The sequence below is a fragment of the Phocoena phocoena genome, chromosome 10 (assembly GCF_963924675.1).
Source record: "Phocoena phocoena chromosome 10, mPhoPho1.1, whole genome shotgun sequence".
In the NCBI taxonomy this organism is placed as follows: Eukaryota; Metazoa; Chordata; class Mammalia; order Artiodactyla; family Phocoenidae; genus Phocoena; species Phocoena phocoena.
The window spans coordinates 33570288-33642038 of record NC_089228.1 but is presented as its reverse complement, the minus strand read 5'-3'; the positions used below and the strand labels follow the sequence as shown (position 1 = coordinate 33642038).

At 46.9% G+C, this 71751-nt stretch overlaps 1 protein-coding gene across 1 annotated transcript; it reads right to left on the bottom strand.

Annotated features, from left to right (window-relative positions):
- Positions 1–25364: 25364 nt before the first annotated feature.
- On the bottom strand, positions 25365–47773 carry WNT5A (Wnt family member 5A). The gene is made up of 5 exons (XM_065885411.1): positions 47203–47773; positions 41142–41275; positions 39672–39922; positions 34971–35263; positions 25365–25823 (listed from the first exon to the last, which is right to left on the bottom strand). The coding sequence occupies exons 1-5, from the start codon at positions 47206–47208 to the stop codon at positions 25365–25367; spliced, it is 1143 nt and encodes a 380-aa protein (XP_065741483.1). The 5' UTR covers positions 47209–47773.
- Between the last annotated feature and the right edge of the window lie 23978 nt (positions 47774–71751).

Below are 71751 nucleotides of genomic sequence, written 5' to 3'. Positions count from 1 at the left end.
TACTGAGGTGCTCCTATGTTGGGTGCATATATATTTATAATTGTTATATCTTCTTCTTGGATTGATCCCTTGATCATTACATAATGTCCTTCCTTGTCTCTTGTAACATTCTTTATTTTAAAGTCTATTTTATCTGATATGAATATTGCTATGCCAGCTTTCTTTTGATTTCCATTTGCATGGAATATCTTTTTCCGTCCCCTCACTTTCAGTCTGTATGTGTCCCTAGGTCTGAAGTGGGTCTCTTGTAGACAGCATACATATGGGTCTTGTTTTTGTATCCATTCAGTGAGCCTGTGTCTTTTGGTTGGAGCATTTACTCCATTCACATTTAAGGTAATTATCAGTATGTATGTTCCTATTACCATTTTCTTAATTGTTTTGGGTTTGTTTTTGTAGGTCCTTTTCTTCTATTGTGTTTCCCACTTAGAGACTGTTGTAGAGCTGGTTTGGTGGTGCTGAATTCTCTTAGATTTGCTTGTATATAAAGCTTTTGATTTCTCCATCGTATCTGAATGTGTCCCTTGCCAGGTAGAGTAATCTTGGTTGTAGCTTCTTCCCTTTAGTCACTTTAAATATATCATGCCACTCCCTTCTGGCTTGTAGATTTTCTGCTGAGAAATCAGCTGTTATCTTTATGGGAGTTCCCTTGTATGTTATTTGTTGTTTTTTCCTTGTTGCTTTTAATAATTTTGCTTTGTCTTTAATTTTTGTCCATTTGATTACTATGTGTCTTGGCGTGTATTTTCTGCCTGAGACTCTCTGCACTTCGTGGATTGGGAAGCTATTTCCTTTCCCATGTTAGGGAAATTTTGGGCTATAATCTCTTCAAATATTTTCTGGGGTCCTTTCTCTCTCTCTTCTCCTTCTGGGACCCCTGTAATGCGAATGTTGGTGCGTTTAATGTTGTCCCAGATGTTTCTTAGGCTGTCTTCATTTCTTTTCATTTTTTTCCCTTATTCTGTTCTGCAGCAGTGATTTCCACCATTTTGTCTTCCAGGTCACTTATCCGTTCTTCTGCCTCAGTTATTCTGCTATTGATTCCTTCTAGTGTATTTTTCATTTCAGTTATTGTATTGTTCATCTCTGTTTGTTTGTTCTTTAATTATTCTAGATCTTTGTTAAATGTTTGTTGCATCTTCTCAGTCTTTGCCTCCATTCTTTTTCTTAGGTCCTGCATCATCTTCACTATCATTATTCTGAATTCTTTTTCTGGAAGGTTGCCTATTCCACTTTATTTAGTTGTTCTTCTGGTGTTTTCTCTTGTGCCTTCATCTGGTACATAGTCCTCTGACTTTTCATTTTGTGTATCTTTCTGTGAATGTGGTTTTCATTTCATAGTCTGCAGGATTGTAGTTCTTGCTTCTCATCCCAGAGGTCTCTTAAACTGTCCCCTTTTCTTTTCATCTTCTTTTTTTATCAATATTTTTATTGAAGTATCATTGATTTACAATGTTGTGTTAATTTGTTCTCTAGTGCAAACTGATTCACCTATCCATATATATAATAATCCTTTTTATATATTCTTTTCTATTATGGTTTATTGTAGGATACTGAGTATAGTTGTCTGTGCTATATAGTAGGAACTTGTTGTTAATCTATTCTATGTATAAAAGCTTACATCTCCTAACCCCAACCTCCCACTCCATTGCTCTCCCAGCCCATTCACTTTGGCCCCCAACAGTCTGTTCTGTGTCCGTGATTCTGTTTCTGTTTCACTGATAGGTTTATTTGTGCCATAGTTTAGATTCCACATATAAGTGATATCATATGGTGTTTGTCTTTCTCTTACTGCCTTACTTCACTTTGTACAATACTCTGTAGTTGCATCCATGTTGCTGCAAATGACATTATGTCATTGTTTTTTATGGCTGAGTAGTATTCCATTGTGTATATTTATCACATCTTTATCCATTCACCTGTCGATGGACGTTTAAGTCATTCCATGTATTGGCCTTTTTAAGTAAGCAGTGCTTCTATGGACATAGAGGTGCATGTATCTTTTTGCATTATAGTTTTGTCTGGATATATGCCCAGGAATGGGATTGCTGGACATATGGTAATTCTAATTTTAGTTTTCAGAGGAACCTCTGTATGGTTTTCCACAGTGGCTGCACCAACTTACATTCCCACCAACAGTGTGGGAGGGTTCCTTTTTCTGCACACCTTCTCCAGCATTTGTTATTTGTAAACTTTTAATGGTGGCCATTCTGACTGGTGTGAACTCATGTCATTGTAGTTTTGACTTACATTCAATAGCTCTGCTGAGCATCTATTTATGTGCATATTGGCCATCTGTATCTCTTATTTGGAGGAATGTCTATTTAGGCCTTCTGCCCATTTTTTGATTGGGTTGTTTGTTGGGGTTTTTTTCTTGCGGTACGTGGGCCTCTCACTGTTGTTGCCTCTCCCGTTGTGGAGCACAGGCTCCAGACACGCAGGCTCAGTGGCCATGGCTCACAGGCCCAGCCGCTCCGCAGCATGTGTGATCTTCCCGGACCGGGGCACAAACCCGTGTCCCCTGCATTGGCGGGCGGACTCTCAACCACTGCGCCACCAGGGAAGCCCTGTTTTTGTTTTTGAGTTGTATGAGCTGCTTATATATTTTGGAAATTAAGCCCTTGTCAGTCTCATCATTTGAAAATATTTTCTCTCATTCTGAAGGTTGTCTTTTCATGTTGTTTATGGTTTTGTTTGCTGTCTAAAAGATTGTAAGTTTGATTAGGTCCCATTTGTTTGTTTTTATATCTTTTGCCTTGGGAGACTGACCTAAGAAAACATTGGTACAATTTATGTCAGACTTTTGCCTATGGTCACTTCTAGGAGTTTTATGCTGTCATATCTTATGTTTAAGTCTTTAAGCCATTTTGAGTTTATTTTTGTGTGTGGTGAGAGGTTGTGTTCTAACTTCATTGGTTTATATGCGGCTGTCCAGTTTTCCCAACACCATTAGCGACCACTTTCTTTTTCCCATTGTATATCTTTGCCTCCTTTGTCGAAGATGCATTGACTGTAAGTGTGTGGGTTTATTTCAGGGCTTTCTATTCTGTTCCACTGACTCATATGTTTGTTTTTGTGCCAATACCATGCTGTTTCAATTACTGTAACTTTGTAATATTATCTGAAGTCTGTTAGGGTTATGCCTCCTGCTTTGTTCTTTTTCTTCAGGATTGCTTTGGCAATTCTGGGTCTTTCATGTTTCCATATTAATTTTAGCATTATTTGTTCTAGTTTTGTGAAAAATGTCATGGGTAATTTAATAGGGATTATATTAAATCTGTAGATTGTTTTGGGTATTATGGCCATTTTAATAATATTAATTCTTCCAATTGAAGAGCATGGGGATTCCCTGGCCATTCAGTGGTTAAGAGTTGGTGATTCCACTGCTGGGCCTCTGGTTTGATCCCTGGTCAGGGAACTAAGATCCCACAAGCTGTGTGATGCAGCCAAACAAACAAAACAGAAGAGCACAGGGTATCTTTCCATTTCTTTGAGTCATCTTCAGTTTGCTTTATTAATGTTTTATCGTTCTCAGTGTATAAGTCTTTCATCTCCTTGGTCAGGTTTATTCCTAATTATGTAATCTTTTAGGGTGCGATTTAAAAGGTAATATTTTTACATTCCCTTTCTGATATTTCACTGTCAGTGCAAAAAATGCAACCGATTTCTGCATGTGAATCTTGTATCCTGCTACCTTGCTGAATTTGTTTATCAGTTCTAGTAGTTTTTGTTGGGAGTCTTTAGGGTTTTCTATATATAGTATCATACCATCTGCATATAATGACAGTTTTACCTCTTCTTTTCCTATTTAGATACACTTTATTTCTTTTTCTCATTTGATTGCTGTGGCTAGGACTTCCAATACTATGTTGATTAGAAGAGGTGACAGTGGGCATCCTTGTCTTCTTCCAGATTTTAGCAGGGAGTCTTTTAGCTTTTCACCATTTGGTATTATTCAGGTGTGGGTTTGTCATAAATAGCTTTTATTATATTGTGATATGTTCCCTCTATACCCACTTTGGTAAGATCTTTTATCATGAATAGATGTTGAATTTTGTCAAATGCTTTTTCTGCATCTATTGAGATAAACATGTGGTTTTTGTCTTGTCTGTTGTTTATGTGGTGTATCACATTGATTGATTTGTGTATGCTAAACCATCACTGTGAACTTTGGATGAATCCCACTTGGTCATGGTGTATGATCTTTTCTATGCATTGTTGGATTCAGTTTGCTAATATTTTGTTGAGAATTTTTGTATCTATATTCATCAAAGATATCGGCCTTTAATTTTCTTTTTTCATGGTGTCTTTGTCTGGTTTTGGTATCAGGGTGATGGTGGCTTCATAGAATGTCTTTGGGAGCGTTCCTTCCTGTTCAATATTTTGGAAGAGTTTAAGATGGATTGGTATAAGTTCTTTGTGTGTTTGGTAGAATTAACCTGTGAAGCCATCTCGTCCAGGACTTTTGTTTGCAGGGAGTTTTTTAATTGCAAATTCTATTTCACTTCTAGTGATCAGTCTGTTCAAATTATCTATTTTTTCTTGATTCAGTTTTGGTGGGCTGTATGTTTCTAGAAACTTGTCCATTTTTTCTAAGTTGTTGAATTCATTGGCATATAATTGTTCATAGTATTCCCTTATGTTTTTTGTATTTCTGTGATATCAGCTGTTATGTCTCCTTTTTCATTTCTTATTTTGTCTATTTGGGTTCTCTCTTTTCTTTTTGATGAGCCTGACCAGATGTTTGGCAATCTTCTTTATCCTTTCATATAACAAGCTCTTGGTTTTATTGACTTTTTCTATTGTGTTTTTCTTTTTATCTTTTTTTTTTTGCTGTACGCGTGCCTCTCACTGTTGTGGCCTCTCCCGTTGTGGAGCACAGACTCCGGACGCACAGGCTCAGCAGCCATGGCTCACGGGCTCAGCCGCTCCATGGCATGTGGGATCTTCCCGGACTGGGGCACGAACCCGTGTCCCCTGCATCGGCAGACAGACTCTCAACCACTGCACCACCAGGGAAGCCCCTCTATTGTGTTTTTAATCTCTATTTTATTTATTTCCTCTCTGATCTTTATTTCCTTCCTTCTGCTGACTTTAGGTTTTGTTTGCTCTTCTTTTGCTAATTCTTTTAAGTGGTAGGTTTTGTTGTTTATTTGAGATTTTTCTTGTTTTTTGAGTAAGACCTGTATTGCTATGAATTTCTCTCTAACAACTGATTTTGGTGCATCCCATAGATTTTGTATGGTTGTGTTTTCATTGTCATTTGTCTGAAGATATCTTTATTTTCCTCTTCTTTTCCACGTTGACCCATTGGTTGTTGTTGTTTAATCTCCATGTAATCTTTTTTTCTCATTTCTTTTTCTGTGGTTAATTTCTAGTTTCATGCCATTGTGGTCAGAAAAGAGGCTTGAGATAATTTCTATGCTCTAAAATTTGTTGCTTGTTTTGTGCCCTAGTATGTGGTCAATCCTAGAGAATGTTCCATGTGTACTTGGAAAGAATGTGTATTCTGGGTTTTTTTGGATATAATGTCCTGAAAATGTCAATTAAGTCTAACTGTTCTATAGTATCATTTAGGATCTCTGTTGCTTTATTGATTTTCTGCTTAGAAGATCTGTTCATTGATGTGAGTGGGGTGATAAAATTTCCTACTATTACTGTATTTCTGTCAATTTCTCCTTTTATGTCTGTTAGTATTTGTTTTATGTATTTGGGTGCTCATATATTAGGTGCATATTTGTTGAAAAGTGTAAAATTCTCTTCTTGTATTGATCCTTTTATCATTATAGAGTGTCCTTCTTTATCTTTCTTTATGGCCTTTGTTTTAAAGTCTATTTTGTCTGATATGGGTACTGTGACCCCCGCTTACTTGTCATTTCTGTTTGCCTGAAATATCTTTTTCCATCCCCTCACTTACAGTCTATGTGTGTCCTTTGCCCTAAAGTGGGTCTTTTGTAGGTAGCATCTCATAGGCACTTGTTTGTTTGTTTGTTTGTTTTTTAAATCCAATCTGCCACACTGTGTCTTTTTTTTTTTTTTTTTTTTTTTTTTTTTTTTTTTTTTTGATACGCGGGCCTCTCACTGTTGTGGCCTCTCTCGTTGCGGAGCACAGGCTCCGGACGCGCAGGCTCAGCGGCCATGGCTCCCGGGAGCAGCCGCTCCGCGGCATGTGGGATCTTCCCGGACCGGGGCACGAACCCGTGTCCCCTGCATCGGCAGGCGAACTCTCAACCACTGCGCCACCAGGGAAGCCCACACTGTGTCTTTTGATTGGAGCATTTAGTCCATTGACATTTAAGGTAATTATTGATATATATGAGTTTATTGCCATTTTAAACTTTGTTTTCCCATTGATTTTATATTTCTTCTTTGTTCCTTCCTTTTTCTTTTCTTTCGTGTGTGTGTGTGTGTGGTTTGATGATTTTCTCTTGTATTACACTTATGTTCTCTTTCTGTTTTTTGTGAATCTGTTGTATGTTTTTGACTTGTGGTTACCCTGTTTTTCAAGTATGTTACACCCTTCCTATATCTACTTGCCTTAGACTGATAGTTATACAGGCTCAAACACATTTGAGATTAAAAAAATCTGTTTCCTTTCTCTCCCCCCACCACATTTTATGATTTTGATGTCCTTTTTTACATCTTCCTGTTCATCCTTTTTCTGTTCATGGTGGTTATCATCACATTCACAGAAATTTTTTAAAAAATCCATGTACTGGTTTATTTAAGTGATTTTCTTTCCTATTGTAATTTTCTCTTTCCTGTAGATTCTTACTACTTTTCTATTTAGAGAAGACCTTTCAATACTTCCTTTAGGATAGGTGTAGTAGTATTCCTTTAGTTTTTGCTTGTCTGAGAAATTTTTTCTCCTATTCTAAATGATAATCTTGCTGGGTAGAGTATCCTAGGTTGCAGGTTTTTCTCTTTCAGGACTTTGAATATATCTTGCTACTCCCTCCTGGCCTGTAAGGTTTCTGTAGAGAAATCAGCTGATAGCCTTATGGGGGTTCCCTTGTAATTAGCTCTTTGTTTTTTCACTTGCTGCCTTTAGAATCCTCTCTTTAACTTTTGCCTTTTTAATTATAATATATCTTGGTGTAGGTCTGTCTGGGTTTATCTTGTTTGGGACCCTCAGTGCTTCCTGAAACTGGATATCTGTTTCCTTCTTTAGGCTTGGGACGTTTTCAGCCATAATTTCTTCAGATACATTTTTGATCCCCTTTTCTCTTTCTTCCCCTTCTGGAATCCCCATTGTGCATAGATTGACCCACATTTTATTACCCCATAGGTCTTTTATCTTGCTTTCACTTTTTTTTTTTTTTTTTTTTTGTCTTTCATTATCTCATTTCTGAAATGGGCGTCTATTAGACTAAAGAGATTTGTTTCCTTGTTTGTTCTTTCAGGGGAATTCTCTTGGTCTTTTAACTGGTAGTGGGTTCCTCTGCTTCTTTATTTTACTTACATTTCCCTTGCTCTCTGAGTTTAGGAGAAACAATTATCTACTGTGATTTTTTAGGGCTCTTTACTTGTGGGAGGGTATCACTGTGTAGCTTGGCTGGGTTTAGTATATTGATATTTGGTGTGATGGTTGTTTTTAGTATAGATGCCTATAGCCTCTTTCCTCAGCGTGTGCTGGTCATTATCCCCCTGAGTGGGGGTGTGCAGATAGGGTGGCTGATACCCAATCCTGGGGTTCTCGGCAGCAGTGGCAGCTCAGGTGCACCCCTGGAGCATGTGATGGGAGCAGAGGTGGCTCACAACCACTCCTGGAGTCTGGATGGGCAGTGATGGCTCAAAACCACTCACAGTGACTGGACAGGTGACAGTGGCAGCTCACTACCCCTTCATTCTTTTTTCTTTATTCTGTTCCATGGCAGTGACTTCCACTACTATGTCTTCCAGATCACTGATCCATTCTTATACCTCATTTATTCTGCTACTGATTCCTTCTAGTGTATTTTTCATTTAATTTATTGTATTCTTCAACTCTGTTTGGTTGTTCTTGATATTTTCTAACTCTTTGTTAAAAACTTCTTGTAACTTCTGGCTTTGTGCATCCATTCTTTTCCAGAGTTCTTGGATTGTCTTTATGATCATTACTCTGAACTCTTTCTTGTGTAGGTTGCCTTTTTCAGATAGATTGCTTATTGCCACCTCACTTAGTTGTTCTTCTGGGGTTTTATCTTAATCCTTCCTCTGGGATATATTCCTCTGCCATCTCATTTTGTCTAAACATCCATTTGTATTTTCATGTATGTGGTATGTTTCTTGACCTTGGAGAAGTGGCCCTCTGTAGGGGATGTCCTATGTATCCCAGCAGTACACTCCCCTCTCGCCATCCAAGGGCCAGTGACGAGCCCCATGGTATGTTCTGGCTGGGGTTTGTGGACTCAGTTTCACAGTCTGAAGGACTGTAGATTTTTGCCTCTGGTGTCTGCACCCTGGTGGGTGAGGCTGGTCTAGAGACTTGTGCAGGCTTCTTGCTGGGAGGGGCTCATGCCTGCCCACTGGTAGGTGGACCTGGGTCTTGGCCTTCTGTGGGGCCGGGCCATGTCACGGGGCATGTCTAGAGGCGGCTCTGGGCTCAGCAAGTCCTTAAGCAGCCTGTCTACTGATGGGTGTGGCTGTGTTCCTACCCTGTATTTTGTTGGGCTGAGGCGTCCCAGCACTGGGGCCTACAGTCAGCGGGGGCCAGGTCTCGGTGCTAATGACCTAAGTAAGATATCAATCTCCAGTGAAAATTTACTCAGATGAATAGTCCCTGATATCTCCACCACCAGTGTCTATGTCCCCAGGGTGAGCACAGTCTTCCCCCTTCCCCGACTCCCCAGGGGACCCTCCAAGAATAGCAGGTAAGTCTGGCCCAGACTCCTATGAAGTCACTGCTTTTGCTCTGGTTCCTGGTGTGCATGAGCCCTTGTGTGTGCCCTCCAAGGGTGGAGTCTGTGTTTTCCCCAGTCCTGTGGAGCTCCTACAATCAAGCCTCATTGGTTTTCAAAGCCAAATGCTCTGGGGGCTCCTCCTCCCAATGCTGGACTCCCAGGCTGGGGAGCCTGATGTGGAGGTCAGAACTCTCACTGCTGTGGGAGAACTTCTGTGATATAATTATTCTCCAGTTGGTGGGTCATCCACCCAGGGGGTATGGGATTTGGTTATCTTATGTGCATGCCCTTCCTTTATGTCTTTGGATGTAGAGTACTGTTTTTAGTAGGTTCCAGTCTTTTTTATTGTGGTTGTTCAGCTATTAGTTGTGATTTTGGTGTGCTTATGAGAACAGGTGAGCTCAAAGTTCTTCTACTTCACCATCTTGTCTCTCATCCCTTAAAGGAAGCCATACTTTCTTCAAATACACTTTCAATCCCCTTTTCCCTTTCTTCTCCTTCTCAGATCCCTATTATGTATAGATTGGCTCGTTTTGTATTATCCCATAGGTCTCATGTATTGCTTTCATTTTTTTCATTTGTCTTTCTGTCTGCTGTTTTCATTGAGTGATTTCCATTGTTCTATCCTCCAGATCACTTATTTATTCTTCTGCATTATTTACTTTGCTATTTATTGCCTGTAGCTTGGCTTTCATCTCAGAAAATGAATTTTCTAATTTTAATTGGCTCCTCTTTATAGTTTCTAGTTCCTTGTTACAGTGATCTGTATTTCTATCAATAACCTTTCTTAATTCCTTCAGTATTTTTATTACCTCCTTTGAACCAGGGATCTGGCAGACTGGAGAGGTCTGTTTCATTGTTCCTTCTTTCAGGGGAATTCTCTTGTTCTTTTAATTGGGAGTGGTTCCTCTGTTTCATTTCTCTGACTCTATTAAGTTAGGAGAAACAGTAATCTACTGTGGTCCTGAAAGGCTATTTTTATGTGGAGCCTGCGTGAGTCTAATATTTTTGGTGTGAGGGCTTTCTTGAGTCTGGACACCTACCACATCTTTCCTCAGTGTGTTCTGGCCATTATCACCTTGATAGGTGGTGTGATTGCTGTTGTGACCCAGGCTGCACTAGATGTTGAGTGGGGTGTCTTCTTTGCTCTGTGGTTGTCACAACACTGTCTGGGGCAGGGTTTGCTCCCCAGTTGTTGGAGTAGAGGTCCCCGGATCTCTTTCTGATCTGTAGTGTAAGGTAGGTGGGACTGCAGTGCTTCTGCTGGGAGAGGAGCCACCGAGTATTCCTTGGCAGGAGCTGTCCACCAGGAAGTGCACTCTGTAGTATCACCCGTCACCCTTCGTGAACACTCACAAAGTACACTGTTGTTGGCGCTGCCCTTAGCCCCGCCTCATGGGAATGCAGGCAGTCAGCCCAGATGTCCCTGAGGCACTGTGCTCACAAAGCCTCCAGTGCAGACCTACTGAAGTCAGACACTGGGAGCAGCTGTAGTCACACACCTGGACCTGCCAAGGAAGCTATGGGGTCAGCCCATACCCTGGCCCTGCCTCAGCATTTGTTATTTATAGGCTTTTTGATGATGGCCATTCTGAGCAGTGTGAGCTGATACCTCATTGTAGTTGCGATTTGCATTTCTTTCGTAATTAGTGATATTGAGCATCTTTTCATGAGCTTATTGGCCATCAGTATGTCTTCTTTGGAGAAATGTCTATGTAGGTCTTCTGCCCATTTTTTGATTGGGTTGTTTGTTTTTTTTGTTATTGAGCTGCATGAGCTGTTTGTATATTTTGGAAATTAAGCCCTTGTCAGTTGCATCATTTGCAAATATGTTCTCCCAGTCCATCCACAGGTTGTCTTTCTTTTGTTTATGGTTTCCTTTGCTGTGCCAAAGCTTGTAAGTTTGATTGGGCTCCATTTGTTTATTTTTGCTTTTTTTTCTTATTGCCTTGGGAGACTGACCTAAGAAAACAGTGCTGTGATTTATGTCAGAGAATGTTTTGCCTATGTTCTCTTCTAAGAATTTCATGGTGTCATGTCTTATATTTAAGTCTTTAAGCCATTTTGAGTTTATTTTTGTGTATAGTGTGAAGGACTGTTCTAATTTCATTGATTTCATGGGGCTGTCCAGTTTTCCCAACAACACTGGCTGAAGAGACTGTCTTTTTCCACTGTATATTTGGAAAGGGTCAGAGCAGGGACCTGTGTAGAGAATGGGGAGATTGCTGACACTGACTTATGCTTTTTACCAACTATTTTGAAAAATCAGTCAAGAAGAATTTGTTGATTATCTACCTTTCTCCTTTTGATGAAATGAGCTTTAGCAAGCTATATCTCTCTCGAGAATACCCCAGGGCTTCCCTGGTGGCGCGGTGGTTGAGAGTCCGCCTGCCGATGCAGGGGACACGGGTTCGTGCCCCGGTCCGGGAAGATCCCACATGCTGCGGAGCAGCTGGGCCCGTGAGCCGTGGTGGCTGAGTCTGCGCGTCCGGAGCCTGTGCTCCGCAACAGGAGAGGCCACAACAGTGAGAGGCCTGCGTACCGCCAAAAAAAAAAAAAAAAAAAAAAAACCAGACAGGGAGTTTAGATATATGTCTAGCTACAAACTGTTAGCAGGAAGACTTTGATAGCAAGTGCCTTGTACTTTAGACTGGGTCTTATCCTTGGGAATCAAGCGTGTCTGGCTGGCTGCCTTTCTTCTTTCCTTCTCTCCTTCCTTCAACTTCTCTACTATGAATTATAAATAGAAAGATATCATTTTAGTAGAAAGCCCAACATCTTCAACACAATTTGCAAGCTCTTCATGACCTCCAGCTGAACTTCCCAGCCCAGTTGGCCACTGTCGCCACCATTCTTGGTCATCCAGTCTCACTGGCCATTTTTCAGCTTCTCAAAGATGCCAGTCCACCACAGGGCCTTTGCATTTGCTGTTTCTTGTGCCTGGATTACTCTCCCCTGACACCACTCTTCCCAGCCCTGCCTTTGCCCAAGTTACCTCCTACTTATTCACCAAGCTTCAGTGTAATTCCCGGCTCAATTTCTCTGTCTTTGAGGGAAACTTTCCCTGGTCCCCCCGATTGGGTCAAGCTCCCTAGTATAAACTCTCAGAGCACCATGAGCCCTTCATATCAGTTACCAATTGCAATTTCATATTTATTTGTGTAATGGTTTGATTGTCTGCTTTTCCAACTATCTGGTTAATCCCATAAGAATAGAGACAGAGTTTGCACTGGCTCATACCTGATTCCTTAGTGTCTAGCACACAGCTTTGTTATCATAATATTTTGTGAGTCAAAGGGATGGATGAATAATTGTCATTTCATACCCAGGAAAACGTCCATTTAAGATTGACGGTTAAATAAAAATATTTTCAATTAAAAAAAATGAAGACAATTCCCATCAACTCACTAAAAGAACTGCTAAAGGCTGCACTTCTGGCACTAAGGAAAGTCAATACAGATCACAGGTGGTCTAAGAGACAAGATCTTGGCATATATGTTGGAAAATCTAAATGAACATTGACTGTATAAAATAATAACTGCAGTATCTACTTTAGGGCATTAAGCAACCAAGACACTGGTCAAATAAGAGCATATACATTAGGAGAAGAAAAACTGGAATTGAAATGATCTAGGAACCTCACATTGTTTGAGAAGATGATCAAGGTACTGATTAATATTAGACTTTATTCAATATACATATTTAAGCATAGAGGGTATCCATATTTAAAAAAAAATAGGAAATATAGCTTCCGAAACAAAAAGTAAGAAAATGGAATGAGAAAAAGGAGATACAAGTCACCCCAAAGAGCAAGAAAGGAAGATAAACAAAAGAAAGAAAAAGTAGGACAGATAGAAAGCTCAAAATATACACAATCAAAATAATGAACTAACTTGTCAGTTACAAGGCAAAGAGTAAAGATTGTCAGAGTAAAGAAAATCCAACTCCAGATGTTTAAAAGAAACACTCAAAACCTAAAGATACAGAGCAGTTGAACAAAAGGATTAAAAGAGACAAGTACCAACCAAAAGGAGACGATGGTAGCCGTACTGATACCAAACCCAATAGAATTTGAGGTACAAAACATCTCCACCCTTGGACGCCAAAACTTTGCTTAGCTTCAAGCGTGAAGTTAGGCCTCAGAGATCATTTTCCACACTGTTCATAGGGGTAGTCACAAGCATGTCAGCCATTATTTCATGTGTCCATTTTTATATTTAAAAATGACCTTTAGGGGCTTCCCTGGTGGCGCAGTGGTTGAGAGTCCGCCTGCCAATGCAGGGGACGCGGGTTCGTGCCCCGGTCCGGGAAGATCCCACATGCCGCGGAGCAGCTGGGCCCGTGGGCCATGGCCACTGGGCCTGAGCGTCCGGAGCCTGTGCTCTGCAACGGGAGAGGCCACAACAGTGAGAGGCCTGCGTACCGCAAAAAAAAAAAAAAAAAAAAAAAGACCTTTAATGATTGCAAAAAAATCATTTTCATCATAGAAATATTAGAATATAAAGATTAATAAAACTAAAAACTGACTTCACCACTGTGAACACTTCGGTGCACTGCTATTCAGACATTTTTCCCATACACACAAACACACACACACAGGAATAGTTTTACCCATTCATTTCCATTATGATATAGAGCAGTTAGTCTGAGGGCAAAAAGGAGATGAAGACCCTTGGATATCACCAAGTCAGGTGTGTGAAGCACCCCTTAAAATCACGTGTTCTCAGGACTAAGTTTTTCACTGAAAAGTTGCAAAATCAACAGCACATTAAATAGTAAGAGAAATGGCTTTCAAATGGTTTCCCCCCAAAAGAAAATAGAGCTCTTTGAATTGGTTACCTGTGACTGCATGACAAAATGCCTCACTACCCCTAGACGTCACAAAATAAAGCCCTGAAATGGCATTGGCCCCATAGGAGCTGTGTCTGTGCTCTCTGAACACCTCATCAAAAACTCCCTCTTTTTCTTTAAATTGTGGTAAGAGAACTTCACATGAGATCTACCTGTTAACAAATTTTTAAGTGTACAATACAGTATTGTTAACCGCAGGCACAATGCTGTACAGCAGGTCTCTAGAATTTATTCTTCTTGCGTGACTGAAACTTTATACCCGTTTGAACAGCACCTCCCTATTTCCCGCTCCCCCCATCATCCCCTGGCAACCACCATTCTAGTCTCTGTTTCTAGGAGTTTGACGATTGTGGATGCCTCCTGTCAGTGGAATCATGTGGTATCTTGTCCTTCTGTGACTGGTTTATTTCACTTAGCATAACGTCTGTCCTCCAGTTTCATCTACGTTGTTGTGTATGGCAGGATTTCCTTTTTTTTAATCGAAGCTGAATAATATTTCCTTGTACGTATATACCACATTTTCTTTATCCATTCATCTGTCGATAGACATTTAGGCTATTTTCAGATCTTGGCTATTGTGAAGAATGCTGCACTGAATATGGGAGTGCACATGTGTCTCTGAGATCCTGATTCCAATTCTTTTGGACAAAGACCCAGAAGTGGGACTGCTGGGTTATATGGTAGTTCCAGGAATTTAGACCCCAGGAATCGGACTGGAGCCCAGAAACTCTGCTGCCCTTCCTCCCCACCCCCAGCTGTGCTGATTGAACAATGGCAGATGAATGGGCGAATCAGATCCTCGCTCTGGATTATGGGATTCAACCTGGCAGCAAGGTTTCTAGAAACACAGGAGAGCTGGGAGTGCAGATCTGGAACATAGGTTTTAGTCTCATCCCAGGAGCCTAGAAAAAACAGATTCCCAGGACTCCCTCCAAGCATAATGAATCTGCACGTCCAAGGGAGGGCCCTAGCATCTGTATTTTATGAATATCCTAGCCGATTCGGGAGCTCTGTCAAATTTGGAGAGCACAGCAGAGGGAAAATTCACGCATTTCTGATCTGAGGTCCCCGGAGCCACCCCTATGGCTCGAGACTTCCTTGGCTTCCAGGAGACATGGCAACATCTTCCAAGGAGCTGTTGTTTCCTCCAGCTGAAGTTGGTTTCTGGGATTGTGGTCAAAAGAACCTTAACTTAATACGGTCCAGAACCATTGGCACTCTGGGCACCTGCCGTGTTACAGCCTCCGTTTTGCACTTTGCAGTCTTTGCTGTTCTTGTGTTGCATCTGCCTCTCTGTGGAGTATTTTCCCGCATTTGGACATTATGCATACGAGAAACAGGGTCCTCAGAACAAGACAGCTGATTTGTGAGTTTCAAATTCTCAATTCTGGGGGAAGCTGATCTCTGTAAGGTGTTTTTCTGATTTAATTCAGCACCCTGTTGACCGCAGGTGTTGGTGTGGTTTAAAGGTGGTGAAGGCCACAATTCTTCCTGCAGCTTGAGCATCTAGGGGGTACAGGCACAGCTCCAGGCCAGTGCTTCCAGTAGAACTTTCCTCAGTGCTGGAAAGTGCTGTAACTGCGCCGTCACTTTGGATGTGTGGTTGTTAAGCATGTGAAATGCAGCCAGTGCAACTGAGGAACTGGATATTTTATTTTATTTTAATTAAATTTAAGTTGCCAAATGTGGTTAATGGCTCCTGTATTGGACAGTGCAGTTCTAGATACTTCACCTGATTGATTATGCAGGAACACCAGCTTCATGATCCAGGTGAGGAAATCGATACTCATAGAGGCAGAAGGAGATGCCTGAGGTCCCCAAGTGAGACAGGGCAAGGATTCAAACCCAAATTCAATCCATGATATGATAACTGGTCTCCCCCGCCCCCCCCCCCCACAAATATACAAGCACAGACACACATACACAATGTGTGTGAAATCCTGAGAAGGGATAAAATAAAACTGAACAGCCCATCTCTGAGGCATCAGCTCTGTTTTAGTTACAAAGCCAAAACGAAAAGAAAAGCCACAAAGCAGGACATACACTGTCAATTCCTCCTAACCCTGTAGCCGGTCAGGGCAACGGGCTTGGCTTCTCCTCCAGCCGTCCTGGCTCAACACGGGGCCTGTGGTCGAGTGTGTTTTATTGCATGCCGAAAACTCCAAGATAGCTCGGCCTCCAAGAACAAAAGTGATTGTGGGGTGAAGAGGGAAGGGGGCCAAGAGGCAGTCCCTCCCGCCTCCTAGGACGAACACTGCGTCTAACAAGAGGCATCCTGGCCTTTAAAACTACCGCCCAGCTGCGGAGGGGCCCTGCGCCCCGGGAAAACTCCATCACTAACAGTTATGGTCAGCCATTTAAATCACATTACACTGTAAGTGGATATACAAATTGTCAGCCCTAATGAAATTTAGGAGGAAGCAGTGGGAGAGGTGAAAACACTTAGAACTGGTTTCTTGGTTTGCGAGACCCGAATTCAAGTGGTTTAAACTGCTCGCTGAGAACGTGCTCGAGTGTGGTTTTCCTGCCGGCGCGTGGAGGCTCCCTGGGAATCACCGTGCAGTCTCCTTTCTGGTTCAGCCTGGACCTGCACCTCGCAGTCGACCTCGAGGTCAACTTGGAGCGGCTCGAGGCATGAGAGGGTCTCGCTCTTTTCCGCACCTTGCAGAAGGCCTGGCGCCCAGCAGCGTCTGGGGAAGGTGGAGTGAGAGAATAAAAGCAGACAGCCTTCAGGCACAGCCGGAATCGTGAAAGTCTGAAGAGGCCCTAGGAAGGGAAATCCACCTCGAGGATGCCAGAAATCCCTCCAGAAAGACGGCCGGGGGCTGGGAGGGCTGTGAAGAATTGACCGCTTTTAGTCTCTTCTCCCAGGAAGCACACTCGGGGGACAACGTGCCGAGGAGTGCATTGGCGTTAACTCGTGGATTATCTGACGCTACATAGTTGATCAGGCTTCTCTCTCCAGGGTGGGAGGGGTCCCGGCAGACAGGAGGGCTTACAGATTAGGATACTAACATAAGAGCTTCTGGTTAATGAGTGGTCACCATGTGCCTCTCACTGCGGGAACCCTTTTCCAGGTAATCCTCACAGGAGCCCTGCACCGTGGATAGGGTTTGCCCCTTTCACAGACCAGGAAATGAGAGCTCAGAAAGGTCAGATTTGCCCAAGATGGTGCAGGTGTTTCTGATTCTGACACTCACAGTTTTCCTGTGTTGCCACCTCTTGCTGGGTGGGGCATGGAGCCAGGACGTGGTAGAGGAGGACGCGCAAAGGAGATGCTCTCCCTGTATGTATCCGTAAGCAGCGGAGGCCGGTTTTCATTTGCATTCTTTTTATTCCCAAGTATTAGGGTTTGCGGCCTGTTCTCCACCTCCACATGCCAGCAATTTCCTGGGACGCGATACTGCTGAACAGGAAACCAAACTCAGTCATGTGACCCCATCCAAACCATTGTGCACATGTCAGGAAATAAGGCCCACCGAGGGGAAGGGATTTGCCCAAAGTCACACAGCAAAGTGGTGGCCAGAGTTGGGCCACTATCCAGATGGTGAAAGTGCTGTTGGGCTGGTCATAAAGCCGGAGTCTAGGTCTCTCAGGACTGGTTCATGTGCAGAGGGAACCTTGCAAGAGTATGTGAACTTTCACCAGGGACTCCAAGGTGGTCTCAGCTCGAAAACTAGGACAAGTGACTCTGGGTCAGGAATGAAATGTTAGGTTTCTAGTGTTTCTAGCCTTCCATTTTTCTCTTTCCAGTAACCCTGAGGTAGTGTCATCTCGTGGATAAAATGAGGGCTCTATAATCAGAGGGACCTGGCTTTGCTTCTTACCAGCTCTGTAGTTTCAGAAAAGACACTTAATCTTCTGGGGCTTCTGTTTCTTCTGGAAAATGTAAAGAGTAACCCTTCTTTTTGTTGGATGCCATGAGATCAAACAAAATAATGAAAAATACATTAAAAAAAAAAACCCAAAAACCACCCAGGACATGTGTGCAGTAAATGGGAGCAGTTGCACAGGTCTTATTATTTCCACTTGATAGATAGGAGCCTGAGGCCCAAAAGAAGCTCACTGGCTTACGCACGGGGGCACAGCTTGACACCCGCAGGAAGCAAAGTGGGGTACGGTGCAGGGTGTGCCTAGGGTTCAGGGCTGCTCTTCTCAGCCTCAAAATCTTGCTCTATAAAGAAGAGGTAGGTCCCCACCCTGCTCGTGTCACAGGTCTCTCCTGAGACATGGGAAAACATTCCTCGGAGTTTCCCAGGGCTGGGGGAGGACTTGGCATGTCTGAGCTGAGGCTGAGCCCATCCTCTGATTCCCCACCCTCTGCTTCCCCAGCCTGAGCCTGATCGGGAACCTTCAGGAGTCCCCTCCCAGTGCCTTGAAGGGAGCGCCCTGCAATTCGCTGAATCAGGGAGGCACATGAGTCATCAAAAGCTGGTGACGGGGGTGCGGCTGTCTTCTCCGCATGCCAGTGGGTGACTGCTGCCACCACCACCATCACCCCTGCCACTCCTTGAGGTCCTACTCGGTGCCATGCTCTTCACTTCCATGACTAGCAATCCTCACCAACGCTCTGTAACGTTATTATATCCTCATGTTCCACATGAGAATACTGAATGAAGCTCAGAGGGGTTAAGTAACTGGCTAAAGGACACACAGCTAATAAGAGCAAAGCTTGGAACCAGGTTTTCTTGACTCCAAATTCTTTGTCCTCCCCTCCGCCCCATGCTTAAAGTGGGTTTCTGGGGGTGAGAGAAGGGAATCCTATTGCAGGTGCTGTCAGAGGAGAGAGGCGAGGTAGAGCCACTCGAACACTGTGGAATCTTGGCCCATGGGAGAGACCATTTGAAGCATGCAGCAACTTCTCCCAATCTGTACGGATCTCCTTTGCAATGTGACTTTGCCACTCCTCTCATTGAGAGGTGGTGCCTATTTCTCTATCTCTTTGAATCTGGGCTGTCCATGGGCTTGCTTTGGCCAGTAAATGCAGTGGAAGTGATATATAGTCATCCCTCCATGTCCATGGGAATTGGTTCCAGGACCCCCCCCTCAGATACCAAAATGCGAGGATGCTCAATTCCCGATGTCAGCGTTCTGTATCTGTGGATGTGGAGGGCCAACTCCAGTGTGACTGGATTTCAGGCCTCAAGAGGCCTTTGAGGCTTCCAGTCTCACCTTCGTGGGATGTGGTATCACAGTGTGAAAGAGCCCAGGGCACCCCTTATCCTTAAAGATAAGAGACCACATGGAGAGAAAGGCCCAGCCAGCAGCCAGAACCAGCTATTGAAGTGTGCGAGAGAGAGGCCGTGTAGGATCAGCCAGCCCCTCATCCGTCTGCCGGCCCTGAGTAACAGCAGCAGGACACCGCCCCTCACAGTTAACCCAGCCCGTATCGTTTACCCACAGGATCCCAAGCAAATGCAATGGTGATTGTTTTCAGCCACTGGTTTTTGGTGTGAGTGTGGTGTGTTATTCAGCAATGGACAACTGATAAAGTGAGTGACTTAGTTCTCCCGGCCTCGGCATTCTCATCTGTAAAATGGGCATGACGCTCACATCCGTGTCTGATAAGCTTGTCAGGGAGAGTGAAGGAGAGGAAGCCTGTGAGTCTCGCGGCGCTGAGTCTAGTACGGTGTTGGCAGCATCGGCATCAAGGGGTCACCACTGGTGTGAGCGGCTCTGGTCAGGGTCTCTGAGGCAAGAGTCATGTGGGGAGCCCCTCTGAGGGTTCTATAATCAGAGGGTTCTATAATCAGCCCCTCACAATTATTTGGCCCAAAATGTCAGTAAGGGTGAGGTTGAGAAACTCTGAGTTAGAGGGAAAACACTTGTGACAACCATGGCAAGTGCGTGAGTCTGCAGGGGTCAGCTAGATGGCATAAATGGCTGGCTATCTGGACACAGCCGGCCTTGTCTGGAAGGCGCAGTGGCTGCTGGGATCCCGCTGAGTGTCGCTACGGGGGACCTGTGATACCATGTACTCAGGTGGCCAGTTCTTCCTGTTTTGAAGCAAGAAATCCCAATTTGAATGTGAAAATACTCATCTTTTTAAGTGCTGCCAATTAATTTGAGTATCTTTTTACTGCTTGCCAGTCAAACAAAACACACCTGGAGATGTTATATACACAGAGGGCCACGGTTTGTAACCTCCCCCAAACACTAAGGGGGCCTTCCTAGCACTGAGCTAGCCGCTGGGGGGTATTTTAAAGAACACTGGCCCACCTTCCTGGGTTTAGTCTTCAGACTTCATCCTTCTTAGCTAGCCTATAGTGAGCTCTTCCTATGTTCTCGAACCTGCGCTAAACAGTCCAAACACGGTAACTCATGTTTACAAGAACCTACAGTGTACTACTCTCTCCCACCTTAACTGGGTGCTCAGAGAGGTTATACAGCTTTCCCAAGGTGACAGAGCTAATGGCAATACCAGTATTTGAACCCAGGCGGTCTGGCTCCGGAGCTTATATTCTTAATCACTGAGCCAGGCTGCCCTGTGAAGGATGCTACAGCTCCATACTCTACATGGGAAAGCTTGCAAGGGACCTCTCAGGTTCATTAGTCACCCTAGGCAAGCACCAGTCCACCACCGTGGTCAGCCTGCGTTCCCCAAGTGCTCAGAACCTCAGTTCCTCCATCTAAAGCTGTGCGTCTCACCTGGGGTTGATTCTGCACCCTGGGGTACACTGTGCAGTGTCTGGAGACATTTTTGCTTGTCACAAATGGGGGAGCTACTGGCATCTAGTGGGTAGAGGCTAGTGATGCTGCTAAACGTCGCACAGGACAGCCCCCCACAATAAGGAATTCTCCAGCCTCAGAAGCCAAGTGCTGAGGTGGAGAAACCTGATCTAAACATCTGGCTGGCAACCATGGCAATTTCCAAAAGGGAACCAGCAGAGAATGTTCCAGGTGATTCAGTCTGTTTACCTAGGACATTTTTTTCTCTCTCCTCAAATCATTCTTTCTTCTCTTGCCCTGGTATTTCTTCACAATCCCATGTTGCTGTGCTAAATGCCTGCACTGCATAATAATCTCCCAATACAACTCTCATATATTAGCAGCAGAACAAATAAGAAATGGGAAAAAAATAGCTACAGGCAAAAAAAGATAAGCATTAAAATACACAATAGATCCTTGAGATTTGACCATAATATCATCTACATGCCTGAAATGTGCATTTTTTCCTGGATTCGCTAAGCCATAATCACACTCTAGGCCCACGTCAAATTTCAACTGCCATGGACACCATCTCTGCCAAACATACACGTGACTGCACTGATTTTATAAAATGACTTTAATAGAAAAGTAGTACAAGATATGAACAAAAATAAATAATCTTTATCTATTTCTAGCCCAGCAAATGGTACACTGCTTGTAAAATTGGTCTAAAATGCAATTTTCCTTATTCGCTTTTGAAATACTGAGACAGAATGTTAATTAAATCTTCTAGATTAAAATTGATACAGTTTTGGTTTTTAAAAAAGAATCGTAGCAACCTTTAATCATTCCACATCCATTTTTTAAAGTTGGCTAACAAGATGATGTTTTACTAACATAAAATATTATCCAGTCATCAGAGTTAAATGTAGGGTCTGTGCGGACAGGTAAATTAGAAGATTCCTTTACTTAGTTTTAATTCCTACGTTGCTGAATGTTTCCTGTATTAAGAATGCGTTCCATCATCTTACTTTCAAAGTATGGCATCTGGCTTTCACCATTCCACAGAGAGGGGAGACTAACAAATACTTTCTTAAAAAAATAAATATTTTAGAAGTACACTTTACAGTGATAATGCAGTATCTTAGACCTATGTCTTGGTGCGTATTTGCATCATATATACCCTTCAAGTTATCAGTACCTTTTCTAGCTGTTTCTATTTAAATGATGGGTCACTCAGTCTTTGGGGACTGTTTCTGCTAATGAATCTGTGAGTCAGCCAGTGACTCTCTTGTTTGGAGTACTTATCCTGCTACAGTGTCATCTTTGATACTTCTGGTGGCTTGAACAATGTCTTGCAAAAACAAATTGAAAATTGTATTGGCAAATCATACAAGCAAAGGGTTTGCATGGGCTACTGAAACACAGTGCCGGTCTCGGGAGGTCAGCAGCTTGAGAAACTGAACAGATACACTGGACTAAAGCTTAAAACGGTCTTCCTCGTACTTAAGCCCATAATTACTATTTTGAACGTAGCTCTGTTTGTCGCTGCCTGTATATAAATTTTTTGTTAATTTTCCTGTATTGGGAAGATCTTGAATGCACTCCAGGATGAGAAGGAAAAAAAATATGCTGACGCTCCTAAATCGAGTATATGTTTTTGCAATAAAGAACACTGGTCAATATACAACTGAGGAAAAACTGAAACAGATGTGAGTCCTAGAACCACAAGCGTTTGAATTTGCCCAGAAATGCTATTTTAAACACTCTATATGTTGGTCTACTGGTTTTTTGTGGAATAATGCATTCTTGGCATCCTTAAAAGGTTTCAACATGTTACAAGGTTATCCGGAAAGAAAAAAAGCAAAGGGCTAACGTATCAATCTGTGCGTCGCGGGCCAGGCTTCACTGCGCGTTTTCAAGAAGCACAGGGCTTGTATTAATTGCACTTAACACAACGAACCTTCAGTTTCCTTCATTCTCTGCAGACTGAGGCTTGCTTTTCATAAACCTGCTTTCCAAGGGGCAAAGAGACACTCCATCCACACAGTAACTTCGAACGAGAGCAGCGCGCTAGCTGCAGTGGTGAACACAAATACACTTTTTTTTGGACTAAAATCCTGGTCATGGATAAAAGCATGTGCCTTTTCAGTTCTTAGCTCTGAGATGTTACAACACCAACAAGCTCTAAAACAATTAAGTTACATGCATAATGCTCGAAGAATGTGAGCAATCCTATAACCAGCTTTACGCCATCTGCTTGATTTCTTTTTTTGAGGAACATATATAGGAAAAGAGAATTCCCCTTTTGTTCCGTTACATATAGAAATCTTTTGAAGCTCCCAAAGAGTTTGGTTTTGGTAAAATTCTCCACTCTTCTGTTATTCTGACATGCAGTCACCCCTAAACTATCCCTCATGTTTTCTCAAAAACTCTCCACATGAAGTATCTGAAGGACGATTGAAACCACTTACCAATATCCAAGTAACGTTTTATTTTATATTCTATCTTCCATTTGGCATAAGCCTTTCGATGTCTGTTTGTTTTTTGAACCAGTGAAATATACAAATCACACGAGACAGAACTATGTACATGAAAAGTATAGAATAAAGGCCATAGAAGATATACATAATATCTGAATGACAAGTAGAATATTTTACATTAAATAGTTTCCTTTAAAAACTAGGATTGTTAAACTCAACTCTCTTCATAAACATGAATCACTAAAAAGGAACAAAATCTGGTTTAGCAAATAAAAAGAACTTACTTCATGGTTTTTGTATAATAAAAACCAAAAAAGTGACATTTTAAACTAATTAGTGCTTCTTACTTTCAAGATCTTTTGCTTGCAATTCACTGCAACTGCAGGGGAGTGAATATCCTTGTGCAACAAGAGCCACAGGTGGCTGAGGTGATCTGGGGGCCACCCGTTCCCACGAGGGCTGCAGGAGATGTGTATCTTTCCAAACTTTTAAAACAACAGAAGTCTGAGATAAGAACACATTTGATGGCACTCCTTGGAAAGAGGTGTCCTGGTTTAAAAAATTTTTTAAACTAGCTATATATGTTGTGAGCTGGATTTTCCTTAGGGACTCAAATAGGTACTATCAGGTCTAATGGGCTCCAGTTTCCACTCTGCAAAATGCATGAAGGAAAGAGAAATGCCGACAATGCTTCCGAGCGTTGAATATCTCTTCATTCCCACGTCTGTGATGAATAAGCAATGCCCTCTCCAGAAAGGGTACAGAAAAGGAGGATGGGGCAGGGAAGATAAAAGAAATCTTCGAACCAACAATGCACATGAGTATAAGACCTTCCGGATTCCTCAGAAACAAGGCTGCTCCGTGATGCTCAGGGCGTGAGGGCATCAAGGCCACAGCCCCAGCTCAACTCAGAAACCATCTGGAAAAATCCCAATTGCATTGCAATGGAGGACAACAAGGCTCTAGACCCGAGGAAACTGTAAATCTAAATCACTGGCTGCACTGAGCTATAATTATATCTATATTTATATATATATATGTATATATATATATATATATATGTATGTATGTTATGTACAAGAGACTGAGATATCAGGCACCATTAAACCACATTTCCCCCCTTATAAATGCAACTGTTCAAGTCCTCTAGGAACAGTTCTGGGGTACACCTGCAGGGTAATAGGAAAGCGTGAGTGGAGAGTCTAAACACAGGAAATGCTGCCACACCTCTGTGAAGTGCATTCGCCAAGTAATGTCATTAAAACACAGAAAACTCCTGCTCCTCAAAGTAAAAGTTATAGGGGAAAAACAAAATCCCTAAGTGGCAAAGTGTTTCCCAACGGAGCTCCTATGTTTCATTTCCTGTCCTACTATCGGAGGGGACGCAGTTTGGAAACGTGGCCGGCGTCACAGCGCAGCAAGGCATGGAGGAATCGGAGAGGGCGCGGGGTCAAGTAGGGAGGGCGGATGTCGCGCCCCCTCAGATAGGTTTTCTGCTCCGGTGCAGTGCTGAACTACACGCAGTTACCCTGTAGCTCGGGCTGAGGATCCGTGAAGGGAATTCAATTTATTATTTTCATTGTTATCATTTATTAACCAAGTATCCCTAAGAAAATTACAGTATATTTTCCTTTACAGTCAAGTCAACCTCCCTTGCCCTTCTCCAAACAAAAAGTCTAGTACCCAGAATCGCTCGGGGATCCTTTTCCAAGTGGCTAACCTAATTCCCACAACAGCGTCAAATCACTGACTTAATATAAGGAGTTTTAAAGTTTTCTCTTTTTTTTAATTTCTGGGGCTTCCCTCCCTGCGCCCCAAGTTTCAGTAGCTAGTAGAATGGACCATCTGTAGATGGAATGTTTGAGAACCGTGTGACACGTGATAAACCTTTTTTCTTTAAGGGATATGAGATTTTTGCTCTTAGACTTTAAATACCATTTTGGAAATGTTTCAGGCTGGCAGCCCCTGGGAAAGGGGCGGGGGGTGTGTGTCTCATTGTTTTGTTTTTTCTCTCAAGACCTTTCAACTTTCACCAGAGCACCGAATTCCTTTTAGTCACAGGAGCTAAATCACGCATAGATCTGTACCACCCTCTTGCAGCTGGACGCTACCTGTCCCATATGACCCCATAGTTGAGACAAAGAAAACAGTGTTTCCTTGACCTTCCAGATGTGCACACATCCAACTTAAGGTGTGCGTTATTCCCCCCTCATCCTATATACCAGCAAAAGAAGTCTTGTCTTACTTTTCAATGATCCACAAAATAAATATTTTCTTGGTTCCCACCCCCCCTTTTTGCCAAATAATAATTATAATATTAATAATAAACCACAGAGTTCTCAGATGGGAACAGGAAAAAAAAAATGGTTCCGGTTGCAATTCTTGGGGACAAAAAATAAACAGTATTAAAGACAACAACAACAACAGAATCACTGTACTTTCTATAAATAAGTGGGTCCTGGGAGTGGGGCTGGGTGACAGGCGGGCGGCGGGGTGCCCACTACTTGCACACGAACTGGTCCACGATCTCCGTGCACTTCTTGCACTTGACGTAGCAGCACCAGTGGAACTTGCAGTGGCAGCGCTCGGTCTGCACCGTCTTAAACTGGTCGTAGCCGCGGCCGCAGCACATGAGCTCACAGCCGTCCATGCCCTCGGACGTCTTGTTGCACAGGCGGCCCTGTGTGCCCAGCGAGCCGGTGCTCTCGTTGCGCACGCAGTAGTCGGGGCTGGGGTCGATGTAGACCAGGTCCTGCGTGGTGGGCGAGTTGAAGCGGCTGTTGACCTGCACCAGCTTGCCCCGGCTGTTGAGCCGCATGGCCGCTGCGCTGTCGTACTTCTCCTTCAGGGCGTCGCCCACCTTGCGGAAGTCGGCCAACTGCAGCCAGCACGTCTTGAGGCTGCACGAGCCTGACACCCCGTGGCACTTGCAGGCCACATCCGCCAGGTTGTACACCGTCTGTGGGGAGAAGGGAACAGTCAGCGGGCGAACTCACCCGTGAGCCCAGACTTGGGCGGGGGTCGGGTGACCGAACTCCCCCGGCTGGGTGGAGCCCTGGTCACCAGCTAAACCTGGGCTACTTCCCCATCGTCCTCCATGACCAGGAGCCTTGTGTTGCCTTCTTTAAAAAGTCTGCAAAATAAATAGCCTCTTAGCCCCTCATTATTACACATCATCATAATAAACAACCACAGTTTTTGAATGGGAGCCGGAAAAAAATTGGTTCCATTTGTCTCTTTTTTTTTTTTTTTTTGGCAGGGAAGAGCGTTGGCAGCAACTCATCCATCTTGAACACTCAGCCCAGAGCTGCTATCAGTTCCTCACCTGCGTCACCTGGACTCATCCTCAACACCAGCCCACGAGGGAAGAGCTCTCTCATCTGCATCTCACAGAGAAGGGAAGCGAGACCCAGCAAGGTGAGTTACTGACCCAACCACGGGGAAGGAGCGGGGGGAGCGGGGGGCAGGATTTGAACCCAGGCAGGTGGGCTCCAAGCTCATGCTCATGACTTGGCCCTGGGCACCCAGCTGGTAAGTGGCAGGGCTGGGCAGGCGTCCAGCCCAGGTAGGATCAGGGTTCAAATCTTTCCTCACTCTTACTATCACTACTGCTGTGTGGCAGGCACTATCGTAAGAGCCTTTTTACACGCTTCGTCTCACTTAATGCCCCCAGCGAGGTTGTAACGTGGCCTGGATTAGATGATGGCAGTGACGCAGATAGAGGGTAAGTGGCCCGCACAGGTCGCACAGCTAGAATGTGGGAGAACCGGGTGTGGATCTCAGGTACCCTCACTCCTGCTTCTCGCACACTCCCTACTCTCTATCCGCCCCTGCCTAGGCGAAAAGCATCCATCTTGGACCCAGGCGGACCTGGGTTGTTCTGTCCTAATCTGTCCCTGAATCTAGGCAACAGGCTTCACCATTCTGAGCCTCCGTTTTCAGTTTGGGAAGGGCACTGTGATGGTTGCAACCTCACAGCACGGTTGCAAGGATAAGATCAGGAGATGCGTGAAAGTACTTAGCAGGCAGGACGCAATCAGTAAACCTGGTCTGCAGGGTGACCGTCTGGACGCTGGTCCTGGGCCCTTGCCCAGTCACCCTGGCCTCGCAGTAGCAGCACCTATGGGTCTGGCCTCACGGTGCTGTGTGCCCAGCAGTCTGGGAGGTGGCGGCTGCCTATTTATAGTGCTGACTGCCCACAGTTCCTGTGCCAGTGACCCTCCAGAGCCGGCGTGCTGCTGGCACGCTGCACAGCGCCTGTCAGGAACCTGGAGGGCCAGAGTGAGTTAGAAGGCTGCTTCTGCCCAGAACAGCTACCTTCTCCCTCCAGGGATGCATAAGGGGCTTTCTTACAAGGGGAGCTGAAGTGTACTCCCTTGATATGAAGTGTTTCAGTCCCGCAGCTAGTCTGCAGAAGGGTTTTGCAAACCCTTCTATGTAACCTTCGCTCCCCTTTGAGGAAAATCAAAAGCTGATGTCCCAAGGAGATTCTAATATGATTTCCTGGTACAGTGTCTAACTTTCCTCCTCCCACCCCTACTACCCTGCAGAAAAACTGTCTTCCCAGTAATCTCACCCACCAGAATCCAAGCACAGTTCATTGCTCCAATTACAAAATTTCCAAAAACACTCCCCCTATTTAAAAATCCAAATGTTAAATGAAGTTCTATTGAAGGGGCTTTTCCCACTCTTCAAAATCCCCTCTCTCCACCTGGAAATCCCTTGACCTTCTGTTCTTGGTTGCTATAAGCCCCTAAGGATTTCTCTCCATGAGGGAAGTCGAAGAAATCCACAAAGATGGATGAAAGCACCAAACAGGGGCACAGTGGGGCACAGAAGGGTCAGCCATACCTGTCCTGGAAGCGTTTCTGGTCTGAGATGCTGGGCACCCGGCATGCAGCGTAAGGTGGTTGTGTCCCTGATGAGGGCAAGACCAAAGTCCTAGGGCCCCAGAGAGAGCGGGACTGGCATGCCCACTCCATGGCGCGGGTCGGCTGCCGAGGGGGGGGGAGTCCACGCACACTGCCGGCACCACAGCAACGGGCAGCCTCGGAAAGGAGAGGCCGCACTCACCTGGAGCAACTACCTGACCCCCTCAAGGCGCCACAGGTGAAATTCTCCAGAGTTTAGTCTTTCCCTGAGAACCGCCCCCCCCCCCAAATAGTTAAGATCAAATTTGAGAAGAAATAGGTTAGCTGGAATGATCTAGATAATCTTTGGCTTCCCTAAGTCCTTTGCTTCCAGTAACTAAGCTATCATTTATCAAGCACTTACCTCAGCCCTTCAATTGAACCTTATGAAATTGGATGTCAGAAATGGTGAAGTATCGGTAATAAGGTGCTATCTACTATGTGATGGCAGTGAGTCCTACAGCAACCCCAAGCGATAGCTAACGCCCATTTAACAGATGTGCGAATGGGGAAACCGAGGCTCAGAAACGAACAGACAGAAAGGGATTTTAACTTAGATTTCTTTAATCCCCAAAACTATGGCCCTTTACCCTCGAGCTGTGACACATTAGTTTCATTAAAAAAAAAGCGCATGGGCTTACAGGTCAATCCACTAATTCTCCCCACGGGCTTGAAGTGGTTCTCCAGCCTCAGTTTCCCAGTCTTTAAAATGAGGGGGTGTGGATGAGGGGCCCAAAGGCTCCTTCCAGGCCTCTAGCTTCACTCTGTGATTATCGTCCCTTTTCCTCACCCCAAAATACAGAAGACTGAAATCTCTGACCAGAAAGTTCCTGGCACTTACCTTGGGTTCTGTGAAAAAATAATGGCTCTGGTTTTCAGTGCTGCCAAAGTTAGGAAAAGTTTTCACCCCTTCATTATAAAGCAGGCATAAAGTGCCATGTGTTTAACCACAGGAAAAAAGGGTCTTTTTTAACGATTGTGGGCGAGCCTTTCACATCCGCATCAGGGGAAGGAAAGAATGAAACAGGGAGACTGGGGCTACCTGGCAAGGATTTCCTCTCCGCACACCTCTGAGCGGCTCTCTCCCCTCCCCAGAGCATCTCTCCGTACACCTCTGAGTGGCTCTCTCCCCTCTCAGCGCATCTCTCTGCACACCTCTGAGTGGCTCTCTCCCCTCTCCAGAGCATATCTCTGCACACCTCTGAATGGCTGTCTCCCCTCTCCAGAGCATATCTCTGCACACCTCTGAGTGGCTGTCTCCCCTCTCAGCACATCTCTCTGCACACCTCTGAGTGGCTCTCTCCCGTCTCCAGAGCATCTCTCCGCACACCTCTGAGTGGCTCTCTGCCCTCTCCAGAGCATCTCTCTGCACACCTTTTAGTGGCTGTCTCCCCTCTCCAGAGCACCTCTCTGCAAATTTCTGAGTGGCTCTCTCACCTTTCCAGAGCATCTCTCTGCACAATTCTGAGTGGCACTGCCCTCTCCAGAGCACCTCTCTGCACACTTCTGAGTGGCGCGCTCCCCTCTCCAGTGCATCTCTGCACACATCTGAGTGCCTCTCTCCCCTCTCCAGAGCATCTCTCAGCACACTTCTGGGTGGCTCTCTCTCCTCTCCAGAGCATCTCTCCGCACACCTGAGTGGCTGTCTCCCCTCTCCAGAGCATCTCTCTGCACACTTCTGAGTTTCTGTCCCCTCTCCAGAGCACATCTTTGCACATTCCTCAGTGGCTCTCCTCCCTATCCCGAGCACCTCTCTGCACACTTCTGAGTGGCTCTCTCCCTCTCCAGAGCATCTCTCTGCATACCTCTGAGTGGCTTTCTCCAGTCTCCAGAGCATCTCTCTGCACACTTCTCAGTGGCTCTCTCCCCTTTCCAGAGCACCTCTCCGCACACCTCTGAGTGGCTCTCTCCCCTTTCCAGAGCATCTCTGTCCACACTTCATTTTTTTTGCGGTTGTTTTCGTTTTGTTTTTTTGTTTTTTTGCGGTACGCAGGCCTCTCACTATTGCGGCCTCTCCCGTTGTGGGGCACAGACTCAGGACGCGCAGGCTCAGCGGCCATGGCTCACGGGCCCAGCCGCTCCGCGGCATGAGGAATCTTCCCAGACCGGGGCGCGAACCCGTGTCCCCTACATCAGCAGATGGACTCTCAACCACTGCGCCACCAGGTAAGCCTGCTCTGCACAATTCTAAGTGGCTCACCCCTCTCCAGAGCATCTCTCTGCACACTTCTGAGTGGTTCTCTCCCCTTTCCAGAGCATCTCTTCGCACATTTCTGAGTGTCTCTCTCCCCTCTCCAGAGCATCTCTCTGCACACTTCTGAGTGGCTCTCTCCCCTCTCCAGAGCATCTCTCTGCACACTTCTGAGTGGCTGTCTCTGTCTCCAGAGCATCTCCCTTCACACCTCGGAGAGGCTATCTCCCCTATGCAGAGCATCTCTCCGCACACCTCTGAGTGGCTCTCTCCCCTCTCCAGAGCATCTCTCGGCACACCTGAGTGGCTGTCTCCCCTCTCCAGAGCATCTCTCTGCACACTTCTGAGTTTCTGTCCCCTCTCCAGAGCACGTCTTTGCACATTCCTCAGTGGCTCTCCTCCCTATCCTGAGCACCTCTCTGCACACTTCTGAGTGGCTCTCTCCCTCTCCAGAGCATCTCTCTGCACACCTCTGAGTGGCACCTCTGAGTGGCTCTCTCCTCTCCCCAGAGCATCTCTCCGCACACCTCTGAGTGGCTCTCTGCCCTCTCCAGAGCATCTCTCTGCACACCTTTTAGTGGCTGTCTCCCCTCTCCAGAGCACCACTCTGCAAATTTCTGAGTGGCTCTCTCACCTTTCCAGAGCATCTCTCTGCACAATTCTGAGTGGCACTGCCCTCTCCAGAGCATCTCTCTGCACGCTTATTTTTTTTCCCTTTTTTGTGCTACGCGGGCCTCTCACTGTTGTACCCTCTCCCGTTGCGGAGCACAGGCTCTGGACGCAAAGGCTCAGCGGCCATGGCTCACGGGCCCAGGCGCACTGCAGCATGTGGGATCTTCCCGGATCTGGGCACGAACCCGTGTCCCCTGCATCGGAAGGCAGACTCTCCACCACTGTGCCACCAGGGGAGCCATCTCTGCACACTTCTGAGTAGCTCACCCCTCTCCACAGCATCTCTCTGCACACTTCGGAGTGGCTCTCCCGGCTCCAGAGCACCTCTCTGCACACTTCTGAGTGGCTCTCTCCCCTCTCCAGAGCATCTCTCCGCACACCTCTGAGTGGCTCTCTGCCCTCTCCAGAGCATCTCTCTGCACACCTTTTAGTGGCTGTCTCCCCTCTCCAGAGCACCTCTCTGCAAATTTCTGAGTGGCTCTCTCACCTTTCCAGAGCATCTCTCTGCACAATTCTGAGTGGCACTGCCCTCTCCAGAGCATCTCTCTGCACACTTATTTTTTTTTCCTTTTTTGTGCTACGCGGGCCTCTCACTGTTGTACCCTCTCCCGTTGCGGAGCACAGGCTCTGGACGCGCAGGCTCAGTGGCCATGGCTCACGGGCCCAGCCGCTCCGCGGCATGTGGGATCTTCCTGGACCGGGGCACGAACCCGTGTCCCCTATATCAGCAGGTGGACTCTCAACCACTGTGAAACCAGGGAAGCCCTGTCTGCACACATCTGAGTGGCTCTCTCCCCTCTCCAGAGCATCTCTCTGCACACTTCTGAGTTTCTTTCCCCTCTCCAGAGCACGTCTTTGCACATTCCTCAGTGGCTCTCCTCCCTATCCCGAGCACCTCTCTGCACACTTCTGAGTGGCTCTCTCCCTCTCCAGAGCATCTCTCTGCATACCTCTGAGTGGCATTCTCCAGTCTCCAGAGCATCTCTCCGCACACCTCTGAGTGGCTCTCTCCCCTCTCCAGAGCATCTCTGTCCACACTTCATTTTTTTTGCGGTTGTTTTCGTTTTGTTTTTTTGTGGTACACAGGCCTCTCACTATTGCGGCCTCTCCCGTTGTGGGGCACAGACTCAGGACGCGCAGGCTCAGCGGCCATGGCTCACGGGCCCAGCCGCTCCGCGGCATGAGGAATCTTCCCAGACCGGGGCACGAACCCGTGTCCCCTACCTCGGCAGGTGGACTCTCAACCACTGCGCCACCAGGTAAGCCTGCTCTGCACAATTCTAAGTGGCTCACCCCTCTCCAGAGCATCTCTCTGCACACTTCTAAGTGGCTCTCCCCTCTCCAGAGCATCTCTGTGCACACTCCAAAGTTGCTATCTCCCCTCTCCAGAGCACCTCTCTACATACTTCAGTGTGGCTCTCCCCTCTCCAGAGCATCTCTCTGCACACTTCTGAGTGCCTCTCTCCACTCACCAGAGCACCTCTCTGCACACTTCTGAGGGGCGCTCCCCTCTCAAGAGCATGTCTCTGTTCACTTCTGAGTGGCTCTTCCCTCTCCAGATCATCACTCTGCACAGGTCGAGTGGCTCGCCCGTCTCCAGAGCATCTCTGTGCGCACTTCTGAGTGGCTGTCACCCCTCCAGACCACCTCTCTGCACAGTTCTCAGTGGCCCTCTCCTCTTTCCAGAGATTCTCTCTGCACACTTCAGAGTGGCTCTCCCCTCTCCAGAGCATCTCTCTGCACACTTCTGAGTGGCTCTCTCCACTCACCAGAGCACCTGTCCGCACAATTCTGAGGGGCTCTCTCCCATCTCCAGAGCATCTCTGTGCACACTTCTGAGTGGCTGTCCCTTCTCCAGAAAGTCTTTGCACACTACTCAGTGGCTCTCTCCCCTCTCCAGAAAGTCTCTCTGCACACCTCTGAGTGGCTGTCTCCCCTCTCCAGAGCATCTCTCTGCACACTTCTGAGTGGCTGTCCCCTCTCCACAGCACGTCTTTGCACAGTACCCAGTGGGTCTCTCCCCTCTCCAGAGCATTTCTCTGCACACTTCTGAGTGGCTGTCTCTGTCTCCAGAGCATCTCTCTGCACACGTGTTCGTGGCTCTCCCCTCTCCAGAGGATCTCCCTTCACACCTCGGAGAGGCTATCTCCCCTATGCAGAGCATCTCTCCGCACACCTCTGAGTGGCTCTCTCCCCTCTCCAGAGCATCTCTCTGCACACTTCTGAGTGGCTGTCCTCTCTCCACAGCACGTCTTTGCACACTACTCAGTGGGTCTCTCCACTCTCCATAGAACCTCTGTGCACACTTTGGAGTGGCTGTCCCCCCTCTCCAGAGCACCTTTCTGCACACTTCTGAGTGGCTTTCCCCTCTCCAGAGAATCTCTCTGCACACGGGTTCGTGGCTCTCCCCTCTCCAGAGGATCTCCCTGCAGACCTCAGAGAAGCTATCTCCCCTCTCCAGAGAATCTCTCTTCACACTTCTGAGTGAGTGGCTCTCCCCTCTCCAGAGAATCACTCTGCACACTTCTGATTGCCTCTCCCCTCTCCAGAGCATCTCTCTGCACACTTATAGTGGCTCTCCCCTCTCCAGTGCATCTCTCTTCACACTTGTGAGTGGCTCTCCCCTCTCCAGAGCACCTCTCTGCACACTTCTGAGTTGCTCTATCCCCTCTCCAGCGCATCTCTCTGCACCCTTCTTCGCGGGTCTCCAGAGCATCTCTCTGCACACTTCTAAGTGGCTCTCTCCTCTCCAGAGCACCTGTCTGCCCACTTCTGACTGGCTCTCTCCCCTCTCCAGAGCATCTCTGTGCACAGTTTGGAGAGGCTCTCCCCTCTCTAGAGCACCTCTCTGCACACTTCTGACTGGCTCTCTCCCGTCTCCAGAGCATATCTCTGCACACTTCTGAGTGGCTCTCTCCCATGTCCAGAGCATCTCTCTACACACGTCTGAGTGTCTCTCCCCACTCTACAGCATCTCTGTGCACACTTCTGAGTGGCTGTCCCCTCTCCAGAGCACGTCTTTGCACACTACTCAGTGGCTCTGTCACCCTTCCAGAGCACCTCTCTGAAGACTTTGAGTGGCTCTCCCCTCTCCAGAGGATCTCTCTGCATACTTCGGAGTGGCTCTTCCCTTCAAGAGCATCTCTGTGCACACTTCTGAGTACCTGTCCCCTCTCCAGAGCACGTCTTTGCACACTACTCAGTGGCTCTCTCCCATCCCCAGAGCACCTGTCTGCACACTTCTGAGTGGGTCTCCCCTCTCCAGACCATCTCTCTGCACACGTCCGAGTGGCTCTCCCCTCTCCAGAGCATCTCTCTGCACCCTTCTTTTTTTTTTTTTTTTTTTTTTTCTTTTTTTGCGCTACGTGGGCCTTTCACTGTTGTGGCCTCTCCCATTGCGGAGCACAGGCTCCGGACGCGCAGGCTCAGCGGCCATGGTTGACGGGCCCAGGCGCTCCGCGGCCTGTGTGATCCCCCGGACCGGGACACGAACCCGCGTCCCCTGCATCAGCAGGCAGACTCTCAACAACTGCGCCTCCAGGGAAGCCCTCTGTGCACACTTCTGCGTGGCTCACCCCTCTCCAGAGCGTCTCTCTGCACACTTCTGAGTGTCTCTCTCACGTCTCCAGAGCATCTCTCTGCACACTTCTGAGTGGCTCTCCCCTCTCCAGAGCACCTCGATGGGCCTGATGGTCAGACCTATATAAAACTCCAGTCTGTTAAAAATGCTCCTCGTTTTGGTAGAACTTGTGTTTCTGAAAAACCCTGAATCCATCATGCCTGCTACCTAATGACACAAGGAGGGGCACGAAGAAAGCAGAGGGGTAGGTAAGTAACCCTGGAAGCTTGGGTGAGGGCCTTATGAGCTGGGCACCTACTGGCATAAATAACTCCCCTGTTCTCCATTTAAGCCCAGCCACAAACTTGATCCCAGGCAGAGGGCAGCGAACGTCAGGAACATTTTTATTTGTGAGCTGGCCTGGCCAGCTCTACTGTGGACCAATTACAAAGGCAAAGAAAGCTCTTTCTCAGGCCAGGTCAGGAGCACCTTGGCTGGAGGGGGCCAAGGCGGGATGCTTCCCCTCCAGGAGGCCTTTCTGGGGTGTCCACCCCTCTCCAGGGAGGCCTGTGTGTAGCTGCTTGGGGAGGGGGTGGGGGGAGAGTGGAAAGAGAGCAGCAGTGAGAGGCGGGGAGAGACCGGCAAAGCTAGGACGGGAGGCGGAGGCAGAGACGGGAAGAGAGGGAGACCCAGACGCAGAGACAGAGAGAGAAACGGAGAGTGGAGCACAGCACCGCCCGCCCCCAGGAGGGACGCGGCGGCGGGGATGCTCACCCTGCGGCCGGCCTCGTTGTTGTGCAGGTTCATGAGGATGCGCGCGCTCTCGTAGGAGCCCTTGGCGTGGATGCGCTCCCGCTCGCGCGCGTCCACGAACTCCTTGGCGAAGCGGTAGCCGTAGTCGATGTTGTCGCCGCAGCCGCCCCACAGCCAGTCCCGCGGCAGGTCCTTGGGGCGCGCGGCGCGGCTGCAGCCACAGGTGGACAGCTCGCCCTCGCGGCAGGCGCGGCTCATGGCGTTGACCACCCCCGCGGCGCTCACGGCGTACGTGAAGGCCGTCTCGCGGCTGCCTGCGGGCGAGGACGGGTGAGTGGGCGCCCCGCACTCCGCAGCCCCGGCCGCCCCGGCACTGCCCCAGTGCCGCAGAGGGCGGGTGGCAGGGGACCGGCTGGCACACCGCCGAGCCCCCGCTCCTGGCTGGGGAACTAGCAGGCACTGATCCTCCGCCCGCCTCCCCCCCCCACCCCGAGGGGGAAGGCGGGAGACATTCCCCCCCCCCACACGTAGAAGCGACACATGACAAAGGAGTAGCATCCCTGGTACCTCTTCTCTGACACTTCAGAGCCCAAGGCAGGATTCTAAGCCGTGCTGGCCTGATATTTCTCTACACCTCTTATGAAAATATTCCAAACTTATTTTCCAAAATGCCCATGAAAGAAGTCGCTGAGGGAAAACGCAGAATTGGGGTAGACTTCCTTACACTTATTTTAATGTTTGGTATTATTTTCATTCTGAGTTACCTACAGGGCAGGAGCATGGGAGCTGCAAGGCTTAGAGCCCCTGCAGCAGCCCCTCCCCACTCCCTGCAGCCTCGGTGGTTGAAACCCGGCTTTCCCATCCTCCATCCGCAGCATCTAGCCTGTCTCAGAACAAGGCTCCTGACTTTCCCAGAGGACGTTTCTAAACTGGTCCCTAGAGAGTTTTAAATGAAACTAGCCTCTTCTCAAACCCCAAGCTGACCGGGCTGACACTTCTCACTCACGTAGGTGAGTGTCTGTCTACTTTTAAAACAGCCCGCAGTTCCTTAGTGTCACTTCTGCAGCTCCCCAGCAGCCTCTGACTCCAAGTGTTAGGATAATAGCAAAAAGGAGGAAAAAAAATAAAAAGGTTCTTCTTCCCCAAACTTGTAAAGAATATGTAGGCCTAGAGGAAAGAAGTTCTCTCCTTCCCTAAAACTTGTAAAGAGTATCTCCCTGTCAAACGGTTCTATAGGAGCCCTATTTGTAAGGACTAAAAAACAGGTAACCATAGACTACCTCCATCTCCACTTGTATGTGGAGACATTTCTACATGTAACAAGAAGTCACTTAACGTATTGTCCTATGAGCGAGAAAGGGTTAACACCCGGCCAGCTGAAGCTGGGCCTGGGGTGGGGGGGGTGGAAGGGGGGGCAAGATGAGGGGGTCCTTCTTTTCCTCAACTATAAAATTAAGGGTATTGAACTAGCTGCCTAGGGGAAAAAAGGGCCCCTTCCGGCACTAGAATCTCTTTACCGGAAACGGTTGCTCCTATACTTAAAGAGCTTGCTAACAATCTTTTTCTTTGCGGGGGGCGTGGACAAGGGGGGAGAGCACAAGAACAGCTGACAACAGGACTCAGCCCCAACCAGAAGGCCCATCCTGCAGGAGGACGGCTCTGCCCATGCAAGTATCCCCCGCCAGGCTGCCCTTTTCTTGGACTTCTGCTCCACACTTCAACCCACAGCCATTTGTGATCTCCCTTCCAGGAACAGTGATGGTTCTGATTTACCAGAGCTTCCCTCCCACATTTTAAAAAATGAATAACTTGAGGACTGTACCGGTGGTTGACAGGAGGATCCAGAAAGTTCCTGTGGGGGGGGGGGGGGTGGCGTGGGGGGTGTTACATCTACCTAGCCTGAATTGGCAAGGCAGAGAACAGCAAGGGAGTGGAGAGAAATGAGGAGAGCAGACAGATTCTAGGGAGTGATTTGAGGATTAACGCTGATAATATAGAAAATGCTGTGTCCCTGGACGGGAGACTTGTAGAATAAAGAGGTAGTCTGAGGAAGAGAGAGAAAAACAATCCTCTGGAGACAGAGGAAGATAAACCACTCTCCTGTATATATAGAGCACAAAAGGGCTTTTACATAAAACACAATAATGCTGCTATTTTCATAAGTCTATCTTGAACATATCCTTTTTTTGCCCCAGAATACAGACCTGGTAGAAATCTCTAAGCTAACTGGTCATTGCAGGGAAACGTCAGCTTGAAAAGTGCTCTTTGGCTAAAGCCTGTGGATACAGTCATCCTGGATGGAACACTGCTGGTCCAGTTACAGCTCCCTCCCTGTGAAATCTACATCTACTCCTATTCTCACCCTCCTTAAAAATGGCGCCTTTCTTATACATCTTTTCACAGCATGGAAACAAAGACGAGACAGAGACAAAAGCTGGAAGGAAAGGCTAGCATGATGAAAAAACGATAAAGTTTCCAAAATGAAGAGTGGGCCCTTTATGAGGCGATGGTGTACAGCGCCTGGACTGGCCTTGAGAAAGGAGGTAAGGGGTTGGGGGTGGCAGCCTGAGTCAGACACTGGCCCCATCACAGGGTCAGATTCTCAGGGACAAGAACTGGCCTCCACGTCCCTGCTGTACTAAGTGCTCTGGAGTGGGGCACCCACATACCTAGCATCAAAGGTGTTTTAAATTTTCCCTTATCTCATTCTCTTCCAACATACCATTAAATAGAAAAGTGAAAGCTAAGTAACTTTTCCACTATTGGCGTGGGGTCCATGTTTCTCTTCCATAAAAATCTATTCTGATTTTTCTTCTCTCCATCTCTCTCTTTTTTCTTTAAAGGCTCTGTCTGCGTTCACCCGAAAGCCACCCAGCAGCAGCTTTCTGCTCTGAGACCTTGGACACCTGAGGATCCTTGGGCAAGGTGCTCCCAGGGCCTCCGTGACTTGCTAATAGGATCTAGGAGGGCTCCCTCCTCTAAGGCCGCCACAAGGTTCCACTCCGGCCCAGTTCGATTCAACCTAGACAGTGCCACACAGCTGAGGACCAGAGAGTCTACTTACAGGGGACAATTAAATACAGGCCTTTGTACCAAGGGTTCTGCTTGTTCCCTGAGGAGGCAGGCTCTTTGAATCTTGGACCACATTTTAAATAAATCTTCAGCAGAACTCAAATCCACTCAGCAAACGATAGCTTATTCTGAACACGTTGGCCCAAAACAGACTACGTAGGAAGAGGATCTTAAAGCTGTGCTCCAGTGACTACACAGAAAAACAGTTCCAATTTGCTATCTTCCTTCCTTGTGGCCATCGGAGGTGTATGATTTTCACTACCTCGTATACATGTGAAAAGCCACTCCCATAGTTTAGTTTGAGAGGAAGGCAGATAGGGGGAACATATAAGGCAAAGGTGACGGGGGAAAGCTGACAGGTCACCATTCTGATATAGCCCAAAAAAAAAGGTTTTGGGTCACTCACAATATCAAAATGCACCAGAATTCCATCTTCACTACGCTGCCCGTTAACTACATAAGGCAGCCCACAATCAGGGGAAAACTCCGGTGTTCCTGAAGCTTAACTCCTAGGTTCAGAGCCCAGTACATACATTAGCACATTTTAATCATTAACAGGAAGGACAAAGCCCTATGAAACTCTGCAGGCTGAGGCTGCAGACCATTTTCCCATTCAATTAGAGGAACAGCTTCCACTCCTGTATTATTGTAGTTTATGAAGCCGCTTGGCTCAAACATCCACTGACAACTCTTTTTTGTTCTCAATGAATGCACTTTTCAGGGTTTTTAAAAAAAGCGTTTTATCCGTCCATGACGGACATTAAGCCAACTTTTTATCTTCAGTCAGTATAAATAGTTAATTGCTTTGATAAATTGCTTATTTTAGGAGTCACTGCAGTCATATTAATTACACAGGCTTGTTTGCATAAAAGTAAAAAGAGACCGAAAATATTCACGAGAAAACACAGACAGGACCACATCTGTGAGACTGTAGCCTATGCTATTCAACCGAACCAGAGGCAAACTGATGTGCCAAATTCTTTGCCTTTAGCCCAGTTTTAATGCCACCTCCTCCCTGAACGGAATAGCAAGTTCAACAACACATTTAAAAATAAAGAATTGGACCGTGAGCCATACGTTAAAACTTTTTAAAGTTTCTAGGCTGAGATCTGAAGCACGTGCCTTTATATCAATGGCCAACATCGCAAATGTAAATTGGATCACATCTGATTAAACTTCTTTCTGGGCCTAAAAATAAAGCCTTTAACATGTATATCTTGATAGCCTCAGGAAATAGCTATATTAGGAAAATTAAAACCTTGTTTACTTCCAACACATCCAGCATTCTGAAAGATGACAGTTTTTGGTCTGATGCTTGGGCCACTTTAAAATGACTCAGCTTTCCTCCTCATCTTTTGAGATGAGGTGTTCTGCTACTACTATTTTAAACAAAATGCTTTTTAGAGAAATTAAGTGTTCAGAAAAATGAAGGTGTCTTTGATGCCCTCCCCCATCTCCTGATTTGGGTCAAGAAGTCCAAAACTTATAATTAGATGTGGGGACAGGCATACACACAGCCATAATGACAAAATTCCCAAGCCACCAGCCTGCTGGAAGACTCCCTCAGTATCAAGCTTGTAAGTAACACTAAAGACTTCTCCTAGGAGAGAAGTTTCTATATATTTAAAAATACATTAAATGGTTTCCTACCTATCTGCATGACCCTGCCGAAGACTGAGGTGTTATCCACGGTGCTGCAGTTCCACCTCCGGTGTCGGAACTGATACTGGCATTCTTTGATGCCTGTCTTTGCGCCCTCTCCGATGTACTGCATGTGGTCCTGATACAAGTGGCATAGTTTCTTCTGTCCTTGAGAAAGTCCTGCCAGTTGGCTGCACAGAGGCTGTGCTCCTATGATATATACTTCTGACATCTGAACAGGGTTATTCATACCTAGCGACCTAAAAAAGGGAGGGGGAGATGTGCATTCAAGATTTACGTGAACTCTCAAGGTGGGCCCCCTGAAAACATGTCAGCAATACATAGTTTTAGGCACACAGATGCTTTTTCTCTCCTGCTTGTCCTCATGACAAAGTATGAGAAGGGCTTCATAAAACTCCTCTGTTTAAACTCCACTCAGAAAACAGAGGTATTGTGTAGTCCCCATCCTGCCATCTGGCTCCTCCGTTAGAGTTTTCACTCCCTTCCTTGCCCCTCGCCGCCATATACCTGAAGCAGAATTTCACAGAATTCTGAAATCCACACCAGAGAAGGGGGAAATGGCAGTTTGGGGTACGGGCCTCTGACGACCGATCTGCCTTGAAAAATGTATGAATGCCAAAAGTAGACACAATTAGACACGGGTAGGAGATAGATAGCAGTTCCTTTTGACTGATGGAAGAGCAGTAGGACAAGTGTACTGAAGAATACTTGTCCTACCGAAGAAAAATTCAGCCCGTTCCGGACATTTTAAAAGGGCTCCTTATGTGATTGTGAAAGACCCAAGACAGGGTATCCAGTGAACAGAAGTCGTGTTTGACAGTCAGAAAAATGCTGTTCATTTACAGCGAAAAAATATCCAGAACGCCGTCAAAAATAATCCCCTGGATATACTGCAGTCTATCTTCAAGGCCCCTGCCGGCAAGAAACCCTCGTTTAGGGACATTTGACTACTTCAAGTTGACCTCCTTTTGATCAAATTTCAAGCCCCAAATACCCACTTGGAGGTTAGCTGTCTTCCTACAACTCTGCCTACCCCAGACCCTGAAGGTTAATAACCTCAAGTGACAGAAAATAAACGCTGGAACTCACTTTTACTGCCTCGAGGTGGCAAAAAGTAAATTTTATAGATAGGCTTACAATTATTAGAGAAGTGAATTTCGGTTCCCCTTTATTACATGATGTGCTACAAGCATACCTCTGAACAAGGACCTCACAGAAAAAGGTCTGAATTTATAGGTTCTGATTCCCTATGGAGCTAAAGATAAGCTTCAAAGCATCAGCAAATTAAAAAAATGTTTTGATTTAAAGATACATATATATGTATATACATACCTGTATAAGATATACATATATATGTGGATTAGATAAATGCACCCAAACTCACGACTCAGCTTTAAATATTGCAGCATTATACAAACGAATCTTTAAATAAAAGAGTATGCACATAGAAAAACTTACCACCAAGAATTGCCTTCTATTACGACCTGGGCGAAGGAGATAAATATGGCCAAAGCCATTAGGAAGAACTTGGAAGACATTGCCCTTCCAGCCGTCCCCAAAGCAACTCCTGGGCTTAATAGTCCAATCGACTTCTGGAGAGGGAAGAAAGGAGCAGATGTTTATTGCCTCTCAGATAATTTTCAAGCATACAAGTTTAAACAACGGAAGCATCCGGGGTCTCTTAAGTTTACTGTTGATTGACTGCGCTTCTCCTCCGTGAGTTTTTTGATGGCAAGATATAGGCAGTTTCTTTTTCCAAATTAATCCACCCACGCAACCTCACCAGGAAATCTGATTTCGCTGGGATCCTGCGCGCGGGGCACGCCAGCGATTACAAACATGTCTCAATGCTGTTGAGTCAAAACCCCGGTGCCAGGCGCTGCCTCCTTCCTGCTTGCTCGCGTCCCGCACCCCCTCGCTCCCCTCTAGTTCGCGCTGCGCTGAGTCCCTCCTCGGGAATTCACTCAGGAACCCGCTGCCACCCTCGTCCGCTCCCCGACCTGGGCAGAGCAACAAGTGGAGCCGGAATTAATTCCATGAGCGAGAGGAGCGCAAAGGCGAGAGGATCGCGCCGCCGGCGGCTGCGGAGGAGGCGGAGTGGCCGGCGCAGGGGTGGGGGGTGGGGGCAGCACGCGGGGGGGGTGGGGTGGGGGGGGGAGGGCAAAGGGTGGGGGGCGAGGCCCGCGGGAGCAGCGCGCGCGCGAGTGCCCAGCTGGGAAATGCGGCTCCGAATTAACATCGTCTGTTTCATAATCAGTTTACGGCCCGCTTTGGGGCCAGCCACTTCCAGAGGGGGAAGGGCAGCCCGGGTTTCCTTAGAACGCTCTTCAGCCAGACTGGAGGGGGGAGAAGGAGATGGGGGGGGGGGCACAGGGGATAAGGGGGAGAGCGAGCTGCTCTCCCAACCAAGGAAACCGGAAAACAATGCCCTCTCCCCTGCCTTCGGCCTCCTCCTTGGACTCAGTGTACCCCAGAGAAGGGATATACCCCAGAGAAAAGAAGGAGGTCCGGGTCCCGCTGTCCCGAGAGACGGGGTCCCTCGGCCCTCCCCGCAAGCCTCCCCCAAATTCTGATTTTCTCACTCCCCCTACCGCCCCCCTCCGATCTCCACTCCTGGCAGCTGCCACGGAGAAAGGGGAAAGGAAGCCAAGAGGGACTCCAGTTTCCTTTGGTCCTGGTCTGGAGTTGACCATCTCTCTATCGCGACACCGTGAGCCTGGTCCTGGAACAGCGCCACCCCACCCTCCAGCCCAATTCAGACTTGGTTGGGTCAGTCCCGAAAGGTGAGGGTCCAAGGCGAGGCCAGAGCCGGTGCGAGTGAGCCCCCGCCGGCGGGGCCAGAGATGCTCCCGCGCCTCAGCTGAGTCCCTGCATTCCAGGGCGCCAGGGGCCCTTGGCAGCGAAGGTTCGCGTCGTGAAGAATTTCGGAGGCAGGGGGCGGCCTTGGAAGCTTCCGCTGCCGTCCTCCCCACTGGTGACTTCTCCACCTGTAGGCGGCGGCGGAGCGAGGCGGTGGCGGGTGCGGGTGGGAGGAGCGGGTTTCCAAAATCCCCTTTTACATCTCTGATAAGGGTAACCCGGCCGCGCCGCGCCGCCCGCAACCCCCGAGGGAGCCCCTTCCTCGGAAAAGGGAAGGTGAGCCTCCTCCAGGCGGCAGAACGGCCTGGCCTGGAACCTGCGCCGGAAAAGAGATCGAGGGAACCTAGGCAGCCGTGGAAACGCGAAGGGGCTCGGGAGCGCGCCACAGCTTTTCCCTGCCAGCCGCCCTTTTGGCCCAGACTCCTTGGGGCTCCTCGAGAGGAAATGCTTATGTGGTCCCAGTGCCCGCTACCCAGGGCTCCGCGCCTGTGTCCCACTCGTCCCTAAAACGCCGCAAAGCCCGGGGAGCATCCCGGAGAATAGAAACCTGGGGTTTCCCCAGCCCAGCAGAGAGAAGGCTCCGTCTTCCTCCCCACCCCCGCCCCAAGTGTCAAGTTTCCTCCAGGGGAGGGGGTTGGTTGCGAGGGCTGCCTTCGCGCACGGCCCAGGCTGCGAAGTCTCCTCTCCCCAGCGGCGGCCAGGACCGCGTGCGCACACATTCATACACACACGCACATTCACACACTCACTCGTCCACAGACACACACGCTCCGACGTGCTTCCAAGGAGGCGGCAGAGATCGCTGCGGGCTGCGCGCACTTTCCGAGCTTCCCGACGGGCGGGGCGCGTGGGGCGGGGAGCGGGCAGTGGAGAAATTGGTAACAGATTCGGCGGATTACCGCGGATCTCTTTGTTAGAGGCGAAGCCACACAAACCGAACCCACTCTCGGCCCGACGACCCCGGGGCGAGTCCACTCGTTCACAGAATGGGGGCCAACTGGGAGCGGGCCATTTGGTTTCTGCGACTCGGGTCTCTAAGCTCCAGGCTGGGGGTAGGCCGGAGGTGTCCCAAAGGGGATCCGGCAGGAGAGCCCCGCGAGTCGCGTCTCCACTTAACCCCGCGTGCTTGGCCGGAAACACCTTGGCCCTCTTCCCGCTCCAATCCCCGCGCAACCCAGAAAAGGCCCCACAATTTTGAAAGACAAGGAACCCACAGCAAACTCACTAATACATCCACTACTCTGTAGGGTGAACGTCCCTGCCTGTTTACCAAGAGATCTGATCCGAAAAGAGTACGAATAAGACCTCTCCGGAGACTGTTAACACCGAGGGTAAAACAAAAGTTCTTGGGAGAAGCTGAGTTCACCAAAGAACGGACTAAAAGTTTTTGAACAATTTCAGAGCCCAAAGAAACCGACTTTGTAAGGATCCTTGGAATCTGTTCCTAGTGTGCGACAAGTAGGAGGGCTGCGGGCATTTGAGAGGTTCAAGCACAGGGGAGGCGTGAGGTGGGGGTAGGGCGTTCGTTCGCACGCCCTTGTTTCCAGCCTCAGAACAGATCCCTAACCCTTCTTGAGAGAGAGAGAGAGAGAGAGAGAGAGAAATCCGTCACACTAGTTTAGAGGACGTTTGGGGCAGCAGAAAGCTTCGGAACGCACGCGCAAACTCGCGCGGCACCCAAGTCCGAGGCCGGAGGCCACTAAAACGAAATTCCCCGGAGGGAGGGCGAAGATTCTGGACCGTCGGCCGACGGCGCTACCTCACTTGATCTGGGTATCCCCTGCCACCTCCACCCTCAGCCCCCACCCCCAGTCTCTGGGAGCGGAAATGATGGAGAAACTGGGAGGAAGAAATTAGATTGACCTGGGCTCGTGCTGGCGAAAAGCACAGGAAACCCCAAGAATCCCAGCTCTTAGTGGGAGATAAATTTTGTTTCCCCCCCCACCTGCGATCTCTCCTGAAAGCACGGAAAGAGACGGCGAAAATTGCAGAAGAAAAATCAGTGGCAGCCACAAAATTGGGGCGTCCTGCCCAGGGAAACGCCGCTGAGGGAAGCAGGAGGGGATGATGGGCTGAAAGGAGGTCCGCTTTGGGGGAGCAGACAAGGAGCCAGAGCTCCGCCAAGGGTGCCTCGGGAAGTGTCCACAGCGCTGAGTGCTGGGGGGGCGGGGGCTGTGTGGAGCAGAGAGAGGAGGTGGAGGAGGGAGCTCCTTGAGCCCAAATCAGTGCAAGGAAGGTGTGCAGCCTCTGATTGCCCTGTCTCAGAACCGACACCAGGTCCGGTAACAGGGCCTATCCAAGGGAAGAACGGTGGCCAAGTCTAGTTCTGTTCCTTGCCTCACCTCATCCATCCCCAGACAAGGCTCTCCAGACTGCAAGACAACTCTCTCTCTGTCTCTCTGTCTCTCTCTCTCTCTCACACACACACACACAGATGCCACTTCCACCTTCCCACACAAGATGTCTAGCTCTCTCTAGCCACAGGCTCTCAACTCTGTCCAGAAGAGCTGTTTGTCGGCAGAAGGAGAAAGGAAATTAAAGAACACTTCAACCCCCACTCTTCAGAGGCAGTTTCAACTCCACTTTTTAATAGACAAGAAACAGACCGAGAGGGAGAGAAAGCACCACTTGTCCTCGACCACACGGAAAACTGGTGAGAGCGCCAAGGCCAGACCGGAGACTTCCTTAGGGTGACGCTCCTGTTCCTTGCTATGCCCTGGAGAAGCGGTACCGATCCTTCTTCCACTTGCCCGAGCCCCATTTGCTGCGTCGCACCCTTGGCCCCTTCCTTATTAACGCAGCCGCCCAGTGCAGCTTGGCCTCTGGGGGCCTCCGAGGGCCCCTCCTGGGAGAGTGGGACCTGGTGATCTGAAGGGATGTGCTTGCAGAGCCAGAGGTGGGAGGAAGAGGCTAGCAGCTGCCCGCCGGCCCAAGGAACCGAGACTCCGAGACGTCCTACCTCAAGGCAGCCAACAGGGGGCAGCCGGTACCGCACAGCGAGGAAGAAAAAGACTTCAGGACTAGCTGAGCTCTGGCGCACCGTACTAACCCCTTGTGCACCGGAGAGCTCCGCTGAGCGGAGGGAAAAGCAAGGGACTCTTTGGCTGGGCCTCTTGGGTAGGGTCTTCCTTTGTGGAGACGGGCCTGGCTAAGTAAGGCTAGTATATCCAAGACCCGAGAACAACTGACCTTCTACTCCGCCCCAAAACACGCAGGGCACAGGTCCACACACTCGGACACACAATTTCCACTGCCTCCCATCGCCTGCGCGCTTTCTTTCAGCTTTGGCCCCTCGGAACTCCCCTGGCAGAAGTTGTCTAGAAACAAAATCTCCGCGTCTGGCTGGAGCAGCCTTGAACGTTGGCGGGAGGGCAGGGGTTGAAGAGGTGCGATCCCACCGCTGGCTCCAAGTGACTTCCAAACAGTAAGCTGTCCATTTAAAGAAAGACGAGGGAGGAGAAGGGACCCAGATGCCAGGCTGTGATTGGAAAGTAAAACAAGGCCACAGGGTCTCCCAAGTTTGGGGGTTTTAAAAACGGGTTTGTTTTTTTTTTTTTTTTTGGTTGGGGGGGGGCTTGTTTGCTTTAGGAAACATCTTAATTACAATTCCAAGCTTATTTTCTAGAAAAACTGAAAAGGGGAGAGATCAAGAAAAATGAAAATAAGGATCGAAGCTTGGAGGACAGAGAGGAAAAGTTGTTCGGAAAATAGCAAGTTATACCGCAGGAAGAAATGTTAACTTTCTGTAAAAGTGAACTCTCGGTGACCCTCGGAGTGTGTGACTCGGCTTTAACATACAACTGACAATTAAAACAAACAAGAGTTCACAAACTGCCCCCCGCCCGCTCTCCCAATGCGGAGGCCCAAACGTTTCTAAAGGACAAGGCAGATTCCGCGCAGGGGGCCGGGGCGCGCTCTCCCAGCGGACAGGATTAGAGCCACCACTGCCAGCCCTCCCCGCCCCCATCACTGGTGCAAACTGCGGAGCTCACCCAGTGGCAACTAATAATGCTAATAACGCGACCCCGTTCCCCGAGCCAGGGTGCACGCTGGCGCCCTGCCAGGCACTCTTAAAGGCACAGGGCCTGCAGCGCTTGGGTCCCCGGCTGCGTTGAGCTTGCAACCTGGCCTCTGGCTGCAGAGGGCGAGAGGTGCGCTGCTCGGCACAGTCGGCCCCTAGTCCAGCTTCACGGTCTCTCAACCAAGGGAGTCCCCTTCCCCTTTCTGAGCCCTGGCTGCACACCTTCTCGGTGCCCGCGCTCGGTAAATATTTGTTGAATTGAATCATTATGCTGTTACTGAAATATACAGAGTAAATTACACTCGCGTTTCTCAGGGCAAAAGGAAACTCATCCGTGAACCGCTGTGTTTCTGTCTTGTCTCTTCCCCACTTTTTCTCCAAAGTCTAAAAAGTTTGCAGAACGTTTGGTGGGACTAGGTCTCCTGGGAGGCCGAGGCAGTGCGCGGGGCGGGGGTGGGGGGGGTAGCGCGGCAGGGAAAGGGTAGGGGTCCCTGCCAGCTACGCGGGAGTTCTAGCCTCTCCAGGCATTAGGAGAACTGGGGGGGAGGGATAGGAATAGGTGGAAGGGGGGGCGGGATATTTAGTTAACTTCCAAAAGAAAAAAAAGTGGCGAGCGTCGGCGGAGCACAGAACACCTACCTTCATTGCGAGGGGGAGGGGGCGCGGGGAGGAAGTCGCCGCAAGACCGAGGGCAGCCGAAGAATCTGAGCGGAGCGGCCGGGTTAAGCCTGGAGGGACGATCCGGCGCAGAGCTGCGTGCTCCTCCAGGGCGCGTCTGGCAGGCTCAGGGGATTGGAGCCCAAGCGGTCACTGGCGTCCGAGTCTGGGTGCCTGAGCCGGAGCAGCGCTGGGATGCGTCCGTGAACCGAGGGGCGCCGAAGTCCGCCTGCCGGCAGCAGGAACAGGGCCCGGCCGGCGCGCAACAAGGGAGCCGCGGGTCCGGCGAGGGCGCGCAGGCGACTGTTTCGCGGCGAGGCGCTCCCTCTCCAACGTCCATCAGCGACGGCGGTAATTAGGGCTTTCCAACCCCAAATGTGGGCGTGATTGTGCAAAATACTTTACAACAAATAAAAAAAAAATCTTCACAAGCGGGTGAAAAAAATGCCCCACAACTCAACTCTGGCCCGGGGCGGGGGGGTGGGGGAGGCGATCCGTGAGCCCAGGTGCCCCCAGTTCATTCACACCACGGATTCTGCAGACTCCTGGCGGCTCACGCCTCCTGATCTCCAGCTCCTCCTCTCCAAGTCTGTGGCCGAAACGTCTGCTTCCAGGCGCTGATCCTGCGGCCGCGAGTGAGTGTGTGGATGTCTGTGTACACACACAGACACACACCCAAACACACACACACCCACACGCACTGCAGCTTGGGGGCCACAGAACAATCAGGCGCGCATGGGTTTTTCTCCGGGAGATGCCGCTGAAAATGCAGAAGTCGCCATCCAAGCTGCAAGAGTCAGCGCCAACTTTTGTCCTTTCATTTTAGGGTTTGGTAAAAAGGGGGAGCAAACTGGGTAAAAGTTGTCCCCGATAGTTCTGCCTCCAGTGGGTTCGGGGACGATGCGCGACTGCCCCAGGGGAGACACTGGCTCCCCCCTCCCAACCCCCTTCTTTCCCTCTTCTGGTTAATCCCCCTCTTTTCCCCGCCTTTCCAGGGCGAAGAGGCGCGCGGGCACCGCGGCCGTGGGGCTAGAGAGGGGCGAGGGACTCCGCGGCGGCTGTTCAGCTCCGGCGGTCCATGGCCGGCGTGGCTCCCCACCTCCTCGTTTGGCGCCGGGACGGAGGGGCGGGAGAGTGAGCAGGCAGGCGGCGGGCGGTCGGGGCACGGCGGCGGCGGGAGGAGCTCGCTCCGCAGCGGCCGCACGGAACCGGACTCCGGGCGGCGGAGGCGGCGCCTCGGAGCTTGCAGCAGCCTTCCACGCGATCCTGCGCCCCACAGACTGACCGACCGCAGGGACCACGTGCCCCCCACCCACCCCCCGGCCTCCCTCTGTCCCTCACTCTCTCCGGACTCCTCTTTCCCCTGGTGTTCTCAGAGGAAAAAAAAAAAATTTTTTTTTTAAGTTTTAGAACCAAAGGCTGCTGGAAAGGGGGGGAGGGGAGGGGAGACAGAAAAAAACTCAACTTTGTCTTTGCGCATGCGTGCTGAGGCCGACCTATGACAAACTCTGCAGGATTTTAAAGCCGTACCACGAGCTGGGGTGCAGGGGGGTGGGATACACTCCCTGCTCGATCCCCCTGCTTTTGGCTCCCCATCCCCCAGGCGTCTGCTGAAAGAGAGAGGTCCGCTCCGCAGCCGCTGCCTGACCGCCGCCCGGCCCTCTGCTCTCCTTCCAAAACCGCCTACCCAATGGAAGCTGAACCCCAACTTCAGCCTGGACCCCTTGGCTCACCTGTCCAAGGCCGCTCGCACTGGGGCTGCACAGGGGGCTGTCGCCATGACACGGGATCTCTAGCAGGACCTCCTTCCCATTCTTAACCTTGGGGGAGGGTCCCTAAGCCCGGGGGCTGGAGAAGAGGACAGGCGCACACATCCTGCCCCACCCCCAGTGTAGGAGATCTGGGTGCTGGGGTGCGCGAGTGAGCATCTGGCTGCGACCCAACGCATCCAGAAGCGACCCGTGATCCTGCCGGGTTGCATCTTGGCTGGTCCCCTCAGGTGAAAAGACTGCGAAGTTCTGCAAAACCAGGTTCTGCAGGGCACTGCAACTTGCAGACACTTCCAGACACCTGTGGTTTGGGGAACCCCGATTGGGCGGGGTTGGTGGACGTGTGACCCCTACCTCCCGCACGCCAGGGGCGCCACCCACAAACAGTGGTTCACACTGGAGTGCAGTTCTTCTTGTTCTCAGCCTTCCCCATCCTCAACCCAAGGTGGAAGACACACACACACACACACACACACACACACACGCACACACGCGCGCGCGCGCGCGCACACACACACACACACTGGATTCAATTTCTGCCATACATCTGGCATGCCCTGGACCTTAAAGCACAAAACCCTTGGCCTGGGTACTTGGGGCAGTGGCTGTTTTGTTCTTTCCATCCCCCACTCCAATCTCTGGCTGACCACCCCAGGGTGATGCTGCCCCACCCTCTGCAAGTCCCTTCCTGACCCTTACTTGTCCCAGCTGCCTGTACCCCTCCAGGGTCCTGGCCTTTGCTGGGCACACCAGAATGGCAGTGTGGGCTTCCCACAAACTGCAAGAGAAGCCCTGGCTTCCTCCAGGGACGATTTCTTTCACCAGGGGCGCATGCAGACTTAAGAAGGGGGAACCCAACTTTATCACAGACGCCCTTGGGACATCTCCCATCCACCTGAATCCCCTCTCCCTTCACATTCTCTAGGCCTTGACCACATAGTGGCTATTTTCCAATTTCTAATCTAGCCTTAGATCTGCCCACGGGAAGGAGGGTCTAAACAAAGAAGGGTCCCCTCCTGGCAAACTGCCCCTGGGCAGTCAGTGTCTCTCCGCAGTTCCCTCCCTCCAGCTCTTGGGCCCAGCGGCTGCAGCCTGGATTCTCCGGGCTGTGGGGAACACACCCTCCTCCTGGGCTGGCACCCCAGCAATGCTCCGCAGCATGGCTTCGGACCCAGTTCACCCACGGAGGCTCTGATAAGTGTCAGGAAGTAAGGTGACTAAGATAGAGTTCCCAAAGGGTGCTGAACTGAAGCCCCCCACGTGGGGGGCACCTGAGTGCTGGAGGTAGATGCTTATAAGATCCTATTCTGAGAATTTGCTCCAGAAACACTAGCTACCTAACCACAAACCTTTAAAAAAAAAAAAAAAAGTTATATTCTGAATTATCGGAATAATTGCCGGCTTCTCTCTAATTGCCTTTGTTAGTTAGCCTTTGTTAGCCCCAAGAGTTTCATTTCCTGTTTTGCTGTCTCTCCTCTAGTGGGAACTGGTGCTAGGTTATGGTTGAGTGTAAACTCTGCAGTCTGGAGTTCCAGTCCCAAATCTGCCTCTTTCCAGCTGTGAAACCTTAGACAAGTCATTTAGCCTCTCAGAATCCTCTTAAACACACACATATGACAACACAAATATTGATTTTGTTACAATACAAACAAACAAAACCCAGAGAAATAGAATGACCTCGCCACACAGCAAAGAAAAACAGAAACCTGATGACCTACCTGGTAGGAGCGCAGTGAAAACGAAACAGATGACCTTGAAAATCAGGGGTGCAGTGAGAATGAACAGTGATGCTTCTGGAGAACTCAGCAGGGGTCAGGCACGCACTGGGCACTGAATACCTGCTACTCCACAAAAGCAGCTCTGAAAACAGGTTTTAAAGCTCCTTTGGTGGCAAAGCTGTACCTCCCATGACAAGATCATTTATAGTCTTAATTTATCCCAGTTGGGGTGAATGTTCGTACTCTTCACAGATGAAATATGAACGGTGTTGGGTTACCGGGTACTTCCCCAGACCTCACTGGGGCTATTTGCAAACTAAGTAATCATATGCCCCATTTTATCTTTCAAAAAAAAATTCCAAAATTTCCAACAAACCAGTCTATCCCCAAGCAGTTCAGATAAAGGATTGTGAATTTCATCTGATGAAATTAATATTGGGTGGGCTGAGATTATACCCCACTGTGAGGTTATTATATAACCTCTGTGACAGTGTTTTTCACGGCTGTAACTCCAGTGCTCAGAACAGTGCCTGGCACTTGGTAAGTGCTCAACAGTATTTGTTGAACGACCAAATGAATGCCTGAATGGATGAAGGAATTCTTTCCAGGGGAAAATGTCAAGGGAGACCAACTGTGAAATCCACTGAGAACCTTCAATCAGGTTCTGCTCTGGAAAGTCGGGCTCAGTTGTAAGAACCAGTCCCACCATGGGTGCTGGTTAATTTGGCTGTGAGAGGAGCAGACAGTTGGAAGGAGGCAAATGGCTGCCCCTTCACCTCCACCTTCAAATATTCTTGTTTGACCTACCTCCAATTTGTGGAACTCCATGGTTTCCCTTTGCAAACCGTGTGTGCATTTGGGTGTGTGCGCGCAGATTGAGTCATCTGCAGACACACTGGCAAGGCATCGCCATACTCCACTCATTAAAAATGCTTTTGAGTCTGTGGAACAAATAAATCAATATTTTTGGCTGCTCTCCCAACAGGGTTATTTCACAGAACAGAGTGCAAGATAAGGAACTGATGAACGATCGCATCCCTGTGCCGCCTTTCCCAGTGGGAGAAAGCAGGGCCTGGGTTGTCATTCTGGGAAAATCTACCCCCCTTTTATGCCCAGCAAATAATATTTTATGGCCCTAGGTTTATGGTGGTGTTTTAATGATCCGCTGTAGAAAGCGGTTTTCTCTCCGGTCACTAGAATTTGTCAAGAAGGGCTGGAGGCCGTAAAAGAGGGACGGGCCCCAGGGACAAACAGGCTCCATCTTCTGAAATAAACTAATAAAGATTTCCAAGATGTTTACTTCTCCACCTCAGAGTCAAGACCAGCCGGGCTGCCGGCGAGGGGCCCACAGATGGAGCACTAAACAGGACAAAGAGGCCGGAAGGGGGTCAGGGCTTCCTCACCACCGCATGGCCACAGTCAAAGTAATACCATCACATCGTGTTGCCACTGGCCACCGGCCTTGCAGGGAGGAAGGGACAGAGGCTCCTTTGAGGTTGGAGGACAATTTTGGACACTGGGCAGACTCAAGGAGTCTCTTTGAGAACCTCAGGCTCTCCTAGCACTGGCCTAATCACGGTGCTCTCCTAACTTAGAGCCCTCTTTATTTTTATAGTCAATGGTGCTTTTTTTGTGGGGTGGGGGGGTGGGGGGTCTGAATGGATGCTTTGTTTTTTTGAGTTTTAAGGGACATCGAGGTCAAACAGACCTAAGTCTGAATCTCCACTCTGCCTCTTGCTGACCAAGTAACCTACAGGGGTCACTTTCCCTTCTGAGCCCCAATCTCCTCACCTGTAAAAGGGAACATATTAGGGATGCTCCAACAATTGAGATAATGTACAGAAGGCCTCGGTCCAGCCTCTGCCTGTGGAGAAGACTGCTGTAGTGATTTCAACATGAGGAATATCTGTCCCTGGGTCTCTGGGGGAAATCCTGAGACAAATGAGTTGCCTGAGGAGGGTAGGGGTGGATGTGTGGGAAGAGGAGAGAAATATGGTAGGCAATTATACGTGATCCGCCGGGTCTGCACAGTAGAACTCAATAAGGAGGAGGCTGATAAGTGCTGAGATAATCATGAGTAATGAATAATAGTAATGACTGCTGGTAACATTTATTGAGCTCTTATTATGTGCCAGATACCAGCTCCTGTCTGAACTCTTTAAATTCATTACTACTTCATGGGGTAGATCCTGTATTATCCGAACGATATGGAGAAAAGAAAGGGTTCAAAGAGGTCACAATTTCTATAAACCCAAGCTGTTCTAGTATTCAAACCCAACAGTTTGAACCCTGGTAATCTGCATCTAAATAACAGAGGCTTAACCACCATACTTTACCTATAAATAAAGAGAAAACCACTTTTTTAAAGGTATCTCCCTGATTCCCCAAATGTGCCCACACTTTTCCCCTTGGCCTCTCCCACATGAGGCTTACCTTAGTGGAAAGAGTCTTTTCCTGAAAGCTTCTGATTCACTCCACTAAGCCCCGAACACAAAAACCACCGGAATAAGCCACACCAGGAAAGTCTGATTCAAGTCCAGTTCAGTTTGATGGATCTGTCAAAGATTTGTCCTTATTTCATTCACTGGCGTGCCGTGAAGCCACGACTTCCCTGCCCTCATTCCACCAGCGCCGTCAGCAGTCAAAGCATCCCTACTCGGCAACTCACCTTGAACGCTGACCTTGTCTGGACAACGTCCTCTGAATTCCCGGTTCTCTGAGAAGGCCTTGGCCTGCTGCTCCTCCTGTGTTATCCCTGACACGAGAGATGAGGACATGAGGGCTCGCCCTCCCCAGTGCAGCTCAGATCATATCACTCCCCTGCTCCAAGTCTTGCACGGACTCCCTACCTTACCAGATAAAGTCTAAACAAGTTGACCTGCCTGACAGCCACATCGTAATGCATCCTTCGCGCTTGCTGTTCCCGGTGCCTGGAAAGCTGTTCCTCCCGCCTGGGCACCCTCACTTCATTCAGGCCACCACCTCAGTGTATACATCCTAACCTAAGGGACCTCCAGCTCCCCCTGCCGGTGGTTCTCTGCATGATTTTCTTCTTCCAACCTGGTCTAAAATGAGCTCATTTCATCGGCATGCCTATTTCTTTGTTTTCTGTTTCCCCTCGCTAGAATGTAAGCTCCAGGAGGGCAGGGGTCTCATCCATCGTGTTCAGAGCTGTAACCTCCAGTGTCCGGCCCAGAGGAAACGCTCGGAACGAATGAATGGTCATGCCCATAGCAAGGGTTTGAACCTTGGTAATCTGACTGTAATATCAGGAGCTTCACCAGTATACTTTATAGATACTTTCCCTACAAATAAAAGGCAAAACTATTTTTTAATGTTTCCCTGGCTCCCCAAATGTGCCCCCATTTTTCCCCCTGGTCTCTCCCACACAAGGCTTACCTTAAGTGGAAGGAGTCTGATAAGAGCAATTGTTTTCTTCTGAAGGAAGATGGCGTTCCATGACTCCCCCTTTTGCCGTGCTATTTCTTTGGAAAGGCGATGTTTTTCTTAACTGGCGTTTACTTTTAAAAGGCAGCTGGCATGGTCAGTCTTGTTGCCCATTCCATATTGTATGTGGGCCACTGGGCCTCTAGATGCTGGGTTTAGGAGAACATAGGTTAACTATTTGCAGGGGAACCCAAGTCCATTTATTAGACTCTCCTGAGAGACAGGAGAAAATGCTGGAATTTTATTTTGTCTTATTTATTTACTGGTCACAAATTTCAATAGCACGTGCCTAAATCTGTGTATTAGGATTTGCAAATCTGATTTGACTACACTCGGTAATTACTTTTGTTCCCAAACAACCCATTACCCGGCCAAACTTCTGGGTATGTAAGAGAAGGTTTTCAAATTCTTCAGCTAAGTTCCTTTCTCTGGAAGAAAAATCTAGAAAAGTGTAATATGTTTCAAAATTTTCCGACTTAGGCGTGCAGTGAAACTGGCTGGCAGAAGAACACAATCTCATTAGAAAGGGGCTGGATAATGTGCAGACTCGGCTCTAAGAAGATTCCATTGTAGATCAAATCTGTCCTTTCCAGATACGAAGCAATGAACAAGCTTCCTTTCATGACCACCTGGAAAGCCTACCTGGAGGATGAGTGTTAAAAATGGATTTTGCCTGAAGAAGAAAAGTGCATCCTGGCACCTCAAGACTACATAAGAATATGAACATCTCTTTTTGTTATTTTCAGCTATGTGACATAATTTTTAACTTCACACCAATGATGGAGAATATTTTTCAGCAAGAGAGATACATAATAGTAACGTATCTAAATGAAAGGGACAACATTTCACCATTTAGTCATTTATTTGGAATTCCTGATACCAACCTGTGCACAAAGTATCTAGGAAGCTGAGGCTTTTTTTTTTTTTTTTTTTAACTTTTCAGGAACGTTCTGACTTACAATAGCAATTGCACATCTTACTGAATTTTAACTGGAGTGACTCTCACCAGATTTTTCTCTTCTGTGCAAATATTCTCGACCTCCTTAAAAGGGACCACAAATAATTCCAAATAGCAGAACTAAACCCCAAGTCCTTTTAATCTTGTATACATTGGCACTCTAATCATCAATGCTCAAATATGTGACAATGTTATGACTTCCCAAATCTGTCTCAATAAATCAGAGAATTTTGGATAAAAGCGTCTTTTCTCCACTTAGTTCAATCCTTAATTCAGTGATCTGTAAGTGTCCATTAAGGTCAAGTGACAATTCATTGACTTTGAAAAACATGAGAAACACTCCTAGGGCAAAAGATCCTGATGTCTCTGAATGTATTTAAAGTAAGTGGTTTTGACTTAAGCAAAGATTTCTACTTAACCCAGAAGAAAAGCAGTTACTCCTTGGAAATAGCACAGAATTCAGGAAAGTGAAATGAATAATGGCAAAGGATTAAATTTACCTATTCCAGCCCGTACATATATCTACCGAGTATATACAGGAACATGATGGCTCCACTCATGTGTCATCCGTGGACAACCCTCCTTTCCTCATCCCAGGAGCACGATACTCTCAGTCATGCGGACATGTCATAACAGAGATTAGTGAGTACGTAAGCACCATGCCTCGCTCATTCTGCATGCTCAATTCAAGGATGTTTGAAAATACCTCTTTCTATTTGAAAACGGAATTCAATCCATGTGACGGCATCATCTATTTCAAAATTCAACAACAGGAAATAAAAACAAGTCATAAATTTAGAGTGTCAGTTTGCGGGGACTGAATTATAGCTACAGAAAATAAATCAGAGACCAGCTTAACACATATGGAAAGTAGTAGCCGTGGACATGACTGACAGGCCATTCATTCTTTCATTCATTCATTCATTCATTCTTTGCTCATTCAGCCAACGTTTATGGCTCATCTACTGTAGATCATCAACTATTCATTTAACAAGCTTTATGACGCATTCATTCATTCATACATTCCTCACAGTAGTATTGTGTGTGCCAGGTCATGTTATCATGTTGGTTTGTTCATTTTAGTCAACAGGTAATTACTGAGCACTTAAACTAAGCACTAGACCCGAACAGGCTCTAGAATAAAATCTCAAACGTATGGCTGAGGGGGAAGCCCCCCAGATGTGTTTCTAAACATATCCTGGTCGTTACTGCTGCTTGGGTGAGGGCTCCGGGTCTGTGACCTCTTAAGGACCAAGTTCAACGTTGGGGACCCCTCCTCGTGCTGGCTGGCCACGCTGCAAGTCCCAAGGGGGTCCAGCAAGAGACAGGGGTTTACTCTGACTCAATGGGTCACCATCAGAAGACAAACCCTTTACATCCATGTCATTGCCAGGTCTCCCAAGCACTGAAGTCTTACAGGAGGCTCAGAGAACAGATGCACACTGTCCTCTGTTGAATGACACTGGTTTGAGGTTGGGAGAACTTGTAAACAGTCTCTTTTCTGCAATCGTGACTACCTACCCCATAGAAAATAGAATTTCCCCCCACTTCTGTCTTAAAACACTCACTCAGGTCTGTGCTAAGCATTTTATGTACATAATACGGAGCCTGACCTGAAGGCTGTTATTATCCTGATGCTACAGAAGGGGAACGTAAGTTTGGAGTAGTGACGCAACTTGCCCCAGGGCACATAGCCAGGCTAAAGATGAATCCTGCAGATCAAGAGCCCTGGTTGGCTATAAATGTGGTTTCTGGGTAAGGGGTCGGGAAGCATCCCACGACATAAGGAAGTGTTGAAAATAAAGGCAATATAGAAGTAAGCAGAACCCAGAAATGGAGAAGAAAAATGGGACACTGGCCTTCTGACCTTGTCGAAGCCCTCGGATCCAGCCGTGCCTGAGGGCCACCTTAACCTCCTTACCTTTCTTTTGTGAAATCAGTCTGAACTGGGCTTTAGCACTTGCAGCTCAAAGAGTTCTGACAATACAACAGTGTTTGGTTGTCTTAGGGAAATTAATATTTAAGTTAAAAGGGCAAATTCAGGTTTAGGGTTAAATGGCAGATACCCGTCCCCTGCTGGGGTTTGGACCAGCCCCCTCGAAACTAAAGGAGATTTGATCTGAGACCATCCTCAGGTTCTCTTGAGACAGAATATCTTGTCAGAGCAGGAAGAAGCCATGGGGGCTGAGCACTAATGTATGAATGGTGTGGAGTGGGAGAAGAATCCATACGTGAGTCAGGCGAGGATCTCGGGAGCACTTTGAGGATAAGCAGTGAGGTCCAGGCCAGGAAAAGGGTATGTGAGGGTTTTTTCTCAGAGACGAAATACTCTGAGGCTGAGTGACGGACGGTGCAGCCTGTGACCTACGCCAGCATCTAAAGGACATCTGCCTTTGACGTATTTGGGACTGTCAGTGAGGAAGTCAACAACTGTCTTTTAAAAGTAGACCCTCGGGAATTCCCCGGTGGTCCAGTGGTTAGGACTCCACACTTTCACCGCCGAGGGCCAGGGTTCAGCCCCTGGTCGGGGGAACTGAGATCCCACAAGCCACGCGGTGCGACCAAAACAAAACAAACAAACAGCAAAAAAAGTAGACTCTTGATTTCTGTGGTCTCTCTGATGCCATTTCATTTGGAAACATAAATGGTTTAAATAAATTACATTCATTACTTTGAGCCTTAAAATCCAAATACTCAGGGGAGAGAAAGAAGGGCCTTAGATTCCCTATGCCCATTAGGAATTTGAAGTAACTAATTTCTCCATGTGGATTCATCAATTTGCTCCCCAAAAAATACTTCTTGCAAGTCTCCCTCATGCCTGGCACTTTCCTACAGGCAGGGCTACAGAGATGGGCAAAAATTGGATAAGGTTCTTGCCCATACGGTACTTACGTATCTTCCCTGCCTAAGAGATCCTCCTTTTCCATGGTAGTGAATATATTCATTCAGTCATTCATTTAATGGTTTTTCATTTATACCAACTTGTATAAATATACATATTAAATGTGACCAAGTAAAAGCTCAGCTAGCAGGATGTTCTAGGAAAGAGCTATTCTTTGAGGATAAATTAATTGTTTAGCAAACTGGGAATGTAAGAATTAACATGTTAAACTCCTGCTATACCTTTTTGTTACCTTCGTTAAAAATGGAAATTTTACTGAGTTTCTTCCTCGGTAAATACAGTCTGGTAAACCTGGATGACACAGACTTCAGTGACTCAGGCATGACGGTACAGGGGTGAGAGCTACACACGCCCAGTACAGTGGTCACGGACCACATGCGGTTGTTGAGCACTTGGAAATGTGGCTCGTCCAAATTCAGATGGGCTGTAAGTGCAAAATATAAACTGAATGTCAAAGCCTCAGCACGAAAAAAGAAAAAGATTATAAGATATTAAGAGTGTCTAAACCGACTATGTTGAAATGATAATATTTTGGATATACTGCATTAGAGAAAATACATCATTGAAATTAATTTCTCCTGCTTCTTTTTAACTTTTTAAAAAATATAGCTGCTAGCAGATTTAAAATTGCATACATGGCTTGCATTATTTTCTGTTGGATGGCTCTGGGTTAGAACAGGGCCCTGGAGTCAGAGTAAGGTTTGAAATCTGGTGCCTCTATTTAATAACTGTAGGGACGGATAACTTAGCCTCACTAAACCTCGGTTTCCCCCTCTGTAAGACAGTTACTAACAGTACCTACCTCCCTGGGCTGCTGTGACAATTAAGTGAGAAAATGTACTCACAGTGTTTAGCACAATGCTTGGCATGTAGTTCCTTCTCAGCGAATGTCAGCTGTTCGGAGCTACTCTGCAGTTATCGTCTCTGGAAAGTCAGGAGATGGGGCTAGATCAGCACTGACAAAAAAATATACTATAGGACTTTGCATAAATCCCTGACACCGAGGTGTTTCCTTTTGATTTGCCATTTTCCTAAATCTAAAGTGCTCACAAAATGAGGGTAGTGTTACTGGACAGCCATGATGAGCCAGGTTCTGGTTAAACACAAGCTCTGGTAAGTTAGGTTCTGCTTAATCGAGGACTAATACTCATTATAATTCTTCACGGCATTGGAGAATACATGCAGTTACGGTCACACACACTATTAACACCGGTAATGGTTCCTGGGAGCCTACCATGTGCTGGACATTGTGTTAAGCATTTTACGTAAAGGTCATGCTCCCGACAGCCTTAAAGCACAGGGAGGTTGAGACATTGGCTTAGGGTCACCCAGCCAGGAAGTGGCAGAGACAGGACTCAACCTGTCTGTTTGACCCCAGAAGTCAATCTAAGTATTACTGAAGCAGAAATAGTCTGGGTAATTCCTTGTGGTCATGAAACTATGGTGCTTTCCTCAGAGCTCCACGGACTGTTTAGCTAGAGGAGAAAGCTTGGTTTATCACAGGAGTTCCGGATTGTTGCACCAACCAAACAGAATCAGAGATTTCATAATAATGAAAAGTTCTGCTTTCAAAAGGTGTCCATTCTCTAGTTATAAGGAAGCAGAGGACATCCGTCTGTAATAACGACCCCATTAAATGCAACCCTTCCCATTTATGGCTCTAAAATATCACCAGGCAGAAAGGGAAAAGTGGCAGAACTTTCTCTCTTGAGAATTTTCCAGGACCTTACAAACATGACCCCATTAATCCACTCAATACCCGGATGAGATAGGTAGTTGATTGTTATTATTCTTCTCACTTTCAAGATAGAAAACCTGAAGCTAAGAGAGATTAAGCAATTAGTTGAAGGTCAAATGGTGAGCTAGAGACAGACCTGGAAATGAAACAATTATCTTCTGAAATTCCAATCAAACGCACAAACTGATTGGCTAGTTACCACCATGTGCTAATATTCAGTTAGATGCCCTCAGCACAAAATGGCTGGCTTTTACAGGAGATTTCTGCAGCTGTATTTGCCTGAATTTGTATGGATTGGTTTAATACCAATGTCCAAACTGACATCAGATTTTTCCAAAATATTGGCTGAAGGAAAATACAGTTCCTTGCTCCAAATGTGGTATCCATTTTACCTAGCTCGGTTACATTTAATCATACCTACAAGTGCCGTTTCTGGAGGATAAAGGGAGGATTGTTCTACAAAGCCGTCCTGCTCGTGTTTTGTTTTCTTCAGAGATAAGCTGTAGCACATAAAAAGGTTTAGGGGGCATCTTGCAGTTTACTCTTACGTTGAGACTGAAAAAAGATGAACATAAACTATCTCGGAGTTGTACAAAATCTGGAATCCAATTTGCCTGTATTATCGTTCTTCAGTCAAATGCCTTTTACTCTTTTCGGCTGGATACTTTTGACAGTAGGTGACACTGTATGAACCAAAGTCATGGGTTAGGAAAAGACAAGACTTCCAGGTGCACCAGGAGGAATCCATGCTTTTCGGAACAAGTGCAAGGACACATGCACAGAAAATTGGTCTCCTGAAGAAAGTGCTACTAACGATGCCTCTTGTCCAATTTTGCAAAAGGCCCTGCGCCTCCAAATACCTGGAGCAAATTTTTATTTCTTTCTGCCTACTTGAGTCTTAGGTAATTTAAAATCAACTACTCTGTTATCAATTTCGACTGGTTTGGGGCAACATGATATATCAATGAAACCGTTGTTGTCAGAAGGAAAATAGGGCCATTTCATTAGCTTGGTAGAAGGGCATCTACACTTCTAAAAATGGCCCCATGCCATGCTCTGAACTTGTTCTTTAAGAATTCACTGTGATCACTTTTCAATTTGTTGAATTTCAGTTTCTTTGGCCAGCCAAATAAGACTCTTGGAGAAATTCTTCTCCCATGACTTTATAATTTCTGGAAGTTCAGGAGATTTGGGACTGGTCATCGTAAGAAATTCCAATTCTGTCCCCTATCACTGCTCAACCTGCTCGACTTTTGCTCACCCGCCTTGGTCCTGTGCTGATGTGGACAGCTCCTTCTAGAAACACAAATTCAACCTAAGCCCACTGCAGGAATGCTAGCCTGCTAATGCACAGACGCTGCACGGGAAGAAATAATAGTAGCAATAAAGCTTATCCAGTTTCTTCTTTCTTAAAAAAATCAAACACTTTGCGGGAATCCAAAGGCAAGACATTTTCTTCCCTGCGACCCATTTTAATAACTTCCTTTCTCGTAAGCTGAAAACATCATGCTCAGAAACCAAAGAATCTTCAACTAAAGTTCGGGGTCTAAGTCTGGCATCTTGCAAAGGAATACCTTGAGCGTTTCCGATTGGAGTCATGGTGTCAATATCTCTAAAAGTCCTAGTATGTTGCTGTCTTGGGATATTTCCATGGAACCCATTAAGCTACCTTGCTTGAAGGATGCTGAACAGCTTGGCATCATTTCCAAGCGACCATGCTAAACTGAGAAAGGCAACTCCATTACCAAAGGGACACTGAAAACCAAGGCCGTGGATTGTGGCCAGAGGTGAAGGTACTGATTCCTAACCAACCCATGGCTAATCCTAAACCCTTAATTCTTCTTCCAGATGTATGCAGCACTTGGGAAGGAAAAAGGAAATGGTCCTGCCAGTGCAAAGGCTTCCAGTGGTGTCTTGCCACACTGGTATCAGTCCTTTCTCTGTTTTCTAACCAGTAACCCGTTTCTTATACAGGTTGGGCAGCTCTTTCCTGCATTTTAAAACCCTGGTGTCTTATTGTCTACAACGCTTGATGTTGACTTGGGTTCACGTGTTTTGTGGAAATACAAGTGGTAATTACACAATTACCTGCCATTGGCAACAGTCACCAGGGAAATTTACGGCCCCCAATATCCACATCTGGTAACTGGTTATTAAACGTGGTTGATGAAAACACTGACATGGCAAATGGGATCTGAGCAAGGACTGGCTCAGCAGTGATTCTTGGGAGACAACGGCTGGAGGTCCACAAGAGACCGTCGATTTTATTTCATTAAACATTCTAGTATTTATGGCAATATTACTACTAATAATAGTTATCATTTCCATTTTTTGAGAATCTGTCACGTGGCTGGCATTGTGTTAAGTGCCTATTTGATCCTTATTAAAAAAAAAAAAACCCTTCTGGGAATGTATTATAATTTTAGGATTAGAAGACAGGCACAGAGAGGCTAAGTGACCAGCCCAGGGTCACTTTTTGGGCTGTGATGGAGTCAGGATTTTAACCTTTCCCGAACCTGCAAACTCAAATACCTTCAGGGGGTCAGGCTGGTAACACTCTGGGGTGAAGTGGGCCAGGTGTAGCTTTATAGAGAGAAATGAGGACAATCGAGAAGTGGCAAGTACATCTAACATCTCCCCAAGTTCCCAAACTCCAAGCCTATCACTACTGCCCTGGGGGAAAAAACCCTAAGACACGGTACTGGCCAGACAAGAAGTATCCGAAATCCGAATTCATACCACAGGCCCTAGTTTTCCAGCCTTCGTCATCTGAAACTGGAGTCATGCTTAATGACATTACATCCTTTTAGGATACTTTTTCAATGAGATACACAGACGGAAACGTGCGCAGATTATACGTATGTCACCTGATGAATTTTCATAAACTGAACATAACCATGTAACCGACTTCCAGGCCAAGAATCAGAATATCACCAGCATCCCAGTGACCTTTTCTTGTGCCCTTACCGGTTACAAACCCTCTGGAGGTGAGCCATTATCCTGAATTCTAACCCCACAGAGGAAATTGGTCTGTTTCTGAGGTTTACATAAATGGACTCGCACAGTTGGTTCTCTTGTGTCCATGCGCTTTCACCTAATGCTATGTGAGAGTCATCCACGTCGTGGCAAATGGCAATAACTCCTTCTTAACAGCTTTTACCCTAAAGTCTATTGCTTGATATATTTGCCTGAATACATTATAGCTGAGCCTCTAACGAGGAAGACTTCCTTCTCTGGAAACAGGTTCTAAAAATTGAAACAAGTCACTCTAGGACTTTGTTAGAATTATGGAGAGAGTTCTGTTGTTAAAATAGTTTTTCTAAACATTTTCTCATTTATTGTCTCATTTTATCTTCTCACATACCACGCCAGGTAGTTAAGAGACATATTACTCCCATTGGTTAGATTCAGAAACGGAGGGTACATGCAATTATATGACTGCGTGCTACCATAGAGCAAGTGTGGCAAACTAGTTATAAAACAGAGATTTCATTTATGTCTTCATTGCCAATCTAATGTTTCCACCTGAACATACATCCTGTTGCTCCTTTCTGGGTCAAGGTTCTATTCACAGGTAAAATAAACCCGTCTCCAATGATGTTTTGCTGTGAGTATGTCATGCTGCTGTGCGCCTTTGATGCTTCCCTCCTCAGCATCCATTTCCCTTTCTTATTTGAGAGTCCATTCTTTCCCCTTTCTCGATCCACAAGATTGAGGTGGGCTCCATCCCTAGTGGGGAACAGCACATGACTCCTCCCCTAGGGGTCTAGGGTCTCACCTGAAACCTGGCGACTGTTCAAGAATGGATTACCACGAAGGAAGCAAAACTGAGAAAAGGACAGTGAGAAGTCATTTGAGCCCCTGGGACAAGCCACTCCTGAAACCCACTACCTCCGAACTGTTCACTGCATGAAGCCATATATATGTATGTGTGTGTATGTATTTGTTTTTGCTCAAATTGTCTTGTGTTATGTTTTTGTTTTTTCTTCTTTGCTGGGGGAGGGGGATCCTTGCAAAAGAAAAAAATTCTAACAGTTATGCTTACGTAAATACATACTCATATTTCACCTCTCAAATTCAAACAGCCATAACGTCCTTATCCAGTGAGTTGCAGTTATGCAGACACGGAGATTTTGTCTTGAATTTATGCAAAGTTTCTCTCCTGAGTCCCGTCTAAGTGAAGTCACAGTGTTGGCACAGACAACATCTGTTTTTAACCCATAGAAATGCTGGCTTTGCCCTGCACTTGGGAAAGGGTCTGTTCCGCCCACAATCATCACTTCTGCCATAGATGCTGAAGTAACCCCACAGGGGGAGGCAAGGCTAGAGGTGGCAAAGGCATTTTCAAATAGAAGAGAAAACTGACTGGTCCAAACAACGGACCAAATCAATGAACTGTTGATTTAGACAATTTTGATCCAAAAGACTTTGGGAACTTCTCTAGCCAGTGTGGTGTCCTCTACACTTCCGGCAGAATGTTCGGAGACAGAGATCTGATCATTTATCTCTGCACTTTAAGAATCTATCATAAAGTGGGAGGAAGAAGTAAGCACAGTGGAGCAACCTGACAAACACGACCTCAGCCAGGTGATCAATCAAGGTCAACATCAAACAGCCAACAACCGTATTGATAGTATCCACCCTTGATATGATGTGAGGAAAGTGGCACTCTACCTCTGTGGTCTTCTGCCCATAACCCATATTCCCAGTCTGACCACGAGAAAAAGATCAGACACATCCTAGCGGAGGGACAACCTACAATATACCCGGATCCGTACTCCTCGTAACTGTCAAGATCATCAAAAACAAAGAGAGTGTGAGAAACTCACAGTCAAGTGGAGCCGACAGGGACACGACAACCAGACGTAATGTGGATTCTGGATGAGCTCCTGGAACAGAGAAAGGACGTTACCTTAAAACTAAAGAAATCTAAATGAACAATAGGCTATAGTTAATAACAACGTATTCATGTTTGTTCCACTAGTGACAATATACCATGTGAATGGAAGATCTTAGTAACAGAGGAAACTGTATCTGTGTGGGAAGGAAGGTTATATGGGAACTCTCCGTACTATCTGCTCAGTTCTTCTGTAAATCTAAGAATGTTCTAAAAATAAAGCCTATTAAAAATAAAGTTTATTTAAAAATCTATCTCTGGATTTTTGTTGCTGCAGGAGGGTTTCCTAAAATTCAGAGATCAAAGTGGACCCTTGAAATGATTACAGGGGGTCCACAGGCACAGTCTGAAATATCCCCGAGCCACAGAGTTAAACATTCCTTCACTGACCACTTTCAATCATTCTGATTCAGTAACAAAGAAGAACTCTCCGTTCAGCCCCACAAACACATTTCTAACCTTTGCCAGTTTCCCTCTTCAACAAAGAAAGAGAAAGCTTCAGACTCAGAACTTTGTTTACAATACTTACTTTTATTGTTCTTATTTTCATTATTTTTTGTTCTTATATTTGGCGATGGCTAGGTACGGAAAATTATCCCACTTACTCATCTATGATGGTGGCATTTTTTTTCTTAAAGTATATTCATTTAAATAAAACAGTAAGCCTATTTAACTTTATAAGGTACTTAACTCGACTACATATCGTCTTAAGACACAGTAAGAATCTGGCAAGCGGTATGCAAATAACTGGAGTTGAGAACCAAAGGCCAACAGGATTAGGTCTACACCCCTTAGCCTGGAGCTCAGGGTCCTCTCCCACCTTGAGGACACCTGTCCAGTCTCCTGTCACCAGATGCTCCACCTTGCAAACCCAAAGATGCCTAGAAAATCAGATGCCGATGCCCGGACAATGAGAGCTTAGAAGAAACAAGAGAGGCCCGTGGCTAGCAGGTTAAAATGCAACAGGCTAAGCGTTGTCTCAGCTCTCCTTTCACACGTGGCTGGACTTCCTTTGGGCCCCACTGCCATTCTCTCATCACGTGGGCCAGCAGTGGCGCTGACGAAGCAAACAATCCCTTCAAGCCTCTGTGAGCTGGATAGTCGTGGTGGAGACCAAACTTGCGATATGGAAGCACTGCTGGGTGGGTACCAGTAGGATCTGAATTTCAGCCCCATATGCTCCACCCACCTGACCTGGGGCCTGAAGCAGAGGGCTTGCTGAGCACTGGGTGCGAAGCCTGGCTCCACCGCGTACCATCTGGGCGACGCTGGGTGAGGTGTGTAAGCTCTCTGGCCTCTCTCTCCTTGTCTGTAAAGTGAGGATAATAATAATACCATAATACACGAGGACAGTACCTACCTCATGGGACTACTGTCAGGACAGGTGAATTCATGTAAGTACGGCATTTAGCACAACGCTCCACCAAGTAAGTGGGCTCGATAAATGTGCACCGTTTCTGGTCACCTCTGTGGGCCTCCGTTCCCCTCGCTGTGAAATGTGGATCACGACAGTACCTACCTCATGCGACTGCTGTCAGGAACAAAGGCGTGGTGCCCGTGGGCCCCCGGTGCCATGGTCTGGCTCCTAGCAAACACTCCATAATGTTCAATTACTTTTATCTGTGTTTACTTATTATTAGTGCGATTATTCTTATGAATTAGTGATGCCAAGAATTAGAACGTCTCTCCAATCTTTTGTAACAGCAGTTCACAGACACAAGAAGCAGTCAGGGTGGATTTTTAAGGTCAGACGTTAGGCTTGTCTATATGCTTCAGTGGAACTGAAGGTATGGGTGGACCAGCAGTTTGTGAGCTGCTACTTTTCCTTCCAGAAGGACTGGCTCTGTGCACATCGGAGCAGAGGCTCCATCTGGTCAGCTGGGCTCATATAACCGGGCTTGAATGCAAGCTGGCTGCTTCAGGAAGTTCTATGAGGTAAGAAATCCTTGTCCAACAAAAGTTCTTTTTCCATAAAAAGGCACATAACGAAAAGGGCAAATGACTTTGCAGGTTGCCCCCAAATGTGTCTGACTGTGAGTGAATTTCACACCCAGTGGCTTTGAGTCCATAAAGTATAGAAATGAAATGATATTTCCCCTGTGTCATCAAGGGCCAACTGGGAGGAAGAGAGTCTGTCTCATCGTCTCCTCCCCAGAGAGCCTTCAGGGACACATATTCCTGTTTCGGAAGTTCTAGGGACAGCCTTGGATTGCAGTGAACTTACCGTCTACGCCTGGATCAGTTGCTTCCGACTGGGCCTCAGTTTCCCCATCTGTAAAATGAAGATATCAGGTTACATGACATATACCTTCTAGCAATATAAATCAATTACTGTTTAACTGCAATAATGGTAAGAATCGATAATTTGTTTCCTCGAATGTAATTCAAACTTTTAACGAAACCAGGAGCTGATTCTCCACTGCGATCCACAGGTGAGCTGCAAAGGCTGGTGAGCCCTTGCATGGACAATGCTGTCTGTGTATTTTTCTGGATGATTTTGTGCATGTATCCAAGTGATGGCAGGGCTATCGTTTTAGCCTCCTCAGCTTTCAGTGTCTTTCTTCTAGACTAGAGCCCATTTTTTTTTTTTTCCTTTGGAAACTACATCTCCCACATCCAGTAAGGCTGGATGTATGATCCAAAAAGGACCAGTAAGAGTCCCTCTAGAGGGCTCTTATGGATGCTGGAAGAGAGGGGTGTCTCTCTTCTAAAATCCAAGAATACTCAAAGCTGTTGGGAGTCACCTTTGCCACCAAGTGGAGAGAAGCAGCAGGACTGATGTCAACCTCGTGGAACGTGCAGAAGAAACAAGGAGGAAAAGAGGAAGGTGGGGGAGGGGAAGAAAGGGAAGTGAGAAAAGGTGGGAAGGAGGAAGAGAGGGAGGGATAAAGAGAGATGGAGAACAAGGCTGGAACTGAGAGAGAGAGAAAGACAAAAACGGGAGGGAAAGGGGGACAGAAGGAGGAAGGGAGATGCCACCAGTGACTTAATTACTTAATACAGTATGAGCCCTTAGATCCAGCTATGCATAGAGGGAAATTTACACCTTGGCTCTTCCAGTAAAGTGAGTCCATAACTTCCCTTTTTCTTCCTTTTGTCTTCAAGTCCATAGCTTCTTCAAACGGGGATCCATGACCCAAACAAGATTAGAAACCACCACAGTTGGAGCATTTATTCAAGATGGAATGAACTCGCTTCAGAAAGAAACAAAGTTTATTTGATGAATATAAATAAGGCGATCAGCACAAAGTACTTCTCATACACGTGATAACAAATTTATGAACTGTACATACCTTGTACGTTGTACTTCTACTAGACACGAGGTTACAATGACTGGCTACTACATGCCCACTGGTAGTTTCTGAGGGTTCCTTAGTTTTATTTATTTATTTTTTATATCGAAGTCCATAATCACATGGTCAATATCACAACCCACATGCCACTCACTCGGAGAAATATTACAAGAAGCACTGTCAAACGAGGGTCGCTGGGAATTAGATACACTGACCCCTGGCAGCGTTCAAACGCCACTCGACACAAAAACACCTCAGCAGAGCTTATGTCGACACATTTGACGTCTCGTCATAAACACTGTTTAAAAAGTAAATGGAAACCCACTTTCAAATGAAAGTTGACACGCTGTTAACGTGCATACTGGATACACAGAAATCATTAAATACAAAATAGAGACAGTACATCGAAATCAAACGGGGCATAAAGTATAAGCTGGCTTTTGCACAAAGCAAGAAGACCAACTCCTCCTAAATGTTAGTCTCGACTTTTTCAGTTTCGTTATGATTAAGGGGGAAACCTGCTAAAGTCTGTGCAAAGGAAATGTCTTCCCAATAACACAGTGTTTGTTGTCAACACAAACTATTTTTAATATGTGAAAAGGGAATTTCTTTTGCTAAACCCCCAATATCAGAGAATACTACATGATATATAATGAAAAGATGCTATGTTAGACAGAATTCAATTTTTAAGGGACTAAATGATAATGCCCCCGTAAAAGTAAGATCGGGACGACTCTAAACATAAGTGGGGCAAAAATGAGCCCCCCAAACAATAGGTGTGACAAAATTGGCACATACTTGGAAATAGCTAACTATACACGGTTGGCTGAGTTTTCTGTTTCTAGGACCCTCTATTCCCTAGTGGATTTCCTACTTCCTACTTCAAGTATTCAGTGGCAGGGTTCAGATCAGGACCTGGTTGCAGGAGGCAGTGCGGCCACCTATTTGAGGACACCCAAACCGTTCACGGGGACACGTTGCAGGCCTGGGCTTTCAGTGCAACATTATGTCAGAGTGTGCTAAATACGTCTGCAAAGAACTCTGCTCGTTTCTCCAGTCAAGACCTAGATCCCTTCGATAGTTAAAGGACAAACTTTTTAAACATGAATGTATTGGATTGCTTATGCAACACAAAAGCTTTACACAGTTTGCAATACTTACGACAAGAGCAAAGCCAGAAGCAAGAAACCTGCTCGAATATATTACTCCTAATGCACCAAGGATGAACAGTTCAGCCCAGACACAGTTTCGTCTTCCCCGATAGATAAATAAGGTGTCTGACTTTTAAATATCTCTATGGCTCACGCGAGAGGTCCAGAGTTAATTGCACCGACATTTTAAAAAGTAATAATAACGACTAAATTCAATGCAAGACTTCAGGAACGTCTGCTTAGAATCCTTTCCACAGCAGCAAAGAAAGACAACTATATTTATTAAGGCCACTCATGCTTAAATTCACTGTTTGTCCTTTAATAATGCAGATTTTCATCCCCCACTTGCATACCTGTGGAAGTGTTTCTTCCAATGACAAGAAAATGGATCAGCACAAGAGTTGCACATGTTTGCCAGACTTGGTCATGAGTTTTATGAAGTTATAACAACTTTTAAGTTGTTTTGAATCTTCAGAGGAAGCAGGAGCTTAATTCTCCTTAGTACCATGTCACTGTATGTAAAAGACCTCAAAATTTGGTCTCTTTCCCTGGCATGTGCTTTAAGTAATGACTCTGTACCACAAACATGTTGTGTAGAGCTATATACAGATACACTGCTTTTGTGATTATTCCTCATTCATCAATGTTTTCATGTTTGATGCTGAAAATGTTTTGGAATCCATGTTGGAGACATTTTAAAAAAATGAGAAATGACCCTTCGTTTACAGAAGATCCAAGCTTACACTGTTTGCACAGCGTTTGGATCTTGAATGTGAACGAGTCCCAGCTTCTTCGTGGAGACCTGCATGTACAGGAATGGTAAGAGTCTGAGGCTCAGCCGCGTCCCAGCCACGGGGGATGCATGAGACACATGGAATAGAAATACGCAGGTGTCTCAGGCTCTGGCCACTCCCCAGTACAAAAACAGGGTAGATAAAACTATAAGTGATCAACTTAGATGCGCCATGCATTGTCAGAGACACACACCATGTTCTCATAAGGCGATTTCTTGGCAAGTACTAGTGGTTTAAAAAATTGATTTCATTTCCAACCTGGCCCAGAGGTAACTACTGGTTCCACCATCAAAATGTGGTTCTTCAAACAGCAGATTAAAGAAATAGAGGAGGGTAAAGGCTCACCAGTTTTGGTGTTTTGGTTTCTTTGTCAAACACTCCATGCATCTTGGTATACAAACACTGCCAACACCACTCACTCACAGAATTTACACTTTTTGATAATCTAATGCATTAGGTATGACCACTTAGACTGAACCAGCAGAAAAACGGGAGATGAAGCTAGCTGTCCAACAGAAGCTGAATCCACAGTTAAAATCCCATGAAGTTCAAATGTATCCAGTGATGTTTAAGTAACATAAGTAAAATGTTATCAAATAATGACATTCAGAGGAGATGAACACATTTTAAATGCCCAAATCCCGACCAAAAAAAATGGAGGACCTGCCATGTTTTCCTCCTCTGCCTTCTCCTTTCCAACATGTCTGAATCCATGAGAAAGGACATGAGACGATGAAGGAAACACCAAGTTGAACAGAATTGTGCTCAGTAATGAAAGTGAAAACTCCTCTTCGGTCCCGATGAGCGTTCCCGGGTGGTGATAGACAGTGATGTGAGCTGCACTGCAATAGATTGTCAGAATATTGCTGCAGAGCTGCATTTCCCCTTTAGTCAGCCCTTCTGATAGCTGCAACAAGAAAGCACATAGTTTAGCAGGGAGAGGAACTGGCAGTGATATCGGAGATAATCCTGGCAGACACTCCCCCAACTCCCACCCCTGCCCACCCCCACCACTCTCTTTGATCGGGGTTGATTGGGATTGGGGAGGGCAGTGATGCGGAGGAAGCATGGAGCGACGAAGTGAACGGAAAGTTACGTTATGTCCTGCAAACACATCTGAGAAGAGGCCTCTTCCAACATATTTCACACACAGGTATAGATGACTCTTGATATGCAAAAGGAAATTGAAAGGAAATAAGCCAAAACTGTTGGAGTGATTATCTCTATGTGATCAGATTATGGTTTTTTTTTCTCTCCACGGGTTTTCTACAATGAGTATGGTTTTTAAATTATTTTTAAACTTGACTTTATAGATATTAGAGAGTTGAAGATGGTCAAGACACCAGAAAACTTAACATTCACTTACAAACCACCTAAGAGCAATGACTTAAAAGAATACTGGAAATTTCACTCCTAGGTATATACCTGGACGAATGGAAAACAGGGACTCAAAAAGACTACTTGTACACAATTGCTCACAGCAGCATTACTGACAATAACCAAAAGGCAGAAACAAATCCCAAGTATTCAGCAACACATGAATGGAGAAACAAAAGGTGGTACATACACACAACAGAATATTATTCAGCCCTAAAAAGAAATAAAGTTCTGATTCATGCTACAACATGGATGAACCTTGAGGACGTGACGCTAAGTGAAATAAACCAGTCACCAAAGGACAAATACTGTACGATTCCACTTACGTGAAACGTCTACAATAGACAAATTCAAAGATGCAGAAGACAAATTAGAGGTTACAGGGGCTCAAAGGGAAGGGGGGAATGAAGAGCTATCTTTTAATGGGTACAGAGTTTCTGTTTGCAGTAATGAATAAGTTCTGGAAATGGATAGCAGTGTTGCTTGT

Excerpts from the sequence above, each read along its gene's own strand:
- WNT5A (XM_065885411.1), bottom strand. Across the intron at positions 35,264-39,671 it reads CGGCAGGGTCATGCAGATAG|GCAGCCGCGAGACGGCCTTC; the intron begins GTAGGAAACCAT and ends CCTCGCCCGCAG. Across the intron at positions 25,824-34,970 it reads ACAACGAGGCCGGCCGCAGG|ACGGTGTACAACCTGGCGGA; the intron begins GTGAGCATCCCC and ends TTCTCCCCACAG.